The sequence below is a fragment of the Meleagris gallopavo genome, chromosome 3, assembly GCF_000146605.3.
Source record: "Meleagris gallopavo isolate NT-WF06-2002-E0010 breed Aviagen turkey brand Nicholas breeding stock chromosome 3, Turkey_5.1, whole genome shotgun sequence".
NCBI lineage: Eukaryota > Metazoa > Chordata > Aves > Galliformes > Phasianidae > Meleagris > Meleagris gallopavo.
Window position 1 is genome coordinate 79796629 of NC_015013.2, and position 72089 is coordinate 79868717.

Below are 72089 nucleotides of genomic sequence, written 5' to 3' on the forward strand. Positions count from 1 at the left end.
ACTAACAACTGAAACCTGGGAGGCTTTTTATCTAATTATAAATAAGCAAGTTATTAATGATTACAGTTACTCAGGCATGACTTTGCATTCCTCCTTTCTGCCCTAGCCCTCTTTGGATAATGTCATCATCAAAAAGAAAAATCTTGATCTTGAAATGTTCTTGTACTCACAGACTTCAGCAGAAAGCTAACAGAAATTCTAATGCATGGTGACTCTCTCTTACAAAGAAGTTCAGTTGTTTTTAGAGCAACTTGGTACCTGATAAACAAACCTCACCTGAAATAAGAGCAGAGCCTTGCTTTATTATTCTCAAACATGCTGTCACAGACAAAGGGAAAATGAAATTCGAATCCTCAAAGGCGAATAGGCACACCAAGGTCAAGGGGTTTTTCTTGAAATTCTCATCTGAAGAAATATAACTGCTGTTCCCTGCATTGCTCGAGACACCTTCGTACAGTGACCAGATCAACCCTAAGTGCTGGATCATACGCAGTGTGATGTGACCTGAGTGATGCTTTCCTAACCTCTAAGCATGGTACACTGACCAGAAGGATGCACCATCAAGGGCCTGGTGTTCTGCTCATCTCTTCAGACATTTCATGCTTTTTCAAAGGTCAGAAAGCCTGAACAGCTTCACAGTCATTTTACCAGTCATTTAAGCACATGGTCTTATTTCATGGTGAATTAAGTTTTAGCTTTTTCTAGCAAAAGGGAGGCAGTAATCATATGTGATCTTCCAGCAGCTATTCCAGCATGTAATAGCTGAAATGTGCTAGAAAGAAGGTCTCAGTCAATGCGAGGAGTTTTCAGAGACCTTACCTAAGTTACAAGGTTAGCCTGTGGGCTACTCAAGAGAAAAAGCATCCTGAGAGCAATTCAGAGCAGGAACCTAAATTGGACCAAATTTAAGGTATCCGTTCCTCTTACACTCCCACTGGCAGCCTTGTTCCTGAGTTGAAATCACTTAAAATTGATAGCTTAGCTCTAACTTGAATATCTCCCCATCAACACTTACTTCTTGAAGCAGTCCCTGCAGTTTTTTCTCATCATTGTCCATAATTCTGGAAAGATGAGAGGATTTGTGCTGCAAGTAATTACTGATATCTTTGATATAGTATGAAGTTGCTGTGTAAAGCAACCCAGGGACACAGAAATCGCTACCAACCAGCTCCCAGGCACTGGTACTTTCTCCTCATTGTTCAAGACAGAGGGTGGAATTGAGCAGCGCAGTTTCTCATTGCTTACTTCTTCTTGTTGTTCTGCAAAAATTTCACAAAATCTACCCTCATCATGGAGGAAATGGTGGTCCTGGTGTTTCGTTTGTATGACAGAAGTAAAAATCAACAGTAAGCTCAAAGCTTTTATGATGGATTTTATCAGTGGCAGAACCAAACCAAACAGAACTGTGGGGAAGCACTTGCCTTTTTGGCTGTACATATTCTGATGTGACACATAAGAAAATCTGCTAAGTAGCTTCTGCAAAAGGTTGTTTCAAATAAGATATTTTAATGAAATGCCATAGAAAGTGGTAGAAGTAATTCTTAATGCATGGATCTCTTTTGTTCTATTATGCATTGATGAGGGAATTTGCATGATCATTAGGGGATGACTGAAGTTTGGAATCTTTTTAATGAATATTACATTCACAACTATTAATGGGAGGAATGACAGTAAATTTTTCTTGTAGCAAATTTCTGCCATATGTGTAACTTTTCCCTAGAGTATTACTAGGAACTTAGTCAAAGAAGGCACCTAAATAGTGCAAGGGATGAAATTTCAGCAGAGTACAAAATGAAATCTAACCAGGTTTCCATGCATTTGACGTAATTGATATCATCTCTCTTTTCCACTTTCCTTTTTCCTATCTTTATTCTTTTCCTTTCTCTCTCTCTCTTTTTCCTTTCTCTCTCTCTCTTTTTTCTTTTTCTTTTTTTCTTTTTCTTTTTCTTTTTCTTTTTCTTTTCCTTTTCCTTTTTCTTTTCCTTTTTCTTTTTCTTTTTCCTTTTTCTTTTCCTTTTTCCTTTTTCTTTTTTCTTTTTTCTTTTTCTTTTTGAAAATTGCCCTACACTCTGTAAAGTTCAACAGTTCAACTGATCTATGCTAGATGAGGAGCTACAAGATATGGTGTAGTAGCTTGTGGTAGCAATGGTAATGGATGGACGGTTGGACTAGATGATCTTGTAGGACTTCTCCAACCTTGTGATTCTGTGATTCTATGATTCTATGATTATTGTTCCTGCCTTTGTGAAATGTCATCAAACATATAATCTTCTTCAGTTACATTCACTGAAGTATACTTGACAGAAAAGTTAGCATGGATAAGTATATAAACTAAACCCAGTCAATTCTATGATAGCTTTCTACTTCTTAGGCTCTACAACTTTCCAGTCTTTTTTACAGTTTAATTAAGGGAAGGCCAGATGGACCATTCACCTCATTTTCAAGAGCGTGATTATATTTCAACAAGAATTTCACATATATGAGAGAAATACCAGTCTGTTTCTTAATTGAAATCCATATTTTAAAAAGATAACTGGTCTTGATTGAGAAAGGATTGAGCACCAAGTACTTAATCAAAGCAAGTACCAAATAGAACTGTTTAAAAAGTGTTTCCCTCCCCTTTAATTACTTTGAATTCTGAAATCAGTGTAATCTCTTCTCAGAATGCTTCTGAAAGTGACTCCCAACACAGGAGTTGTGATTTGCTTGAATTCACTGTAATTAAATCTCTTTAATTTAAGTCTCTCTTGTTATACTACTCTCTCTCTTATTGAAAATCTGTATATATTATGAGACCTTCTGTAAAAAGAAGCATAATGAAAGACGTAATCTTCAGGGTAACAAGGCAACTCAGTGGTAAGCAGAATCATAAAGGTATTGGACAGTATATTTGAGCTGAAAATTATTAGTCTTCCGCTGAAAACTGAGGAACTTTTGGATCACTAGTATGAGACGATTTTTGTTAGAAAACATTACAGTTTCCAGAGAAAACCCTTTTGCCCCTAAATTCATTTATTCAGAAAACAAATGGAATTACTCTATTTTCAATTATTTTAACTGTCAGTTTAATTAATTCTCCAATTTATTTTCAAACTTCACTCTCCAGCCATTTAATATCACAGAGCTGCCTGCAATTTCTTTAGAAAGTTTATTATCTGGTATATTTCTTTTGTAAACGTTTTCAACCATTCTGCAATATTCTTTGGCTTTCAAACATTGAATAGGATCATATCATTTGGTTTCCTCTCTCTAGGTCACAAACCCTTCCTACAATTTCCTTCCGAAGTCTTTTTAACTTCTGAATTTCTTTATGGACTATTTTCTGTGAGGATTTTTTCAGATTTACTGTCCCTGTCAAGCACACTTCAACTCCACTCTTTCTTCAAGTGCAGGAATACTTCTGACTACTTGCCTACAGTGGCTTACTACTCCCTTATACACTGGAAGCAACTCTTCTCCTCAGGTTTGTTGACAAAACTTTGTCAATCCTGTCTGCCTATTTAAATGGCTGACATTCCAAATTCTCAAAGGATTGGAGCTAAGCAGGTGTATGGTGCCTGAACTACTCAATGGAGAGCTTGGTTGACTGCATGTGTTTAGCTCTGCTGGAGAAAAGAGTGACCTGAATGACCTCTACAACCACAGCCGGGCTAAGATTGGGAGCTCTACTGTTTTCAGAGATTTACCAAGGTTTACAAAACAGCTAAAAAATATAAATTGATCTTAAGATGAGAATCAAATAGTGTTAAGAATGGTATAACAATTCAATAACAATTCATTGTATTTCTTTGTCAGTCTGAGCCATGACCCATTAGAGGTTAAGTACTGAGTTGTACTGCCAGAATGTTTGCTAATCAGAGGAATTATCTATCTTGCCACTTCCAGGAATCCCAGACATGGCTGCTTCTTGTTTCCATAGTAGCACATTTAATGGAAACGACTGAAGATAACAAAATATTTGATCTATGCTGAAGTGAAGTACCTGAATCCATATGTAGCCCATCAAAATCATGAATTAATTTTCAGACATGCTAATCATCTCTCAGTTCCTATGGGAAATGGGAGACTGTGGTTTGGAATGAGAATAGAATTTTCCAATTTTACTTGTCTTGCTCCAGTAAGCCTTTATTTATTAAGAATACTTGGCTTGTTATCTGTTAATTATTTTGCTAGTGCTAGTCTGGTAAAGGTGGTCTGGAAAACTGTATTCCTACTTACTGACTCATACATTTCATTTTTCCCCCACTTTATAAAGACTATTTAATATAGCTATGACACTGATATTTTGTCTCATCTTAAGTTTAACAGAAATGGTCAATATGCTCTTTTTGCATGAGCAGATGATATTGTATATTGTCATTCTCTTTTCCTAGTTCTGTAACTGGTTTTCTTTAGGCACTTAAGCTTAACAGCAGTGCTTTCTGTGTGGAAAGATTAACTATCCATGAAGATTATCCCCATAATCTGGTGCTGCAGAGGGAGTCCCTGCCTCCCTCTGAGGAGCATATGATGCTTGCAGGCTTTAATCAATGATTAAAGTCAATGCAGATTCAAAAATCCTTTGTATTCAGTACAGCTATTCAGATCAAGATTGAGACACCTAAATTAAGGTGTCATGTAAGAACTTGACCCACGTGCCTAAACAGAGGTGCCTAGTGCTTTCTGAGATGCCTTTCCACAAATGTACTGTATTTGCCAGATATCATAGGTCACTTTTAAATGACACTGGACACCTGTGTTTGTGAATTGAATGGAACTTTAATTGTTATTAGGGAGAAGAAAATCTAGTTCTTGCAGTCAGGAGAGATTCAGCCCTCACCATGTTGTTAGCTGGATCACCCTAAGTTCCACTGAGAATACTGTAACAGCACTCCAGACACCAACTTGACAAATTACTTGCAGATACCTAATTTTAGGCAGCTTTTTCTTGAAATGAGACTGACACATGAAGTCTTTGCTGTAACAGAGGATGAATTCAGAAACGGAAGGCATTACATGTGAAAACGGGAAGAAACCTCTTGAAGTCTTTGTCAGGAGCTCAACAAATGATGCAAATACTTGACCCTCCACAAATATTTAAATGGTTGCCATGTCTACAGCACAGGTGATCATGAAAGGGCAATTTTCTCTTTTTAGCTTCGTGCCTCTTCTTTGGAAGTTCCCACACTTGTATCAGTGAACAGCTGTAGTACAGAAATGATCACATTTTTTCCAGAGCTATCCTGTTCTTTTATTAATGCAATTGGCTTAAGCACTCATCACTGTATTAAAAATAATATGAACTTGATTGTGTCCTTCAGCTTCAGTCAGGAATATCTTCCATATGCTTGACAGAAAAGGACAATATTTAGTGGTAGAATATTTGATATGTTTCCAAAATTCACCTTCGAGCTTCTTACGCTATTAAAAACAACTCTCTCCTGCTGCTCAATACAATTTGCATGAAGTACTTAGAAGAAAATAACCTTGAGTTGTCTTATGACACTGACTTCCATTCTGATATATCTCAAGGTGAGAGCAAATAGGGATATAAGCCTCTCTTATAGCCATGTTGCTGAATGGCATTTCACTCAGAGATGCTGTTTATATTCTCTACTGTACAAAACACACAGAATTTTATTGGCAGCATCTCTTTGACAGATGTCACAACTGTCCTTGTTTAAACCAGCATTAAGACCTTAAACACAACATGAGAAAAAACAGCTGTTACTTCATTTTGTATTTAATGAAATACTAAAGTGAAGAAAATATCACCCAGAAACTAAAAATGAAGCTTGAATTGACTAAAATACAAATTCTGCATTACAGATGTGTAGTGTGGGATAGCGAGTTCCAGAGAATAATCCAAGTAGGTGTAAAACTGAATAGTTTACAAAATCAGCTAAGGATCTTCTAACTGTTTGGGCCAAGACCCTACTTTTTCTACTAACAACTCATTGAGCTTAACTTGTTTAATGACTGCTTTTTACACTGCTGTTTAGAAGAGCAGATAACTGTTTAGAAGCAGCTTTCCAAGGCAGCACCATGCTGATAACATGAAATGTCACTAAATAACTCCTTCCTAAGAATGATAGTCCCCGAAATTGAAGAGACTCTTATTTCTAAGAGCAGAAAATGGTGCCCTCTCTGACCTGTTGTCTTTATGTTCATTAAGATAATTATCTCAAATTGTTCTGCAGTCTAGAAAAAGAATCTCGAATGTTCACAGGTACCTGTGGCCATCCAAGCATTATTCTTTGCCCCTCAGATTCTTCCTTTCTGCATTAATTCCTTCCATGATATCCTAAGTGAGAATTTCTATAGCAGCGTGTTGGGTCCTTCAGAAGACTGATCATACCTTTCTGAGACATCATCCTGCAATCAAGACCTCCCACACAGCTAATTGCACCAGCAGCAAGACTGTGAGCAAGTAGAGAGAAGTTTTCAACATTTCTTTAGAGCTGATGCTGTGAAATTTGCTTCTAAGAAAGATAACAGCCTTCTACAAATCAACAGGTCCATGACCTGAATGGAAATGGCTTCAGATATAACAGACCCAGATCTTGCCTTATCTGATCTGATGGAGAATGTTCTGTCTGGAGTTGTGCAATCTGACAGGAACCATGTGTGGTCATGAAGCTGGGTCCCATTATTCATTTGTTTCATTTATAATGCTGTTAATAACATTGAATTCCAACAGTGAACATCATAAGCATAGACATATGCTTATGTAGCATACATTATAAGCATATAACCCATGCTTAGTTGTTATTAACGTGAACACATCAAGTGAATAGGCCTGTCTAGTCATTCAAGAAAAATGCTTCAGAGAATTTCTGTTGTTGCTTCACAGAATGTGAAAAATGTCTGAAGTCAGCTTTGCAGGATGAGGAAAATGTTGCCTGAACAAATCCAATTACTATCACTAAAAAATCTGCCATTTTAAAATTGCTCCTTTTTTATTTTTAGCTCCTGGATAGTAATAACTATTTTTTTTTTTTTCCTGCGTGTGATCTGTACATGTAATCATTAGAATTAAAAGCCTGTGGTAAGCATGATCTTGCCTGTGGTTTGCCACTTTTTGTTTTCATTTGTTATTTATTTTACAAAGCGTTCTCACTGATTTCAGCTGAGCGTAGATGACTGTGAATTTTTTACTGTCTTTGGTAAGCTATACACATTTTCAGGCTCTTCTGTACTTTTACAAGCTTACCTTAGTGACTCTAAGCATTCTGACCTCTACCATCCCAGCAGGATGAAAGGGAGCGGCCTCAAGTTGCAGAAGGGGAGGTTCAAGTTTGATATTAGGAAAAGGTTCCTCTCCAAAAGGGTGGTCGGGCACTGGAATGGACTGCCCAGGGAGGTAGTGCAGTCACTGTCCCTGGAGGTGCCCACGAGACATGGAGATGTTGTACTAAGGGACACGGTTCAATGGGCGACATAAGTGGTATGTCAGACCTGATGATCTTAGAGATCTTCTCCAACCTTAATGATTGTGTTATTCTATGATTCTGTGAGGTATTCCCAGGTCTGTACTAACAAATAATTGAGAAAACAAAGTTAGTCTAGCTCTCTTACCAAGAAATATTTCTCCTGATACTGCATTAAACACTCATACATAAACAACTTCCAAGACAATAAGAGTCAGATGGCCACTGCTTCCATCAGTAAGCCGTTAGCAGCGATTAGAACAAAATAAAAAGGGACATCTTGCTGTTTTGGATTGTGATAGCCGACAAGAATAAGTGTAAAAATTGGAGGAATGTGAAAGGTATTGAAAACCCATATTCAGTGAACTAATGCAAATAGTATGAGCACAAGCTCTAAAAGTCACTAAACTTTGACAAGCTTTGTGGAGCAACACAGTTCTGAAGTAGAAAAATGTGTATGAAGTGTGAAATAGCCCATAAGTTAATAGCTGATATACTGCCTAATCTTTTCCAAGTTCCTTTACTAGGTCTAAACAGTCAGCAGCAGTGAGTGTAAATACAGCAGTTTCCTACTGCACCTGTGTTACTACCCTGATGTCAAGCGAGTGGAATTTTAGTAGGAATAGTAAAATGTGGTCTATAACGAGAAAGCGAGGCACGGAGAAAATGACATTTAACAAAATATGGCAGAGAAATAACACAGAGTGATTTTACCACAGCTCACAAATTCAGGCATGAGGGAATTGCAAGGGAGTGGGGCAGGCTCTTCTCCAGCAGAAGATAATTCAGACAATCTCTACATTGAATTTAGATCCCTTCTTACTTGAAATCATTTGCAATGATTCAGGCTAAATTAGACACTCCACCGTAAGTAAGTGGATCCCTTTGTATGTAACTTTCATTCATGAAGTGGCCAAAATCCTCTTTTGGAAATGTAATTGCTGTCCATTGGAGGAGTTAGCTCCCCTCTGAAAATCTGATAGCTGGGGAAAACAGTTAAACATTTTCTGCTGTGAAAATATCAACACTGGTATTTTGCACGTCTTCATACGACAATCTAGAATTTTTCTCTGTGCAGAAAAACTGGACTTCTAAACATGGAGTCTATAATACTCTGAAAGTCAGCAAAAGTAACAGCTGATGAATATAGCTCAAAAAGTCTGACACTGCAGATTCTCTGTTCCTCTGCTGAGGCCACCCACCATGTGCTGAATGGCAGATGCCTGTCCGGCTGGAGAAACATTATTACCTTCAAGCGCTTTCATGCAGCTTAGCAAGTTATTCTGCCCACCCTTATTGGAATCATAATCATGTATCAGTTGTGCACTGTGGCTATAGCATCAGACAAGTCCTATATACAGATTTTTTTTATTCATAGTGCTATGTAAAGCCAGTGTAGATTCATTGCTTGCCAAAATAGCAGTACAGCAAAAGAGAGATCTGCTTCAGTTCAGTCTTTGTTCTTCTGGTCTGATTGAGAGGCCACAGAAGTAGCTGGAGTGGGTACAGTCGTTTCCAGAGGGCCCTGGAGCTCTCTTCTGGCTGTATCTGTGAAGCCCTGAGTGGGCAGCAAGTAGTGCTTGTGGGGCTCTTTGTGTTTATGGTTACAAACATAATCCTTCTTTCAGATGCTGTGATGCTGAAAGCAGTATGAATCCCCTCGGCTCCTATAAAGAGTGAGGCTGTTCTGTAAAAAGGGTTTGTGGTTTTTTTCCTTCCTGAAATATTGCAAAAATTATTTTGTTTTAAAGCAGTTTTTCAGCAGTTAATTGATATTTATATTGACACATTATCTGTTGAGTATTGCAACTTCGTGATTCCCAATTGTTTTTTCTCCTACAACGATATTGAGTTCCTTTTATTTCAAAATGCTTTCCAGAGAAGGCCAGTGTCATTATTCTGCTTTAACAGCTAGAGAACCTGAAATCCTCAGAACTTTGTCTCCATGGGCTATCCCTGGCTCGTCTGTATTTCAGTTTGAATAGGTCTTAGCTTACAGACTTGTCTCACAGCACTTCCCAGTGGATGTATATTAAATAAATTCCTTTAGGTGCTTTATCTCTTCAGATGTCTTAGATGATGTGATATTCCACCTCAAACTCTTAATGTGTTCACTGATATAGAGGGGAGTAGTATCTTTGTTGGTAAGTGAAAAATGAATTCCAGGAAAGTCATAATTATATTCAACTTACTACCTAAATAGGAGAAAATATTGCACAAGTTGGTTAGAAGCTTAGTTATTTCATGTCCAAAGAGCTTTACTAGATCAAAGATCAATATCCTCAATGTGAATTTTCCTCAGTGTGAATCTCTTTCATCTCTTCAGAGCTTCCACTCTGTGTCTAGTGAAGAACTGGAAGACAAGGTGATCACAGACCCAAAGATCTATCAGTTCCTCCAGAGTGGGAGTCCTTGGAATAGACACTTTTATATTTGCTCATACAGTGGGTACATTTCTTCTCTCCTCCACCTGGAATATCTGCCATCTTATTTTTTCCCCCATCAAAACATCCAAAACAGCTTGGGACCATTTATTTCAAAACTCCCAGTCACAATATGCAACCATTTCATGCATATGTGAATAAATGCATTTCACTTAATGCTGAGAGAAGTATCAAAGTCTTGTGAGGGCTGTTGAAGTTCCAAAGCAGGAGCTTCAATGTTTGAACCGAATTTTGTACTATATTGTGTTCTATACACTAAATATGTAGGAAAATTCATGAGGAAAAAGCCTTCAGGAATGCAGAAAAATGTACAGTTCCCCATTCAGGGAAATGCATGTGAGGATTAAATATGTTCAGTTCTGTGTAGGTATTGGAGACAGCCATTACTGATGGGTCAGGAAGTTTAGTTTACATCTCAGAGATGAAGAGTCTTATCTACCAACCCTGAAACAGTCATTTAAACTACATCTCTATTAGTGCCTGATGCAATCAGGCCATAATTAATTTGCTACCTCAACAGGTTTATGTGCTTCTGAATTAGTTCAGCAAGTGAAGCTTTCAAAAGAGAGCTTCAGTTCTACAATGAAAAGCAGTGAATATCTAGAAGATGGAATCTTTTGAGAAGGAGTAAAATTACTACCATGGAAACTAATAGTGCAATAACTAGTACAGAGACTGTTCAGCTAATGGAGACTCCACTCTGGAGCATAGCAAAAGCTGTATATTTTCAATTATGAGATCAGTGATTGAAGCTCAAGTAGTTCTCCAGCGGTAGCAGTGGTGTAGCTGGCAATGGGAGCTGTGCCTGGGTGCATACCCACCACACTTAGTCCTCAGTTCCCAAGGGTGCCAGAGCAGTGGTCTGTAGATTCTCATCAGGTCCTGATGAAGATGCTGCAAGGATCCTCACAACAGAGACACGCACGCCATGCGGGCAGTAACCAAGCATGTTGTTTGAAGGATTTGAGTACTACCTCATGAAAATACTCTCAATTTTGTTTTTATTACATGCTCTGTCTGTGAGTGTCTGTTATTGGAGCAATGCTCCTGGGGCACTGAGAGTATGTGCGCAGCAGCCACCAAAGAAACAACTTCACCTCCACTGGAGCAGCCCTCCTTCACTGTAGAGAGAAAAGAGATCCTCTCACTTTTGAAACTCCTAAAATGGACTTCAGCTCTTATGCTGATGCACTTTTTATTATATTACTGAAAGTTAGGTGTTTTTAACAGATATCTTCTGCCACTTTCTAGAAATAATCTGGTGATTGACAGTGTCCTGACAGGAAGAATTGAATAAATTCTCTTTATGAATAGTTAAATTTGGATCCTTTACATCTTAGGCGTCTATTGTAAGAACTCTACGCTGAGCAAGACCTCCCACAACTTCCTCTGCCATCTTGCTTCAGACTCTCTTTTCCTACTTCTGGAGTTAGTAACTCAAGGCTCCCTCTTCAGAGAGCATTTTGAAGGACAAACACATACCTATTTTAAACAGTTTCAAAGACTTTTGGTGACTAAGGTTACGTGTTCCTATCAAATTGATTAACTGTTCTTCAAACTAGACAGTTTTCTTTCCCAGCTTTCTCCTCTTTCACACATTGCCCTTATTCAATTCTGGTCCTTGTCTTCAACCCCTGTACCCTAACAAGCCTAACCTGTAACCCTAACCAGAACCCTAACCCTAATCTCTGTGATACCCCCTTCCTTTTGCCTTCCTGTCAGTTTGCTTAGCTGAGTCAAACCCACTTGATTTTGTCATCCCCTACAGAAAATGTCACTTTTCTTAATACCAAGGAAAGCATCTTCTTCTCTATGAATATGAAACATCTAAATGAGGTCTCTTTGTCAAACTTCAGAAGTATTAATGAGAGGAGAACTACTGAGCATTTTCCAAAATAAAAGCCACCTTTCTGGCAACAGTATGACATCAGTTACATCATATTGATTATGATTCCCTATGATATTCCTTTACCCTTCTCCTGTACAGCCCTTTGTCATTTTAAAATATATTCCTCTTTTCAAGTGTAGCACTTTTTTTGCTCACCTGTGATGTGTTTTGTTTTCTTGATTTCAAATATTTTTTCCAATTTATTGTTTTAAATTCTAATACTCCCCAATGCTTTCAGTCCCTCTTTGCTCATTATTTTCACATTTGAGGATCTTCATCCGGTTTCATTATTCAGGTCATTATCAGGGATATTGAACAGCACATGTAATTCTGTAGGACACAGCCTGTTATTGATAACAGAGTGCAATCTGAAAACAATTTGTACATTCATCTTTTAATCCATTCACTTAATGCTTATTTCATAAACTTCATTAAAACACAGTGGCCAGGCGGTTAAAATCAAGTTGCGGTTGTGAGGATCTGGGCTGCCAAAGTACCCATTTAGGCAGATTTCCAGCAATAAAACTCCAGGCTGTGTAAGTAATCAAGCTTTTTCTAGAAATGTCCTAAAATCTTTGGCAGAACCTCAAGTTGCAGTGATGGAAAATCTATGGCAAAATAGGATTGACCTCCTTAGACTTTACTTACTGGTCTTTGTGCCCAAACATCCATTACTCAGAATCATTGCTAAGGTTTTAGTTTGAGCTCTCCAGAATGTCTTTTACTCTTTGTTTATTTTCCTAAGATCTGCTACAAATGAGCATCTTTCTGGACATCAGTGTAATAGAATAGGATGTTAGGCACATACTTGTGGGAATAGTTCAGAAGTTGGGTTCAGTGAAATCTGGGGCTCTGGCTACTGTTAAAGCTACTGCTGGCTCGAGTTACTAAATTTTTTAACTCCTTGATAAGTCATTTGAAACATAAGCTTCTCAGACTGTTTCAGTTTATTACTCTTTTTAAGTGAACTGATCTAAATTAGAATCTCCTGAGATCAATAGCTCATTTTTATCACAGAACATTTGAACTGTATCATATAGCCCAGATAAATCATCTTTCAGTGCACTAGAAAGTTATAAAACTGCAAATCTGCAATATAAAACTACTGTAGATTTGGTGCTAGGAAAATGGTAAGTTATGACTATTTCTATCAACTTACAGATATTTCTGATAAGTGTCATGTTCAAGTACAGCAATTATTTTAATTGTAGATGTTTCCTCATGCTGCATTATGCATTTCTCTCTCTTAAAGGAGACAGTTTACTGCTATATTACAACCAACATCTCCTCATTGAGTAACATAGGTGCTGCTCAGCTTATTTACACTGTTCAAAACAGTTAATAATGTATGTGAATCATAGAACCATAGAATGTCTTGGATTGGAAAGAACCCCAAGGATCATCAAGTTCCAACCCCCCTGTCACAGGCAGGGCCATCAACCTCCAGATGTGGTACTAGACCAGGCTTCTCAGGGCCTCAGCCAGCCTGTTCTTGAACATCTCCAGGGACGGGGCATCCACACTCTTTGGGCAGCCTATTCTCTCTGTAAAGAACTTTCCCCTAACATCTAATCTAAACCTTCCCTCCTTGAGCTAAAAACCATTCCCCCTTGTCATATTACTGTCTACCCTTGTAAAAAGCTGATTCCTCTCCTTCTTATAGTCCCCTTTTAAATACTGGAAAGCTTCAATGAGGTCTCCTCACAGCCTTCTTTCCTCTAGACTGAATAAGCCCAGCTCGCCTGTCTTTGTAGGGAAGCTGCTCCAGCTGATCATCTTTGTGGCCCTTCTCTGGACCCTCTCCAACAGCTCCACATTTTTGCTGTAGTGGGGGCCCCAGACCTGAATTCAGTACTCCAGGTGGGGCCTCACAAGGGCAGAGTAGAGAGGGACCTCTGCGTTCCTGCTGGCCACCCTCTTTCTGATGGAGGCCGGGATACCATTAGCCTTCTGAGCTGCATGAGCACAGTGCTGGCTCATGTTTAGTTTTTCATCCAATAGGACCCCCAGGTCCTTCTCCACAGGGCTACTCTCAAGGAGTTCTTCTCGCAGAACACAGGAGATCCAGAGCTAAAGGATTGAGTACCTCCAAAATGGAAGTTGACATAATTGATCCCAGGATCATTGGAAAATTCATGGTGGTCAGAATCTGCAGAGGTCTCTATTCCACCCTCCTACTCAAAGCAGGATCTGCACTGAGATCAGACCAGATTGCTCAGGATTGTGTCTAAATGGGGCTTTAAACCCTTCCAGGATGGAGATGATACAACCCTGGCAACCAATGTCTGACTGTCTTCATGAGGGAAAAGTCTTCTTATACAGAGCCTCAGTTTCTCTTTTTTCTTGTTAAGCCCCAGGAACAGCTGTGAAGATCCTGGCTCCATCTGCCTGACAATCTCCTCCTGGCTATGGGGCTGCTGGCAGGTCCCCTAAAGCAGTCCCTTCTCCAGTTGAACCAGCCCAGCTCCCCCAGCCTCTTCTCACAGGGCTGGCCTGAGCATCTCTGTGGCCCTCAGCTGAACTCACTCCAGATAACTGATGCTTTTCCGGTGACATTTTGCCTCCCGAAGATGATTGCTCTTTGATTTTCATCCTGCTTTAGTTCATGTATTAAGCCATTATATCCTGCCGGCTGATCAAGAACTGCCACAGTTAAGGTCATTACAGGAATTTCAGAAGCAGATGACATTGAATAAAACCACTCCGATTTTTTTTCTGAAACATCTTTTTTTTTTTTCCCTAAGAAAAATAACCTTGCAAACAAGGTTTTTTGGAGCAATGTTTCTTTTTTTCTTTTACTTTTTTCAACAAAGAATATTCTTAAGCATTTAGGGGAGATTTTTCCCCCTCATCTTGCCTAATTCACAATAAGTAAAAATAAACAATGGATTTTTAACGTCTGTTTAAGGTATAATCCTTTCATAGCAAGTAAGCCTTACTGCAAGCCTTGCAGAAGGGGTGAAGTATGCTGAGTTTCAGGGCAGAACACCTGATGTAGTGGGGCATCTGCAGAGCCACACGAGCAGGAACACATGTAGGGGAACTGTAGCCACCAAAACCCACAGTAAAACCTCTCCATAAGTCTTCTTCACATGGTGGATGTGAAGGGCAAGCTTTCAGAAGGTCATCAGATTCAGATTAGAAGTTTCCCTATGTTCTTGGGTACCGGAGTTAAAGAAAACACTGAGCACGATTTCCAGGATATTATCTATCATTCCTAGTCAAAGTGTGGTCCAAGAAAGCAGTTACACTCCTGATGGAAAAAAAGTTGTCATGACAACTTCCAAAGATTTTCACTGTGTTAGCATTGTTTCTGCCAGACTTGCTGTCTGTGTTTTAGGTGCTTCCTTACGAGGCTGCATATTATCATCTCACTGCATTGCCATAGCTGTAGGTGGGTAACCACGTCTGTGAGTTCAGTGTTAATTGTTTAATATCCATTGCAACTTGCATACTTTAAATCACTTTAATTCATTAGGTCAGTGTTCCACTGTGGTCTGTTCTGCACCAGTATTATTCAGTATTTGCATTATCACTATAAACTGTGGCATACAGTATATGTTTATTAACTTTTTAGATGACCTCCATCTGGAAAATGTTACCTGGATGACTGCAAAATGAGATTGGAATTCAGAATGCTTTTGACAAATTGGATAAAATATTTAAACAGAAAAAGAATATGCAATTCAATCAAGCCAACTGAAAGGTTTTTATACACAGGCAGAGATAATAATCTACTCAAATATGCGACCACCAACATCAGGTAAGCACCAGTCTAATAGGAGAAGATTTGACTTGGAAAGGGAACACTTAGTAAATTACAAGGTGAACCAAAGTCAATAAGATTGTACTATTTCCAGACAGGTATCTACTGCCGTGAGTTGTATGAGCAGCATTTTGTCTGTGGTTCACACAGTGAGAGCCTTTCTCCTTTCAGTGCTGGCATGGTCTCAGCTGGAGCATGCACCCAGCCTGGCATGGTGCAGCTACTGGTGTGTGTCCAGGGGACACAGTGGGCCAAAACCACAGCCTGGAGGAACCCAAGCTGCCTGCTGAAAGGGAGAGAACATGGAGACGTAATCAGTGCCTCCAGCACATAGAAAGTAGCTGTAGAGGGTGAAGGAATTAATTCTCCGCTATGAAATCATGGCTTAAATTACAGTGAGCTTTAAGTTAGTCACTAGGAAAAGTTTTCTAATAGCAGGAGTAATTAAGCATGGAAATAGACTGCATAAGGAATATCCAGCACTTGAGGCTTTTAAGAAGAGGCTAGAAAAGTACGTGTGAGCTGTATAGGAATGGAAAACCCAGGCATAGGATTGAGCAGCTCTGGTTTCAGTGCTAGTGAACAGAGAGGACTGGGTTTTTCTACATGTGAACACCATGGATGTGATAAACTGTGATCTGTATAGCATTAGCACAGATGGCCTGGAGCAAGCACTCCATTTATTGATGTTTGCTAACCCCAATAAGAGGGCCTGTTTTGACAGTTAACACATAAAAATGCTAGGAACACAGAGGACAGGGCATTACAACAAACCTGAGTCTCCCCTTGGTATGAGTTTAGCCCAGAGGCAATGCAGGATTCTCTGCCCAGCTGAAGCCTCAGTGTGCTGGTTTGAACATACAGGAGAAAACTCTGACCTAGTGAGCAAATGCAACCAAAATTTGTAATAGCCAGGTTTTGCTTAGACAAAAATTATCATTCATATTTGAAAACTCTGGGCAATGAAGAAGGGAGGAGGGAGTTAAAGAAGGAATATTTTTATAGTAGGAACACTCTAGGCAGTGGGGAAAGGAGGAGGGAGGCTGGAGAAGGAATATTTTTATAGTAGGAACACTGATATATATTTTAACCAAATCAGCTCGCACGTCGTTATCCTAAAGATATCTTCAGAACCCAGATCCTGTGAAAAAAGGAAAGTAGGTCCAAATTTATCAACCAATTTTAGTATTAGAAAAAGCAAGCACCAGAGTATTTACATGTCATATTAAATGCAAACTTATGAGTATTTACCATCCCTGGTAACATCAGGAAGCTCAGGGACTTGATTACAGTCATCATGACAATGCTATAATAAAAGATTATGAATAGTTTCTTGCTGACTTGGGAGCAATCTGGAAATCTCATGTAATAAAATTAGCATTCAGTCTCTTTAACTTTATTATACTAAAAAAGTTATAAAAACTCTCTTTGTAATTTTTACTGTGCTCCATGCACAAGAGAGCCATTATTTAACTCTTCATTTAATTTCCAGATGCTGTATATGCACCATATAAAAGGTATCCAGAGAACCTTAGCAGGAAACAGGCTTATGGTAGGCAGCTCAGAGGTAAGTGTGTGTGGAAAATACCATTAAAATTATAGCTTATCTAGTGTGTTTTGCTTCCCCAAACTAGGACTATTTCGACAATTTCCATGGGTTGAGGGCTTCGGGCTCTAGGGCTGACATCCCTGCATCCTGCCAAGTTGGCTGAGAGTCCAGGAGGACACTGCCACAGCACATATGTGCTGCAATGTGAGGTGCTAAATCCAGGACCCCGTGGTGTTGTCTGCCATGAAAGTCAGCCGGTGTGGCCCGCTGGGAGCCCCTGCAAGGGTGCATCTCTGCATGCCAGATTACAAAGCAAAAGTGGCAGTCTTTGGTGTCACAGCTGGACTCATGCTGCTCTTGGCCTTTCATCCTCCACCAGAGACAAATGGAGCACCATATTTAGATCCTCCATTTACTCTCCAAAGTGTCAGAATCAAGTTCAAAGCTTGTGTGACTGCTTTGAACACTGTCCTTTTGTCTGTGGACACAGCTGCCTAATGCTGCTTGAGGCAAGCGTGGCAACTTCTGGAGTACTGCCAGCCTGGCTATCACTTCATGCCAGACAACATGCCAGCTCTGTAGCTAAATCCCTGTAAAACCCATTGGTTGCAGTGGTAATAGCCCTCAATTCATACTGGATGTGGACAAGAGCAATCACTGGATCTCATGTTACATATTTTTTGCAAAGAAAAGTTTAGAAATTCTCAGGGAAAGAAAAGTGCTGGAGCGATGGCCTGCATGGCACAGAAAGGCAGGATGTGGGCAGTGTTTGAATAGTGGCACACTCAAGAATTCCTGGTTATTTGGTAAGCCTTTATGTAAAATGTTCCTACAAATGCTTTTACCAGGTTGCTCTGTACTTTCCCTAATTCAAACTGCAATTATAGGGATGGTAAAATGGAAAATAAAAATGTGCAGGCAATAGATGAGAAAAAAAAAAACAACAACAATTAGTTTTGCACTGATGAGAAATAATGCAGACCTCATTGTGTCTTTAACAAACTGGTTTTCAATATATATTGTAATGTACACTCATGACCCAAATATACTTAGGAAGAGCATGACAACAAAATCTATGTTTGCAAGTGTAATAAGGGAACTAGCACAGTAAAGTTCCTATATTTTATTAGCAGGAGAAAACAATTAAAATGATATCCAGGTAGTAACTTAGGAGCCAAATGTCATAGCTCTCTCTTTTGCTGCCAGAATACGTGTACTCTCCTCCTAACAGTCTCTTTCCCCAAGGAAAAATAAATGTATCTAAGAAATACTTGTTAGCAATGCAATTACAGGCTTAATTCCCCAACCAACTTAAGGCATCATAAAAACAAAAACAAGCAGAAGCCCTTTGCAGTAGCAATGGAAAAGAGAGAGGAAAAAACACTTAGTGTTCAGAGAAAGATAACAATATATTCTTATAACAAAAGCTGACACACACTTTGACAATACCATTTGAGGAGTTATTAGCATTTGTTTTTCCACTGTACTGTCCTTTTCTTTTAAGCTACAGCCTAGAATGAAAATCCTCTTCTAGAGGCAGATTATTTGCTAATGCAGAACAGGAGTTTTGGGACACTCCAGCACCAAAGTAGCTTGACAGAGTCTCAGGAAAGCAAAGCAGTTGTAACAAAATAACATTTCTTGGCATTGCTTATTTCTCAAGGTCTGGTCTGCCTGAGGAACTTAATCAGAGCTGGGTTATTTGGGCAATATGGATTCAACCATGACAGATGATACACCGGGAAGCTTATCCAGAGCATTTTTGAAATGCTGGCCCTAGGAAGATATGATGAAATAAATAGCTTAAATAATTAAAATAAAAAGAGACAGAAAGTGCTAAACGTGACTTTTTTTTTTGTGACTGTGCGGATTAAACAGGTATTCATATCATACCTGGGAGAAAAAATGTCCTTCAAGAGGTCTGACACTGGCCATAGGACATTTGCATAGCATAGACTTTTACTATTGGAGGTAATGGTATATGCCACAAAATGGTACCATGCTATGCTCTTCTAGAGCTTCATTCCCAATGCAAAGTCTCTCTTTGACAGGGACTTGAAAAGAAAGAAGTCTTTTTTTCCTCCAAAACCTGTTTAATTGGAAATAACCTAAGACATTGTAGAGGACATCTCCCCTCAGTAGTGACATAGTCAGTGCCCATCATAAGTTTCCATTCTTTTGAAATATTGCAATCAAACCCAAGATAAAAACACTGATGTTTAAAAATTCAGTATTTTAAAATATTGAATGTTAACATCCTTTTAATGATTTTTAAATTGGCTCTAAATCAGGGCAGATATTTTCCTTTTGACAGTCATTTATAAAAGGTTACTACATTCCTAGTTTCACAAGAAGAGAAGTGCTTTTTCTCACAATTTGTCGTAAGAGAAAGCCTTCAGCCTTGGATCCCAAAATCATAGAATCATAGAAGGTTAGAAGGGACCTCTGAGAACCATCTATTCCAGATCCCCTGCAATGTACAGGGACATCCACAGCTAGATCAGGATGACCAGGGCCAAGTCCAGCCTTGCCTTAAAAGTCTCCAGGGACGGGACATCAACCACACCACTAGGCAATCTGTTCCAGTGCCTCACTACCCTCACTGTAAAAGATGTTTTCCTTATATTTAACCTAAATCTACCTTTCCTGAGCATGAATACATTTCCCCTTCTGTCATCATGGACCCTGCTTAAGAGTCTGTCCCCTTCTTTCTTGTAGCTCCCCTTTAGATACTGAAAGGCTACTCTCAGGTCACTTTGGAGCCTTCCCTTCTCCAGGCTGAAGAGCCCGAGCTCTCTCAGCCTGTCCTCATAAGAGAGGTGTTTCATCTCTTGGATTCATCTCTGGCCTTCCTCTGGATGCACTTCAACTGGTCTGTTTTCTCCTGCACTGAGGACTTCACATCTGGATGCAATACTCCAGGTGAGACCTCACCAGGGCAGAGCAGAGGGGCAGAATCACCTCCCTCACCCTGCTGGCCATGCTTCTTTTGATGTAGCTGAAGATATGTTTGGCTTTCTGGGCTGTGGGGGCACATTGCTGGCTCATGTCCAGCTTCCCATCTACCAGTACCCCCAGGTCCTTTTCAGCAGGACTGTTCTCAATCCTTTCATCCTCCAGTTTGTGGGTTGCCTCGACCCAGGAGCAAGACCTTGCATTTAGATTTGTTGAATCTCATGACGTTCACCTGGGCCCACTGCTCAAACCTATCTAGGTCCCTATAGATGGCATCCCAACCCTCTGGTGTGTTGACTGCACCCCACAGCTTTGTGTCATCAGCAAACTTGCTTAGAAAACACTCAACCCCACTGTTGATATCTTATGCCTGGAAAGGTTCCAGCCAAAGGCATTGGAGCTCCACATGGGTGAACAAGCATATTCTTGCTATAAATGCAAATATTCTAATAATCAAGCCCTGAAATCCCAAGTACCCGGTGTCCCAACTCACAGGCAATGAAGCACAGAACTACTTAAGTTGACGCCAGAGAAAGGTGAAGAAGAACTTTGCTGATGATCTGTAAGATATCTTGTGCCTGGTAAAATTGACTAACTTCACTGGCATTTTCAATTAATAGATGTTCAGAATTTCCCTCTGTACATTTAAGATTTCAGTATCTACTGTCATAATGATAGGATGAGAGCTTTTATTTTTCCATTTTTAAAGTGTGACTGATTAGAGTTGAAATGGGAGCAAGGATATTCTTTTTTCACAGATGGAGATTTTGGATAATAATGGTAAGAGACTTTCATTTGCAAAAGTCAGTGTGATGTCTCACATGTCTGTATTGGATGCAAACGTGGAGAAATGTCCTTGACTGCTGTTGTTAGAACTGGCATGATTGGATATGTGACATTTTAATGTAGATTCAGAAACAAACTGTATTATTACTGAAAGCAGAAGATGAATTTATTGAGATGGTCTGAATAATTCTACAGATAGCTGCTGTCTCTCTCTTAATGAGTTATAGTGTCTGCAAAAGGAGGAAACCCATGGCTTTGTGGAAAGCTCTGAAGAGATTTCTTTTTATCCTGTCTCACAGCCTGTCTCCTGAAAAGTACAACCTTCAGCACTGACAACAATAAACACAAAACAAAGGTTTTGGAAGTTTCTATAGCTCTGTTTCACTGTTATTGAAAGGCTCAGGACTCCTTTGCAAAATGATGGAAGCTCATCTATCTCACTAATAAAAGTTATGTGCTTTCAGTTTTCAAAACAGAAATAGTCTTTACCTACAGTCTTCTGAGGTGAATTATAAGTTTTGCTTAAACTGAGGCTGTTTAAGTTTGATACTTTGGCATAGCCTATTAGAAAGACTGGGATTTAGTGTAAACAAAGTCCCAGTCCAGGTTTATTTTTCGGAAGTTTTTAATCAGTGACAGAATGTTGGTGCTTGATAATTTCTAAAGGAAGGTGAGTTGGGAAGCACAGAGAGAAACTGCTGGAATGGTGGCATTTATGGGATGTGGTGCCAGCAGAAGCCCTTACTGGGTATGAATTATGAGCCTGTCTCGTGTTCCAGGATGCACAGCTGGAGAAGCTGCATTCCTTGTCCTTCCTTCTCTGTTAGCTATAGAATGAAAATCGCTATTTAATGGCATTTCTGTAGTGGAATGAAAATTGGTACTTCTGTTTTGAAATATTTTTGTAGATGCCTTGAGTCCATAGTTTGGTTATTGGGAAAAAATTCTTCTCAGAAGGAGTGATGAGGTATTGGAACAGGCTGCCCAAGGAGGTAGTGGAGTCATCATTTCTGGAAGTATTGTAAGAAAAGGGTGGATGTGGCATTGATGGACATGATCTAGAGTGGTCACAGGCATGAGTTGATGGTTGGACTAGTTGATCTTATTGATCTTTCCAACTTTAATGATTCAGTGATTCTATGATAGCATTCATCCTGTGAGCTGAGGCTCTTCTCAAAGCTAGTCTTGCCAGCCATCTACTTTGTCAGGCCCCAGTAAGTGGCTGCAACTTTAAAAAAACATTAAAGATCAACTTTGTAATTTCCAGAAGAAGCTATGAAGTCACAAAAATGAGCTAGAAAATCAATCTCTTCCACCAAATTGGCTTTAAAGGTGTGTATAAAAATCTGGGAAAATGCTCTTGAGCAAAGGACAGTAGAGAGGCAGTGATGATAGACACTGTGAAAAAAATAATTGCATATTTCTACCATTTTCTGGTGACTATTGAGAAACACATTTGAGATACATGAGCTCACAGGCTCAGGGGAAGCATTGGCACAGCTAACACATGGAAGGCAACATGTGGATGCCATAAAAATAAGATTTTCATGGATGTGATGTACAGAGCCTTCTCCACAAATGAACCTCAGATAGGGTATGTATCCACATGCCCTGAAAACTGGACAAAAGGAGGGGAGATCCCAGCTCGTTGCATACCAACTAGGCTGCTCATGGACAAAAAAAAAAAAGCTGCAGTGTTGAAATACAGCACCCAGCATTTGCTCACTTCATATTTCTAGTCTGTGCTCCATTACTTTCTAGAAGGCAAGATGTTGGCAGCACCAGTACAAAATTTACCATCAGCTCCACAGCATGTGCCTGAGGCCAGGCTGCAGTGAGGCCTTCTCCTCCTGGGACCATACTCACGGGGAGCTGCAGAAGGAAGATTGTGCCAATCAAGATAAGGGAGGTGTGCTTTCCTTCCAAGCCGAGGAAGCAGATAGACAAACAGTGTTTTGACTGTTGCTAGGCAAATCAGGCTTTTATTCCCCTTCTCTCTCCCTTTCAGTGCGTGTAAGTCAGTGTGCACAGAGCTGGGTCTGAGCCTGAGTCAGCAGTGCGAGAGCACTCATTCAGCATGTGACAGAAATCATGTCACAGCATCATCCCATGGAAGAGAAAAAAAAAAAAAAAAAAAGAAAAAAAAGAAAAAAAAAAAAAAGGAAAGAGGCTCAAGCCCTCCAATCTTTCATCCTCAGCGAATTACTGTTTGGCATGTTGGTGACGCCACTAGCAATAGGAAAGCTGCTTTCTCTTGCTGTGGGTTTATTGAGAAGATTATTAAAACTTTTTCATTGAAAAATACTTGGCAGAGACTTCTGAATAAGTTCCAAGGATATTTTTGCCCGCATCCACCTCCAACGGAACAAGTAGCACTTGGGGGAGAAAAAAAGGAAGCAAAACCCCACCGACAGTCCTCATGGCTGCCAAAAAGGGTCCTGAGCGAGCATGCCTTGTGAGTGAGAGGGACACCAAGAAGTACTCCTTAGCCCTAGACAGGTAAAGCAGCTCTGTGCTTCCTTCTCTGCCATTGCTTTCTCTTTGTCAGAAACATGAGGTCACTCATGTGCAGATGGGCTGCCAAAGCTGAAGTATGGGGAATTTCATTGCATGCACAGGGAACAGCTTTTACTATTCTCCAAATGTTTTGTTCAATATTTTTTCATTTCCAAACTTTCTTAGTAAATGTTTGATGTATTTACCATACAGCAGCCTGATGTATCTGTGTCTGTGATGGACTGAACCTATCCACTGCTGAAGCAAGTGTCTCCTGCTATGTATTTTATAAGCTGAGTAGATTTATTGAAAGATGCAAAACCTCATGGATTATGTTACAGTTTTAGGCTGAATTATTATAGTGCTATTGACATCATGTTTGATTCAAAGCTTCTTCATGCTTGAATGTCTAAATACTCTATTTGCTGTGAAAGAAATGTGATGCTACTATGGACTTGATCCTGCAAAGCCTTATTCATGTGGATACTCTATTAGGCTTGAAGCTGATGTGTCTCTCATGTGCCAGAGGTCCTATGAGTAAATGCTTGCCTGAGTGAAGAAAGACTCTCTGAAAACATAAAATGTGTTATAATTTGGGTTCAAAATGAGTATAAATGTCAGTCACAAAATAGCTTTACAGTTAAACTTATTTTCATTCTTCTTCTTGACTCAGAGCAGCATTTTTTTTTTTTATATCTATGTAGTTACAGCTTAGCACCTCTTGACATTTCCATTATCTCATTGGTTTTCAGGTTATTTGTTGCTTGGCTCTCTTAAAATGCGTGAGACAGAAAGGCATAAATGCTGCTGGTTCCAATGCAAATCCATCTCTCCATGTTCTTATACTGCAGTCACTTCCATCATATTTTAGTCATTTGCATGTCTGTGTTATTATTTAAATATTATGACGCAGTTCCATAAATATAAATGGCACTGTCCAAAATGATTTTTATGGTAATGTTTCTAGTTTTTAAAAAATCCCACATGATTCTACAACTCATTTTTGTTACTGAAGTGTCTCAGAGCCTTTTCAATAGCTTGCAATTGTGTGGGCACAGCTTCAATGCCTGAAGTCCTTTGGCCCCTCTGGAAACAGAGGGCATCTCTGGACAAAACTTTTACAAGGTACAGGGAAGAGTGCCCTGAGCCAGAGATGATTGTTAGGAAAGGGAGGTCACCAAGGTGTGACATTTTTGCTTGTATCTCTTATGGCCTTTTTTACCTGGTGAAGTTTTATTAACTGCAAGAGCTGATTACTCATCCACATAGATGATCATCAATAGATTTCAAGAACCACTTGGATTTGTTATGTCCTGCTGTGTTGTCCCTCCAACAGATTGCAGGATGATTGAAGTCTTCCATGAAAACCAGGGCTTGTGAACCTAAGGCTGTACCTATCTTGCTATAGAGGCCCTATCTGCTTGATCTTCCTGGTAAGGTAGCCTATAACAGATTGTCAGTATCAATTAGCCCTATCTTCTCTTTAATCCAAACTCATAAACTCTCAGCTGCCTCATCCATCAACGGGGACGTGGCCTGCTGGGCTCAAGCTTGCACAGACCAGCAGTGGGCACAGCCTCAGGTGTCTTAAGCCGATCAGTAGCAATAAACTCATTTTAGCCATTGGTATAAATTACCATATTTTTCCATTCCCTGTGTGTAGGCTTAATGAACAGCTCCAGTGCTTTCAACAGAATCTATTTTGCACACAGATTGCCTCTTTCTTTGCCAGTCCCCAGTCTCTTTCTTTTTAATAAATGCTATTATTACAATACACAGGGAACAAAACTGTTTTTATCTCAATCAAGTGAGTAGAAAATCTGAATACAGGCCCCGTTCCCTGTGCACAGCCTGTGAGGGAGAGTGTTTTAGACATGCCAAGACTGTCAGTAGTCACTAGCAGGTTTGGATGCATCGAGATTTCCCCTGCCAAACTTTAAATGCTTAAAAGGGGCCTGTCTTTAACTGAGCTCTCTGAAAATCAGGTCAGCTGTAGGCTCATAAGATAATTCAGGCTGGAAGAGGCCTCAGGAGGTCTCTGGTCTGACCTCATGCTTGAAGTAGGGTCAGCTCATATATCAAACAGGGTTGCTCAGGGCTTTATCTGCTCTAGTCCCGAAAATATCTCACAGGATGTAGACTGCACAACCTCTCTGGACAATCTGCTCCAATACTGAATTATTGTCATAGTCATTTTTCCCCTTATATTCAGTCTCCATCCCTTTTGTTTCAATTTATGACCGTAACCTCATCCTTCCTTCGCACAAATTAATTAAGCACTGCCTTCTCACTTACCTCTTAATAAACATTAGCAGGCTGCTACTAGGTTCCCTTGAAGCCACTTCTTCTCTAGGCTGGAACTTTAGTTCCCTCAGGGCAAGTGCTCCAGTCCCCAACTATCCTGGTGACCATCAATAGATCCCTTACCATTTTACTGTTTTTTCTTATACTGGTGGTTTTAAAACTGTACACAATATTCTAGATGTAGTCTCAAAAGTCTGTTCCAAACGTAGGATTTTGCACTGATCCTTGCTGAATTTCATAGGTTATCTGTCAGCTCAGTTGTACCTCTGGGTTGGAATCATCTGTCAATTTGATCAAGGTGTACTCTATGTCCTTCCCCAGGTGACGCATAAAGATATTAAACAGAACTTGTCCCAGGATAGATGACACAATCCACTTAAAATCATAGAATCATTAAGGTTGGAAAGACCAATAAGATCATCTTGTCCAGTCATCAATCTATGCCTGTAATCATTCTGGACTATGTGCAGCATCCACTCTTCTCTTAAAAGCCTCCAGGTTGGTGACTCCGCCACCTCCCTGAGCAGCCTGTTCCAGTACCTCACCACTCTTTCTGAGAAGCAATTTTTCCTAACATCGAACTCAATATCCAACTTCTCACCATTCTCCAAGAAGAATATTAACCACAATTGTAACAGAATCTGAAGCTGAGCACTGAGAACTTCCTGCCTCGTCCAAAAGATGTCTGTAACTCAAATCAGAGGAGATTCACTTATTGTTAGGTTAGGCCTAGGATAGTTTTCTACTTTTTTTTAGCAGTTGAGACAATGTTGTGGGAAGATAAATTCTTCAGATTGTTATTTGATACACTGGTTACCTATCAAGTGATTTGGATAATAACTCTTAAAAGCCTAAGAAATGTCTTCACCAAATTCCTGAAATTTCTAGACTGTTTTATTTCTTGCTGGCAATAGATCAGTGTAATGTTGACCAGAAATATTCAATATCACACTTCATTAACCAATGAATTTGTATCAGATTGTACTAACTACACTGTGAGTTAGATTTTGGCTTGATGTGCATTTCTGATTATGTTATTTATGTGTCATTACAGTGGGATTTGATTACAATGAAAGAAGAGAAACTCAAAGCTTCTTGTCTCGAGGTTTTTGTTTTTATTTTACTATAACTGAAATGCAAAAACTGGCATATACAGAGCTAGAAAGACTCAAAGCTTTAATTGACCTTGGTCTAAACGTGTGGAGTTACAGTGACATACCTACCCCTTTTTACTTCTGCTGTTGAACCTACATGATGGAAATAAAGTCTTACTGCTCTCTGCTAAATTACCCTGACATCTATGCCACATAACTGCTGAGGGTCTATGATGTACAGAAGATCTGAGTCTTATCATGTTCAACTCGGATGCATGGTAGTGCTCTGAGAAAAGAGGCACAAAAAGGGCGATGCTGGAAGCAGGAAAGATATGTAGAAACTTTAGAGCTTGTTTTCATGTAGAAACTTGTAACAGGATTTAAACTTGATCAGCACTTATTGTTATCTATCAGTGAAGGCTTAGACTTGCACCTCGTTCCTGTCATTCAGGCTCATACCATTGAATGAAAAGTTTGAAGAGAGTATGTAAGAGAGTGTAATCAAGTGGAGATTGATTTTCTATGATGTTTGTATAGGGAATATTTTCTTCTTTTTCTGCCTTCCTGCAAGTGATATGAAAACTCTTACTGGGTTGAATAAAAGCTTTCCACCATTCTTAGTGCCTTGTGAAGGTCAGTGATTAAGAAAACTTTAGATGTTTCTTGTAGCTTCTGAAAGAAGTTGGTTGTGGGCCCTGTGGTTATCTCCTTCCTACTGGCTTGTCATCTGGACAAAGCAGTGTCATGGTGATCTCAGCAAAACCCATGAGATTGCTTTTTGCCTCATGTAAGCTGGCATGAGGACATTGTAGGAAGAAATGTGTCTGCCATACACCATCTCCATAGTACAGTTATTCCCATTTCATCTCAGAAAAAAAAATAAAAAAATTAGAACCAAGATGATAAGTGCTATGAAACAAATTAAATAATTCAGTCTCAGGAAATTGATGGTGAAGGCTTTATACCAATGATACATAAAAGCATGATTGATGTGATAAAGGTAAACAGGGAATGATCACTCAAAATTTATAACAGTTGAACTAATTAAAATATCAGGCAAACAGCTTAAGACTAACAAAGATTGCATTATTTTTATATAAATCATAATTAAACCGTGGAACTAACCACTTTTAAATCAGCCAGATTCATAGAATTATAGAGTTAAAGAATGGCTGAGGTTGGCAGGGACCTCTGGGTCCATCTGGCCAACCCTTGCTCAAGCAGGGACACACAGAGCAGGGGACCCAGGGCCATGTTGAGGTGACATTTGAAGATCTCCAAGGTGGAGACCCCACAGCCTCTGGGCAACTTGTGCCAGTGCTCTGTCACCTACAAGCACAGAAGTGCTTCCTGATATTCAGGGGGAACCCTCTGTGTTCCATTTGGTGTCCATTGCCTCTTGTCCTGGCACTGGGAACCACTGAAAAAAGCCTGGCTCCATCCTCTGTACCTTCCCTTCAGGTACTGATAGACATTGATAGATTCCCCTGAGCCTCCTCTTCTCCAGGCTGAGCACTCTTAGCTCTCTCAGCCTCTCCTCACAGGAGAGGTGCTCCAGTCTCTTCATCATTTGGTGGCCTCTGATGAACTCTCCAGTGTATACATGTCTCTTTTGCTTATTGGGGGCCCCAGAAAACAGAACGCACTCCAGGTGCAGCCTTACTGATGCTAAGTAGAGGGGACAGGTCACCTCTTTTAACCCACTAGCCACATTTTGTGAAGGCTACCATTAGCCTTCATAGCAGCAAGGTCACATTACTGGCTCATGTTCAATTTGTTGTCCACCAGTATTTCCAGGTCCTTCTCTGCAGAGCTGCTTTCCAATTGAGTGACCCCCAGCATGTATTGGTGCCTTGAGTTGTTGTGGTTCCTGGAGGAAAGGTCTGTGAAGGGCTGTTAGGAACAAGCTGTGGTTCAACTAGCTCCCAGCCTCCAGATTTGTGCAGGAGAAGCATCAGGGAAGCACCACTCTGGACATCTTCCTTCCTTTTTTTTGTCTGTGTATGTCTTTTTGCTCTCACAACAGAGTTTGGATACGTTTTAACGTTAAACACTTTTGCTCTAACTCTGTATAGCTGTTGCCATACTTTTATGCAGAAGGAAATTTGTTCACAATAGATTTATGCATAGATGCTCAGACTCTCAAAATGAGACTAGATAAAATCATCATAGGTACAATTGCAATCTAATAGGCATCTAAATGTATGCAAATACATAAATATTGCCTTTGTTTTGTGCTCAAAATACTGTGGGAGGAAAAGAAGAATCTGGATGGACAAGCTATAAACAAGGTATTACGTGACTTAGAAATGTTCAAGATGAATTAAATGTTCAGTTGAAATCAGAGTTGTGTCAGCATAAGGGATGTGATTATGGCTTAAATAATTATTATCTCTGAAGGCATTTTCATACCCTTTCAGACACCAAAAATTACTGTTGTCCCTTGTGACAGAGGTGCTCTCCTGAAGGAAGTGCAGTAATTTCACATTTTGCTCTTTTCACTGGGGTTCTCATAGCAGTCTAGGATGGCAATTATTCTTCTCACATCAAAGCACCCAACAGATCAAGTGAAAACAAACAAAGGGAAGTTGCAATCAAAAGCTCTTGCTAATGATTTGTGTGGAATTTACAATATGTATTAATATTTTCTTCCCTCCGTATATGCATGACTCAGTAGGTGCCTTTCTCTGATGTTTTCCCCAACTGTCTTTTTTAAAGGAAAGAGAATTTGAAATGGAGAAAAAAAATCTTTTAATCTGGAACTCTTGTTGCAGTGTGCTGAAGCGGAGATCTGATGCTCAAAGGCTACATCTTGCTCTAAAGCACTCAGGAGGGGTTTACAGTTTGACACAGCTGATCTCTGCACCTTAAGCTTTTGATTCACTCTTTTACAAAACTGTCTCTTAGATTCTTTTAATTAGTGGCAGGCTGGTCTCGGAAGCAAAAAATAAAATAAAATGAACGGTTATGCACTGGAGCTGGCAGGAATCTTCCTAACTTGTGGGGCCGGATGCTGCTCTGTGAGTTCAAAGGGAGCAGCAACACTCACCACCTCTGACAATGAGACCACTTTTATTTAGGCACTTTTAGATAGAAAAGTGTCACATTTGTGGGTTTATGCTGCCTCCATCTGCTTTTGCATCTGCTCAGTGAGGTTTGTGGACAGCGTTTTCCTAGTCCTCAGCAGAACTCAGAGGTTTTGGAGAAGCTTGAAGATTAAAAAAGGGAAGGAGGCCAGAAAGTGACCCATTTTCTTAGCAGCAAGGAGAGGATTTGGTGGCTCCGAAGTTGACAGGGATAATTTTGGCATCCCTGCTCTGACAGGCTGTGGAGAGGATCATGACTCATATCGTTAAGATGATTTTTACAATCAGTGCCAGCTGATGAAAATCGAATTAAAGGGAAATTAATTTTACATGCAAACTGCAGAAGAGCATTGGAACTCCAGAGAGGGATCACGAGAAAGAAAACCTTGCATGCCCCAATCTCCTGGGGAGAGTGAGAAAACTACAGTATTTTATTCAGCCATCTGGAAGGAATCAGTTTGTGGTACCTTCTGAGTCTAATTCATCAGCAAAACATTGTGTGCAAATGACACAGTGCACCCAAGGAGTCTGATGAACTCAAAACTCAGGCACTGGAGGACGACTGGCTGCAGGCACCCTGGCTGCCATATGGGCAACCCATTCCCCAGATGGCTCAGCTCCCGTTTATTTGCTGTTGTGGGGAAAAAAACATGAAAAGAAAAACATGGAGAAAAAAAGGACTGAGAAAACTAAGTGTCTCCCAGGCTTCAGGCATAGCTCTTTCATGCAGGCTCCTGGAGGCAAGCACGAGGAATCAGTGGCCTCTGCTGAGCAAACAGAGGCCACATGCTAACCTGGCTGGGAAACAAGCTGACTCAGGGGAACATGCTGAACCCTTGGAACTTCTCAAAAATATTTACAGACCCAAATCCACACTTATTATGTACAGTTGCAGGGCTCAGCTGCCACGAAAGCAGAGAAAGTGCTATTGATTAAATAGGCCAAGAGCCTCTGAGGAACTGAGGAATCCAATGGGCTGATTCTTACTCATCAGTGGATGAGGGCTGTGCAGTGCCCTGGTGAGACCAGCAGAGCAGTTGCAGGCCGCTCCAACTGCCCAGAAGGCAGCTGGAAAGCTTTGTGACTATAGTGCCTTTTTTTCTTGACACTGATCACTGCTAATTGGCAGCCACTGGTGCGATTTATTTCCAGTGAGATTTCAGGCAATTTTCCACTTCCATCACCAGTACAGAAAGACCACAGAAAGTCACTAAGATGCTTGCACTTCCCCTTCATGAAGCTGATGAAACAGCTTTTCTTGAAGAAAAGTTTCTACTCTTTTGAATGGGATAAAGAGGCTGTCATTACAAGAGGCAGTGAAATAAATAGCTGTAATGTGATTATACGAACATTATACAAATATCCATCTGGGCAGAATTCCCCTTTGGATACCATAGCGCACTCTCATGAGCAGTGGCAGCCATAAATGCTGTAGCTGGAGTGACATAATGTTTTTTTAAGGTTTTTCTTTTATTCCATTTGGGCTCTTCTCAGCTGGGAGATACAGAGGAGGGACCATTCTTACTTAACAAACCACCTTGAGGTTCCAAGATAAGCTCTGGGTTGCCCTAGTGCAAGTACCACATGTGATGGTTGTTCAGGAACTCCCGCAGCCGCAATGCGTCATAGCTCCGCATGTCCCTTCTCCCATCCCTTATTTCCCAGGAAAGCCCTAAGAAGGACAGCACTGAGGTTTTGTGACAGATCAGATGTGGATGGGAAATTACCTTGGGATAAGACGATTCTATGAGAGCTGCGTCTGCTGAACTTTTCTCTTTTTCATGGCACAAAGGGTTCAGCGTGCTTTGAAGAACTGATTTCTTTGATTTTTTAAATGCCTTTGAAACCTTTGAGCTAATATCTTCCATGCTCAGGCCCTGCTGGAAGATGGAGAGTTTTTGTGCGTGAGTGAAAATTTGAGATAAAACAGTTCTGCATGCAGAGAGAGGAGAGAAATATCTTTAGTCAATTATATTAACAAAATAAAAGATTAAAAAATCTATTTTTGCATTGTCTTCATAATAAAGCTGTTGGAAATAGAAAACCAAAAATTCCCTCAGAATTACCTCCATGCTACGCTGAACTTGGTTGGTGTCTGCCTGAGGTATGATTTTTTGAAATTCTTGTGCTGAGCAGTTGGACTCCTTTCCTTTCTGTCACCTTTTTCATTATGTGCACAATGTACACAAGCCAGAGAAAGTCACCCTCTGCTTCATAAACTGGTAAATGATGTAGGAGAGCCTGGAGAGCTTGGAAACCCTGCCAGAGCTTCATTTCATGTGCAGCTCCCTCCCACAGAGTCCTGCTTGCATGAGCAAGCCTCCTCGATGAACCGCTGTTCCCAGTGCTGCTTTTATCCTACAGAAGCATTAATTACATACTTTCTGGGGCTGCAGGGTTAGAAGCCAAAATAACTGGGGTTTTTCTTTTTTAACCTTCTGTTCCTTTCAATCCCAAAGGATGAGCTGGCATCAGAAGAATTTCAATGAGGAGAGGCAGCAGCAGGAAGAAGAAAATGCCGAAGCTAATCAAGCATATCACTGTCATGGCTACTTACAGGCCTATGAGGATAGGAAAGGGGAGCAGAACCGAGCACGGAGGAAGCTCTACACAGCATCAGTAATTTGCATCATCTTCATGGTTGCCGAGATTACAGGGGAGTATCTTTGCTCGGTTGTGTGCCCAGCACATCTGTACTCCTTCCCTTTTGCACTCACTCTGCCTACGGTGACCCTCACTGCATAGAGGTGACCCCACCTGGGATCAAGTAACACTCCTTCCTCTCCAGTCTTTAAAAGAATTTTTTTTTCTCTAGTTAAATTAACAAAATAAGCATCTGGGTAGGAATAGGAGGATCGGTTAATGGCCTCAACTGTTCTCTCAGGTGTTTCAGCTCAGATAAAAGTGGCTGCCATGTCTCAGCATCATGTCACAAAAGGATTTTTAATAATTTAAGTTAGCTTTCTTGGAAAAGATAAACGGATTTTACATGCTTATTCAGGCCAATGAGCCTTCAGCACTGTTGAGAGCTGATCCTGCCTGCAGCAGGATCTGATATTAAATGCAACAGTCTTTACAAAATCTGGGGAAATCCATGGCCAGATTCACCATCTGCTTTTCCTCAGTTAAGTCAATGTATTTATACCAGAGCACTTGTAAACTTGTTAAGTTTATCTCTTAAATTGGCCTGCTGGTGTGCCTCTGGATCAATGGAAGATTATTCCCCTGTCTAATTAGCTTTCACTTCTGGACCTATGATACAACATCCAAGATAAGGTTTTGGCTCTCTCCTAAAGCATTTGCTTTCATTTTGTCCCCCTGATCTGCCCTCTGCATTGCTTCTGTGATACTGATACACACCTGATAGTTGCTGGCTCTTTAGTTTCCCCTTCTCTGTGGTGAGATAAGGTAAGAAATGAGGAATCCCACAGGTCTTTGCCACATGTATTCCAGGGGTATGAAAAAATCAGCCAGAAAGGTCTCTGAAACCCGTGTTTTCCCAGAGCCTGCCTGTGGAGCCCCATGAAAATGAAATAGAAAGGCTTTGCCTTCCTCTCAGGTGAGAACTGGGAGCACTGATGGAGTCACTGCACATTTGCCTTCACTCTTAGCTGCCAAACCCAGCAGAGATTTCTTCATCTCTTTCTTCCCACAAGTTTCTTCTGCATGAAGCCTGCTTGTTTGTAGGTCATGTGCATTTTGCCCATGACAATTGGTGCACACCACCAATCTCCATGCAGTAATTTCCAATGCCAGAAGAAATGCATTATTAGCAAAACCATGTAATCAGCAGGCCTGAGTTTGGTGAATGCAGCAATGCTAGAGGATAATTGGAAGGACAGATGATACGTTAACTAAATGTTTCATTTTGCTTAATGAATCATACAGCTTTTTTGTAGTGACAGCTTAAGTAACAGGCTTGAAGACCATTTTGCTTCAGACCATTACACTTTGACAAACCAGTTATTAACAGCAGTTACAGACAGCAGTCTACGGAGATTTTTGTAATTATGAACCACACATTTAATTTTTTTAATCATCAGGCTAGACAGCATGTGCCTGGTGATTGACCAGAGAGTGACTGACATTTTCTACTGCTTTGTGGTATGCAAAGCTATAAACAGCCATCATGAGTAATAGTAACTCATAAAGGCCACTTGTTGGGAGTATTGATACAGAGGAGTAAAAGCCTGTAAGTGTTACACAGTTTTTCCTCTTGAGAGTAAGCAAGATTTTCCCCTTCCTTTTAGTCTTAGAGACAAACAACTTCTCAGGTGTTATTATGTTAAACAAGAAACAAAAGCTACATCACTCTCAAAGATGTTGACAAATTGTGGTTCACTGAACCCCTAGATATTTCCTGTGATTTTTTTTTCTTTTCACTCAAACCATCTGTGCTGTCCTACATTGCCCCTTCTCAAAAGGGGCACTGCTGGCCAAGCCTGCTGCACAAACCATCTCGGAAAGACTATTGCCTTCTCTTCTTCCAATGTAATTCCACTGCAAACTCCAGAGATCTGGAGATATTAGTCAAGCCAATGACACCCTGTATACAGCCCTGATATAAAAGTGTTTTCTAAGGATTTTTAGTGGCTAAGGACCAAATATGAATTTCAAAGTACATTTTTCCACTTGGATAGAGAAACAAACCTAGCATGTGTTATCATGTCAAAAAGGAACATAAAGACTTGACCAGGTTTCTAAGATAAATGGACTGAGATCTCAGAAACTCACCCAAGGCATCAGCTATGGCAGCAATACATAAAATAATAATTTGCCAACATTTTTCAGAGACAGCAGTCTAGAAGCAAGCTTTTGTAAGGTTGTCTCAAAGAACATGGAAATACATTATCTAAAATGCAATAGGGCTTTGCAGGCAGCTTGTGCTCTACGTGTTTGTTTGCTGAAAGGTAGCTGATGCCCTGGCTGTTAACATCTGTGCACTGTCAGACAAGCCTGCTTCCCTCTGCTATGTAGAATTGTTTTCCATCTGTGAAAGAGCTGTCCTGCAAACAGTGAAAATCTAGAGTCTGTAATGACGAAAAAATTAATGTACCTTTACGTCTGCTTATGTTTTGAGAAATCCTCATGCTGTTGAATTTACATTTTACTATTGGGAACGGGATGCAGCAAAATTCTACAGTCCTTCCTTTTCCCTTTTGGAAAGTGACTCACAGGCAGCTGTAAGTGGGATTTATAGGGAGGCAACAGAAGAAACAACAACAAAAAAATGTTCCTTATATGTGTGATATACATTTTGCTAGGGTGGCAAACCTCACAGTATAATGCATTCCACTGTAAAATCTGAATATGAAGAAATCAAACAGGTAGTGCGTCTTGCTGGTATGAAGACTTTACATCTATAAGGAAACAAGAGACTTGTATACAAGTCCATTTGGCAGTGGTATTTTGCTGAGGGTTTTACAGTGTTTTTCAGGATTCATTTATTTTCATGTGGGCACTGGTCAAGAAAAGTAAGTAAGCTGAAGTTAATTAAACAACTGAAGAATGATAGAAATACATTGTCAAATGCAGAAACTAGATGTTTTGTTTTGATCATTTCACATTCCCATTTTTTTACATTAATTCTGTGATGAAAACATTCCCCTGCTACATCGAGTTGGCAGGACAGCTTTCTGCCTGTGGTCCGTGTCTTTTCTTTCAGCCATCGGCAGCTGGGGTTCGTTTACAACAATCTTCAGTTTCTTTGGATTTGCCTTTAGCCCTGAGACACGGTTACAAGGACTTGGCAAAATAGCACTTGGCTTGCTGAATAAAAGAAATGCGATTTCAGACAGCCTATTTTTTTTTTTTTTTTTTCTAGAATTCACATGAAAATCACCCTCCTCACCCCGAAAGTAAAATGACATTCAGCCACATTTTTTCAGCTCCAACAGCAAAATGAAACCATGCATTACAGCTGTGAAATGGTAGATTACTCCTGCAAACAGAACATTTTTCTCCATGCCCTTACTAAGATGGCCGGTTATTTATCACAGCTCTTATGCTGGAAACTTCCCTTTTATTCCTATTTTAATGTTGCCTGTGACAAACAAAAGGTCTGGCATCCAGTCATCAGGAATAACATTCATCCTTCCCTGTTATAAATTGGGAATCAATTCCATAAACAAATTTTTGACTTTTTGTGCATACATACAATTTCAGCAATCTATAATGCTACAGTGGAAGGATACTGGAAATGTGTGCCTGAGCCTGTCTTTCACCAAGAAAGATATTAAAGTAGTTGTAGTAAAATAGTCCATATAGTAATATAAACACAGCAGTTATGAATCACAGCTCTTATTGTCCTTAGGACACTCAGTTATCTATGTAGGACAAATACCTTGTTATTAATTTGTACCTTTCTTTGCATGAATGAGGTACAAAATGAAGCAATCTATGAAGAGTTTTGAGTCATGGGTATGATCTCTCAAAACAAAATATTTCCTAGATCCCACGTTTGATCCAGTTGACTCCAACATCTGACCAGTGCCATGACATGGCCATGTGCTTCCCACAGGTGGGCAGATAGCTGGCAGCCTGGCGGTGGTCAGTGATGCAGCACACATCCTGGTGGACCTGACGAGCTTCCTGATCAGTCTCTTCTCACTGTGGCTGGCCTCCAAGCCTCCCACCAAGCAGTTAACTTTCGGGTGGCACCGAGCAGGTAGCAAATGAGAGAACTGCATCCAATATCCAATATCAGTGGCTATTTAATTTCATTCTGTGATAGTTATCATGTTTCTTGCTCAAGTTCCCAAGTGTATTTCCAGTTTAATATGCAGGTGGGTGCCTTAACAGAGTAGCTGAGAGCAGTCAGGTGGGTCACAGTCACTGCATGCTGACTGCCAGTCTTGCAGCTCTCTGTGGCACTGGAAGCATTTTACCTCTTTTCTCAGACTGATAGATCGGCTTTGTCATGCAAAACTGTATGACAGGGCTCAGATTTAGCAGGAGCCACCTGAATGCCTCCAGTGTCCTAAGCCAAGCAGCAGAATAAGTTAGGACAGCAGTCCTACACAATCCTTTGAGTATGCAGCTACTTTCAACAGCATGGTTAGAAGCACAATATTGAATGAGACTGATGTATGAGTCAGACTTACTTCCACGTAAGAAAGTTCTCTTCGGCTGCAATTTCTTTTTCTTACAATCAAAAGTTTCCCAAGAAATCCCAAGGTATCACATGCTGTACTTTGGTGGTGCTAGCAGTCCTGAAGAAATTTAGCTGAGAATATTTAAAGTAAAATACTTAGTACTACTGAACTGGTCTGGAAGATTTGCTGGGATTTTGCTAAGCTTCTACATTGAAAAATAATGTAAAGATGACCTCTAGCACTTACAGTGGTGGAGTACATACACATGTACAGACGTTCTTGCACGTGTTCACAAAGGCTGTTGGCTCTTTCATAGCTATCAGCACCTTCCTCTGGGCCAAGTTTGCAAGGTTTCATTTTGTAATTTGGAAAATAGAAACACCACAAATGTTAAGTACCACTTTTAGCTTTTCTCTATGTCCTTTTAAGTAAAACTAAACTTTCTGGAGGTTGCAGTTTCATTCATTAATCATTGATTTTAGACAAAATAGTTATTTTGATAAGCCTCTGAGGCCCAGACTGATGCAAAGTTTGTGACTGTCATGAAAATACATTCAAAACTGTACACTGAGATTTAGCTGCTTTCACTGATTATCAGTGGAGGTCTGTGCAAGTGGTTTGTTCTTTATGGCTCTCTACTTCTTCACTGTGAATTTTCATTTTTCTTGGAATTGTTCAGTTGTGCTCATAAAGTGCTGCATTTACCCATTCAAGTCACATGGCAATTACTAGTTCCACATGCTGTTAAAAACATTCTGCACGTTCATACAAACATCCCCAGACCTTGCCTATGGCAGTTTAATAAAAGTTGGCCTTGGGGACATCGGATTTACTTGAGCACAACTCAGAGCCAATAGAGACAAAATTGAATTTTCCTGCCCCAGGGACAAAATAACTTCTTTTGTCTTTATCACCACTAGTGGCATTGGTTGGAACAAATCTCAGGAGAGAGGTAGGAAGGGTTTTGCTGGCCTTGTTGGGGGCATTCATTGGTTTTCTGAACCGTGAAATGAAGGGAGGTGGGCAGAAATAAGGAAGCTGTTGGAGGGGGTTATGCCTTCCAGCAGGTCTGAGTGAGCCATGTCTCTCTCCTTCCCTTCCACCTCTATTATTCTGACTGAGCTAATCTCACCGTGGGAGAAGAGCTGGTTCCTGGGCCCTCACAACACGTTGGCTGGGCCAGGCAAGTACACAAGATGTAAAAGAATTGCTCTTTTATTCCGTCTTCCCATTCCTGTTCATTTTACTCCTCCCAAAGCTCCTGTAACAGACCTTTTCTTCTCTCCAATTTCTCCAAATGCTCCAAGAGCTCCATGGGAAGCTCTGGGAAGCAGACAAAAGAAGGTAGAAGACAGTTAGGCCACCATGTTCATAGGGTTGCCCAGGACAGCCACTTGATTTGCCTGTGACCAAAATATGTCTTGGCCCGTTCCTTAGGTGCACCTATCTGCTTACACACAAATAACTCTCTTGGCTATAAGATTCACAAACTTAGAACAACTAGCATCATACCCTTAATAATTCTTGTGCTTCTGTTATGATTACTGTTAAAATTAGATTTTTAAAATTCATAGAAATTCTGGGAGCTCTGATGTCTATGATAATCATTTGGATGGTGACTGGTGTGCTGACATATTTGGCTAGCATGAGGCTGCTACACCCCAATTATGATATTGATGCTGCAGTGATGCTCATCACCTCTGCTTGTGCTGTGTTCGCCAATATCCTGTAAGTTACCTTGTTTTACATACCAAATAACTTTTAAACAGTGAATCTGCTGGTGTATTCCAGTAAGAGATGATGGAGAGATATTGACCTCAAAAATATCAAGTGTGTAATGAGTTTTATGAGGATATGGATTGGGTAGAGAGGAGAGATCCCGCTGCTCTCCTACTTCCTTTTAGCTGCCAAACTGGGGAGGGAAATTACAAAAACGGAAGCTCTATGAAAAAAAATAATTATTTCTATCTCATATTTTATTAGATAAGAAGATTCAAGAACTCTGTAGAAAATGAGTTCTCATTAATTCCCCTGCTCACAGACTTTCCTGTTTGTATGCAAAACACTGAAATACTTAGCAATTATCTGCTTAGCCACTCTGTGTTATTACCTAGTGTGTCTGATTGTACTGTTCAGCATTCAGAAATGAGAGAGGTAATGACGTGTGTGATGTCACTGCTCTCAAAGACACAATAACCTCAGAGTTTTATGTCTTTTGCAGACTAAGCCTGATTCTGCACCAGACTGGACACAGGCATAGCCACGGGGCACAAGCCAGGGAAACTTCACAGGCCCCTCTAGAAAAACCAGCTCTGAGAAATGCCAGCCTGCGGGCAGCCTTTGTGCATGCCATTGGGGATTTATTCCAGAGTATTAGTGTGCTAATTAGTGCACTTATCATCTTCTTTAAGGTTAGTTTCATTAGTTCACTTGCTCTCCTTGCAATTAAGGATAACGATTTTTTCACAGCACTGTAGAACTAGGTTCTGTGTAAATATTTTCTATGTTTAAATGATACGCATTGTAATTTAGTCAAGGACAATTATACTCGTTCTTGGGAATTGAAAAGGCTATTGGGAGTGTCACAATTTCTTCTTGGTGTTTGAACTGAAAGAAGGATATTTTCATGTCTCTCTCTTTATTCACTCATAGCATCTTCACCCCCTGTCCTAACTGGCAAATGAGGTCAACATTGATTCTGTACTAGAAGAATGGAATGTATTATTCTTACAGATTAACTAATTAAAAATGGCAATAACCAACAATAATGAAATTAACAAAGTATTGTGTTCATATTTTTTTAGCCAGAATACAAAATAGCTGATCCAATCTGCACATTTGTGTTTTCCATCTTTGTTTTGGCAACCACCGTCACCATTTTAAGGGATATTTTGATTGTGTTAATGGAAGGTAGGACCTGATTCCAGAATCAATGGCTATATTTTGTTCCTTCTCTCTTGCTGACAAAACTATAATAGGATGCCTCTCTATCAATTTCCAACACTCGTAACTGTGATCATGCTAAAATTCTAATTAAAATTTTAATCCAAATTCTTTTCTACCATTACACCAGAAAACTTCTACACATTCCAATTTTGTAAAAACTGGTCTATTGGTGATTTATTAGCAAACCCCCAGTGTATTACTAAAGCTTTAGTTTGTCATAACATTATATTATCCCTTCAGCAGAATAGATGTCTACTTGCTTTGTTCATTGTGTAATTCCTTTGCTTGTGTAATCCCCATGTGAAATACAAGTCTCTGCCAGAAAAACCAAAGAAAAGAGAAAGGCTGTGCTTTGAACCGTGTCTGTAAAACAGACAGGGTGCAAAAGGCAGAAGTTTCAAAGATTTTCAGTTATGCCCATCCAGAAAAGCAAGCTGATGGAGCTTTCTAGTCACGTTCGGGCACATGGAAATAGACAATTCCCAGCACATCAACATGAAGGCAACAAGAACTATACTCAGTAATATTTAATCCTGCCAGCTATGGGTCTGAACATTTGATGTGCAAGGCCAAACGTCTGGAGCAAGTCACAGATGCATGTTTTTGCCTTCCTTATACACTGAATAATGCAATACAACATCTTTCTTAGCAATGAAGATTGAGGCTGAAAAGGAAAAGTAGCTGTAACAAAGCAGGTTTTGAAAGTATACAAGTTACTTGGTGTGACAATCTGCATGGCTATTTAATTCTCTTTCATTCTTCCCCTACTGCTGGTTCAAGAAAGGAAATTTTCAAAGTTGTTTTACAGTAAAGCTTCATCCTAGTATTGATCTTCTTTCAGTGACTGAGAGATAGTTTACATCTGTGTAGAGGTGTACCTGGATAGAAGGCAGCAGCTGGCTGTATCTCGGCTGCTGACAAAACAGATGATCTCTTGATTACTGAAAAACCAAACTACCAAGGAGGCCTGGCAGCCCCGAGGGATCTCTTTCTCAGAGCAGAGATTGCCAACTGCTGTAAGCAGTACTCACATGCTCTGCTCCTCTGTGCCACAAGCCTCTTCAAGCTCAAACTCCAGGGAATTTGGTGAAGCCAGCCTTCTGCCTCCTAAGTAGCATATTTCTGCCTAGAATTTTCTGAAGAGAAATAGGATATTGGAGGTAGTGGCTTATTAGCATCGGTTATGGTATGAGAGACCAATTAATCAATACAATACTTATCATTATCATACTTAATAATCAGTGTCATTAAAAATACTTTGTCAATTTACTGATCCAAGCAAAGCATGATAAACACAGTTGTTCAAGTAGGCATAAAAGTGCACTTCTAAACTCCCATGTCTCATAACAGAGAAGACCCATAATTCAATTCTTTGGGCAAATTTGGACTGAACACTGAATTTCATATTGCAAGTAGCCCCGTCACAAGGGTCTTCATTCTGAATAAGGGTTGTCATCATCATTATCATATTTTGTACAAAGGCCCATTTAAGAAGACGATCACTTATCTACTAATTAACTAACTTGTAATCTTGTTTTATCTCATTTAATATTCCCAGGGCAAACCATTTTAATCTTTGTTTGTCTTTGCCTCTCCATTAAACTGATGTTTCTCAATCATGTATGGAGGACAAAATTCCTCCAGATGCTCAGGTGAGGCCATAAAATTAGCACGCACAAAAGATATCAGTGCTGAATCAAGACATGATCTGATTAAACAGTTGACCTCCCTATGCACACGGGACCAGCAGAATGTCTCCTAACACGTACATAAGTTTCATTCCATAGAGAAGTATAAAACAAAGGATAGAAATGAAGTTTACAGTGAACTCCGAAGTAAAGGGGCTTCCCAAGGCAGAATATTTTAATAAAAATTGTACATCTAACTGAAGAAAGGTTCATGATGTGTTTTCCTCTAATGATCATATTTCTTCTCTCTTAAAATTTATTTTTTTTTCCCACAATTTCTCTTTTTAAGGAACAGAGAAAGGACTTTCTTACGATGCAGTGAAAGCAAGAATTTTAGCAGTTGAGAAAGTGGAATCTGTTCACAACCTTCATCTTTGGTCTCTGACGATGAATCAAACGATTCTATCTGCTCATGTGGCCACAGGTCAGTAAATTTCTGTAAACAGGGAAGAAGTATTCAGCAGCTGCCTGGGAAAGGTCAGGTAGTTCTGATTGGTGTACAACTGGCTGTATATCTGTTCTTGTTAAAATAAATGTCATCATTTTAGTGGAAAAATAAGAAAAGTAAAATGAAAAGCTTCAAATTGTCCTCTCAGAAATCCTGCCAAAATAACAGGGATTTGTAGTTAGCATAAAACTTGGAACTGCAGAGGCTGTGGAACAAGGAGGTAAACTACAGCGTACTTTAAATAAATTAAAAGAATTAGATCCAGACCAGACTATTCTCAGAATATCAAATTGATTTTGGAATTGTTTTGTCAAATGTGAAAAGTGTTGATTGCTATAACAAAAACCCACAGGGCAAATCTGCATTCCTGATGCCTCTCCAGCTGTAAAACAATCTTTAAAACACAGTTTGGAGCATAGAGAGAACTCCAGGGCAAACATTTCATCTTTAAAAATATCTTTTTAATAATGTCCTTATTCCTGTTGACAAATTGCCCATTATCCACATCAATTTTCTTGTCTATCTGTTTGCTTTTTGCAACCTGTACATGCTATAGTTCATGTGAGAAAACTCTACTTACGTAGTGCTTCACAGGCAAAGTCCCCATGAAGTCCTACCTTCCCAGGAAGGGTAGGCCAATTCCCAATCACTTAGCACTGTTATTGCTCCCTGACTGGATGAACACATCTTTATTAAGTATTATTGCTTTCGTCCAGAATTTATCTTCTGCCAAACTGAATTTCTTTGATGGTTAAAGTTGGGTCTTGCCAAAGTTGCATATTCTAACCACATTCAAATGAACAAACCTTTGCTTCCATGTAGAAGGATAGAAAGGACGAGGGACACTGCTCAAAATCAGCTGCTTCATAGAAGTGCTAGGCTGTTTTTGAATGGTTTCTGTCACTCTTTAAACTATTACACTATATTCAATTTGATTGTATTCTGCTTGCTGTCTATTGCAGACACAGTGGACAGTCAGAAGATTTTGAAAGACATCACCCAAGCCTTGTTTGAGCACTACAGCTTCCACTCCATCACCATTCAGATTGAATCAGGAGAGGAACATAAACAAAACTGTGTCTTCTGTCAGGAGCCAAGAGATTAAAGGAAGCATTATGTTATGCAAAACAATGACCACTCTTACAGGTCAATGGAGACTATATGTGCTGGTTATTTGTAATTGATTAATAATAAATGGTAATTAACTACACTAAAAAGCCCTGCCACTAAGAGCTGTGCATGGACCATTATTTGTTGGTATTAGGTCCATCCATCAGCTAGATTACCTGTTCATCAGTGGCTACCTTCAATTAGAAAAGATTCTAAATTATTCCTCACTGGAGTGACAGACTGGCACTAAAGCAACATTAAAGAGTCCCTGTTTGTAATCACAGGTAACAAAAACTAATCAACCTTCAAATTACCCACAGACTAATTATCAAAAAAGGTAATGAAATGTAAATTTGGTATTAGCAAAGCTCAACACTGTTACTCAGGATAAAGGAGAAAATTTAAGCTTGCATGAGGGATGAAGAGATCTGGAAAACAAAGGCATGCTAATATGTGCTTTCTTTGCCTTCCTCCTCAGGTGCGCACTATATTCTGCAGCATGTATCACAAGAGGATTAATTTCATTCAAAGTTGGCAAATAGTTCTTAATTTCATGGCTACTTCTATTCAGTTTTTCAACTAGCCCTCAGCCAAACTCTTCTACCAGACACAGTCAATATTCTACACCATTGAGACAACCCATAACTCATATTACCCAACACAATGACAAACTGTGATGGAACATGTGTAGCAGATTTTTGGAAGTCCTTGTCACAGGGTGCTGCTGGGTTGTGACAACAAAAAAGACCAAGTGCTCCTAGAAAATGAAAATGTAATTAGGACAAAAAAAGACTTAGGGGACTTTGTGAACATTAACACAACTTGTATTAATAACACAACTTGTGAACTAACATCCTTCATAGTAATGCCTGTGGAGCGCAACCCGCTAATGCTACATCCCTGAAGTCATACCAGATAATTAAAAATCCTTTGGCATGTCAGACAGTCATTTGCTGATCTGGGAAGGGACATACCTCCCTTTTGGACAGCAAATTCCCAGATCTCCTGACCAAGGTATATGTTAAATCTTCCTCTTCAACATGCTCCATGGTCACTTTAGAAATGGAAACCAGAGTTAGTCTTGCTGCAGTCCCTCTATTTTTGTCCAACTAACTGACAAACTCTCACTTATCAGTAAAAATAATGCTTACTCATGAAAATGCATTCTCAAGTGTTTCTTCACAAAACAATTTCAGTTCTGCTCTTGACCTTAATAGTGCAGCTTCAGTTTCCATAAAGAACTGGACTTAATGTTTTCCCACTTCACACTTCTTGCTTCCACAGCTGTAGGGCTCACTTTATTAACAAGTTACTTAAACATAAAGTGTGTGAAACCAGGTGGTACTGAGATCCTAAGCTGGCAGTTGGAAAGAAAGAGCACTGAGTTATTAAGCATTAAGGTATAAACACATCTTCCTTTTATGGAATTCAAGTTTTATTTGCAATATGTTCACATTAATTTTCTGCTTTATCATCCTAAAAAGATTAGAACTTATTATTAGGGGCTTTGGCTATGGATAATTCATAACTATGTGATGAGAGACCAATACATTAAGTTGGCAATTGTTACCTGTTAAGGAGAAAAGCAAATTACTCTGCTTCGTGGAAGCTTCCTGGAAGATCTTGTTAGATAAACCTCTCAGTGAAAGATAAGATATTAAAATACAGAATTTCATGACTATCTCATTATTTAGTGGCTTGTAAGAACAAAGAGAACAGCTGTGGTATTCGGTACAATGCTAAAGACAATTCTTGCCCTTAACAGTTGAAACTCCCAAAGAAAAGACATAGATAAATCAGATCACAGTAAAAAACTTGGAATGAAGAAATGAATTTTAATTTTGGCCAGTTTTTCTGCCGCTATAAGTTAGCATGTTTGCCTCCTACCAAAACCAGCACAGCTATGCTTGATAGGTAACATGGACATCCTTTTTATTAGAAGGCGAGGACAAGTGATATTACGGCCTTCATAGAAGAATATTTTGAGTGAGATGAGGATACAGACCTGGACATAATGGGGAATTTGAGGGCATAGTTGTATTATCAAGGACAGCATAAAAGTAAATGAGTTGGTGAAAGAAGCATCCCCATGAGATACAGATTCAGTTCTGAGATTTAAGTTGAGATAGAGGTGAAAATAAGAAGTTTAAAAGCAAGTGTTTTACCTTAGGAAAAGTTTTAACCATGAAAGTGACAAAGTCCACCAAGGAGGTAAATTTGAGTAGCAGATCTGTGGAAAAGCTGGATGGAAGCAGCCAGAACAAGGACTGATGAGGATATTGTCCAAATGAATTGAAAGGACAGGGAAGTCTTACATTAAAACTTGGGGAAAAAAGTGATGAAACATAACGACACGAGGAAAGAAAATGCTAACCCAAAATATTGATCCTTAATGAAAAGGTGTAGAGGAAAGCTGCAAAGGAAGGTGTAAGAAAGAAATGAGAAGGCAGCTGTCATCCAGGTATAAGGTTGTTTTCAGAATAATATTTGACTATCTGAAATTTCTGCAAAAATGCTGCTGTGGCAGAAAGGCCAGGGCCACGGAATTCAGAGACAATTTCTAGGTTTTTCTGCTTTTATTAACTTTACATTTTTTTGATCATTTGCAGAATAATTGTAAGAAAATTGATTAAAAATTGCTTTTTCTAAATCCATTCTTGGAGCTATTGTGAAAAAGAGAAGTATTTATCAAGAAAGTAGTCTGTTTCCATATCTATGTGTATTTTGGTGGAATTCACTTCGCATGGACAAGTACATGGCTTACTGGCAACACTGAAATTTTAAGTACATATGCTCTCTAAATGTTAATGTAGCCGTTTTGCAGCTTGTAAATTATATAGTTCTCTAATCGCCAAGCAACCCTCTCCATCTTTTCTACAACCAAAATCTCATGTAGAGCTCAGAGGATATCGAGTTTGCAGGACTTTTTTGAGTAGAAACCATGTATCTGACTAACACAAAGCTGGACTATCCTTGTTCAGCACTGACAAATGGCCTAGCTGCCAACATTGCACTGAGATGCTCACCAAAAGATGAGAGAAATACTTATAGTGACTCAAAATGGAAACAGGTAATGTTTCCTGTCCTTAGCATCACAGGAATAGTCCCTTTCTTAAGTATCATCATAGCCAAGAGTGTTTTCTTTCCTGCTTGTAAAGCTGGCATGCTGTATCAGGCCTTCTTCAGTGCCTCACTCAGCAATAATGCACATATACATACTTTCCTTCTTCTCTCCTTTTTCGTCCCCTTGGAGTGTTGTTCCCTGCATCTCTATTTTTTTCCCATTTGTCTTTTTTTTTTCTTTTTTTTCTGCAAGGCCTTGACTGTGTGCCTATTCAAATTCCAGTGCAAACATCATGTTTTTTTACTTATTTTTTCTGCTTACAGCCTCTCCCATTCTTCTTCTTCATCCTGTGTGGTTAGATTAAGAGCTCCTTAGAAAGAGGCTGCCTTTTGCTCCATGTCTGCTGATAACATGATATGAATAATCTTTTCATCTGACTTTATTTTAAGCACAATTAAAATGGGGTTCTAATAAAAATCTTCCAGGTATTGCACATTAGTCCATGTCAAGCACAACAATATAGTTAGTTTGTATTGAAGTAACTTATAAGTCTCATATCCAAAAAGTCATCTGTACTAGCTCCAGCTTAAGGTACTCTTTCATAATCTCAACCCTGCTGATAACGTTAAGCTAAGAAAATAAAATCCTTTCCCACCTGAGTAAACAAAATTTAATCAAGAAAGTAATTAGAAACATTGAGTTGCTTAACTGCTTCCTGAATCATCATCTTCCCGAGGTCATTCAGCAGGACTCCTCACTGCCAGGACTTTCTGTCAGACTGTATCTAGCAAGAATGCACTGCGTTGAAGAATGCTTTGGAGAGCAGCCCAGTGAGAGAAATGGCTGCAATGGAAGTACAGGTTGGATATTAGGAAACTGGGGATCTTCAAGAAAAGGATAGATGTGTCACTGAGTGACATGTTCTAGAGTGGTCACAGGTGTGGGTTGATGGTTGGAATAGGTGATCTTCAGGGTCTTTCCAACCTCAATGATTCTATAATTCTCTATGATTCTATACAACAGAGGAGTTTTAAGATGGTTACATTCAGATGCACATTCAAAATTTTCCATCCCAGTTGTTACACTGCTGAGAAAGGTGGCTGCTTTTCAATGAAATCTTGGCTTTTCACGTTTGATTTAAAAGAAATTTAAAAAAAGAAATGAAAAGAAGGAAGGAACAGAAGTTAAAAGGGTTGTTTTGTAAAACACTCCTGGTGGCATTGGAGGCACTTTACCTCATGATTTGCATCCTTCTGTAGCAGCAGGGCTCGCTAGATTTGTGTCCCAAAGCGCACTGCAGTCTGCTCTGACATGATGTGCTGTCTCTCCTTGTCAAACTCTACAGAATAAAAGAGAATCCATTTATTCTAGGGATCAGGGACACAAAACATCCAAGGTACGAGTGCCATGACAAGCTGTGAAAGGTGTCCTGCTGTGACAGATGCCATAGGATTCCTTGCACACTATACCTATGAGCTTTTCAGCTATTGGGAACAATCATTTAAGCCTTGTGAAGCACTGTTTTTGTTTTTGTTTTTTTTAATTATTATTATTTCCTGCTGTGTAGTTATATTCTGTACAACTTTTCTTCTTGGAGACTGACTGGATCTGTTCATGTAGCTTCTGTCTAAAGGAAAAAGAGCAAGAATTCATTAATCATATCACAACTTGCTCAGCCACAAAGAGAAATGAGAACTCTGGGCTAGCTGCTGGACCAGGCAGTAATTCTGATGTCAGAACTTGTGGGACTGGTACGCTTCCCAGCAGCAGCATGCAACCCAGATCTTTAACTTCTGGCTCCTGCCCTACTTTTTCATTTGCTGACAGGGAACTGTAAGAAATACTTTGAAGGATGCACTGTGCTTTGAAGGATGTGGCGTGCTTTGAAGAAGCAGCAGAAACTACTGATGAGCTTATGGGGATGTCGCATCCAGCCTTCCTCTGCCATAGAGGTTTTTTGCAAAAGCAGTTCCTTTGTAGGAAGCAAGAGAAAATGATAAGGGCATAAATGGGAATTCCTGTGGACTTGAGTGCTATCACAGTGCCAGTCATCTGGGAAATGCTTGGGAACAAGCTGCAGAGCTGCAGTCAGCCTACAAAGAGGTGCAGCTCCCCTCAAAATGCATGAGCAGCAGGAACAACTCCACGGGGTGCTGGCGGGAGGAGAGCGTGAATGTGAAGGGAAATTTAACAACTCCCTCTGCCCTTTCAACTACACTTACAGAATTAAATGCAGAATCTAAGATCATAAAAAAAAAAGAATGTTGTCTTTGAAAGAATAGAGTTTCGACTTTCTCTGAGTACTTTCTTCACTCTACGTGTTTCTTAGAATTGATCAGGCACATTCATTTCTACTGTGTATTAGCAGAAAATAGCTGGTCATCCATTAGTCTCCTGCTGAGTTTCAATTGCAAAGATATAACTGAAATCTGGTATTAGCTGTGACAGAGAGGTTTAAGAGCCACACAGGATTCAATACTGTATAAAAGACATGAGTCAATAAGGCCTTTCAACAGTGGTTTAATGCCATTAATTTGTATTCTTGAAGCATGTGGGGTTTGTACCAGGCACAGCTCATGTTCATATGAGAACCAGAGCACCCAAAAAGTTCTACCCAACATGGACACTGGAACACCTCCTCTATGAGGACAGGCTGAGAAAGCTGGGGCTGTTCAGCCTGGAGAGGAGAAGGCTCTAGGGAGACCTGATAGTGCCCTGTCAGTGTCTAAAGAGAGGCAATAAGGAAGAAGGGAACAGGCTCTTTAGCAGGGTCTATCGTGACAGGACAAGGGAAAATGGTTTCAAACTAAAAGAGAGGAGATCTGAATTGGACAAAAGGAAAAGGTTTTTTACAATAAGGGCGATGAGGCACTGGAACAAGTTTCCCAGAGAAGTAGTACCCCATCACTGGAGAACTTCAAGGCGAGGCTGGACAGGGCTCTGAGGAACTTGATGAAGCTGTGGGGGTCACTGTTTATTGCAGGGGATTTAGATAGATGGCCTTTAATGATCTCATCCAACTCAAATGATTCTGATTCTATAAGTTTCCTTGGCAGTATTGTGGGTGAAGAGATTTGCTTTTCTGAGCCCTGCAGTACATCTCTCCTGTAGTGTCCAAGCAAAGGAGACATCCTGGATGATGGCAACATGGTTAGTCAAGAAGACAGAAAGGAGTGAATTTGCCTTTAACCAAACAAAATATAAAACTTATTTTTATCTTGTCCCTTCCCTTTCCTAAAAAAAAATAATAAAAAAATGCTGCAGAGCTACTCAACCATGCAAACATTCTGAGCCTCGTCTGCAAGTATGAGTCACTTTTTTGACTAGAAACAAGAACAATGAATTTTTCATTTTATGATTCACTAAATGGATGGAGGAGATACCTTGCCATGGAACAATAAATTTAAGCTTAAATCCCCAGGGTGGGGGAAAAAAAAGTTTTTATCTTTCTTTGTGGAATTTTTCAAGAAACTTTTAAATTTCCCCAGTGTATTTTAAGTCTCAGCTAACACTGTGTTATTCCATGCTGCCTTTGCCTGAAGAATACTGTATATATATATAATTCTGTTTCTTTTCACTTACATAATTTCAATTCTTCTGTAACATAGAAATTTGTTTTAATTAGACCTTGGTTACTGTAATTGAGGTGACCCCCAGCTGTTCTTCTTGGTGTAAAAACCCATATTTCCTGCAAGGGAGAGCTGCAGGAGGGCATATTGCTACCACTTTAGGATAAGGACATCGTTCCTTGCTTTCCAGACACTGTCAGTGCAAACCTTATCCATGGCACATTTCTCACTTCCCCAGAGTCACCGCATCCTACAGGAGCTCATCTGTAGCTGGCCATTAGTGGAGGTGATTTGGGCAGTCACCTTCTGTTTATGGACTATAAGGTCTTACGTTTGGACCCAAAATCCTATGGAATGTTGCTTTTCCCCATTAGAGGTTTATTTAATTGGGAAGTCCCAGAACTGAAGCACCTATATCTTTCATTGTCTCTTGTTACCCTCTTCCTTTCATGGTGAGCCTACTTGGAATCCACTTGGGATTCAGCTAGAGAATGAGATTTCAGCTCCTTGGAAAACAACCTCTAAGACTTGATAAGGATTCCCCATCATGCAGCTGTCATTTATAAAGAACCCTGGGGATAAAATAATCTGCACAGCCCCTGCACAGCATCTCATTTACAGCTTCCACCAAAATACTGATTTAAGTAAATACTTAAACACTGAAGGAAACATTTAAAAAACAGTGGAAATATTAGCTATTAAAAAGCAGCAAAACACTAGGAATTTTCTTTGGTATTTTTTTCAATTTATATAACAAAACATTATTGAGAGGAAAAAATACGGTCAATATGAGTAGCATTATAGCTAGCTGTGCAGCAATTTGATGCTAGAAATGGATTAAGGTGACAGGAAAAGTCAATGCAGTCTTAAATTAAAGGTGAGAAAGTCAGTGAAAAGTCAAAGCTGGTTAGGAGTCTGTGAAGTAACAAAGGCTACAGCTCTGTAAGCACAAAGTGCCTTTGTAACCCCACCTTATGACTAACTGTATTTTACATGTTCCTTCAAAGAGGTAACTGAGTACATGTTTGTTTGCAGTTTGAACCATTAAATCACTTGAATGTGTTGGTTTATTTCAAAGAGGATTTGCAAAAGGGGAGATGTCTGTTTTTGTATATTTTTCCTTAAAGAATAAACAGGTAGATTTTCCCCTCTAGGTTTTATTTTTACATTAGAAATTTAGGTCCTGATTCTTTCTTTTCTTTCTTTTTTTCCTGAAAGAACCTACAAAATTAATAAAGTCATTCAGAACAAACAGGCTTATGACATTATTAGTACCAGAAGATCTTTTACTTAAGGGGGACTTCTTTTTTACTCACAGTTTTATCTTGAATTGTAGAGTTGATTTTTTATATTAAAGCAAACCATAAGGAGAAAAATCCTTTGCATTCCAGCAATGCCTAATCTCTGGGGGTTTAGAAACCCTCCAATAAATCAAGAAAATACAACTGAATATTTATCTTATTTCATTTTAAAAAGTAACTTTTGTCTCTGAATTTTTTTCTAATACTAAAAACTGAGAGCGTCAATAGCCCCAGTGTTTTGTCCACAGTCTCTATCCTTGATATCTAGTATGATTTCTGCCTGAAAAATCAGACAGAGCTTTCTCTTGCTTTTAGCATCTCCCAGGTGTGCAACAGGACTTAAAGGAACTTGCATCTCTTACACTGACTGATGCTGGGTGACAGGATGTTTTTTTGCATGCAGCTCAGGTTGGGTTTTGTTCCTTTGATGCTTTTGCCACACTAGGTAGAACAGCTATAATAGTCATAGACTGTGTGTAATCTGCTGAAGTGTATGCTAAACAAAACTCCTTTTCCTAAGCACAATCGATAACATAAAAACATGTGATGAAAGTAAATGACACCAAATTGGAAGGAAGTGTCGATCTGCCTGGGGCTAGAAAGGCCCTACAGAGGGATCTGTAAAGGCTGGATAGCTGGGCTGAGGCCAATGGGATGAAATTCAACAAGACCAAATGCCAGGTCCTGCACTTTGGTTATGACAACCTCAGGCAATGCTACAGGCTTGGGGCAGAGTGGCTGGGAGACTGTGTAGAGGAAATGGACCTGGCATTGTTGGTCAGTGCTTGGCTGAACGAAGATGATCAGGGAGCACCTCCCCTACAAAGACAGGCTGAGGGAGCTGCGCTTGTTCAGCCTGGAGAAGAGAAGACTGTGGGGTGACCTCACTGCAGCCTTTCAGACCTAAAGGGAGCCTACAAACAGGAGAGGAGTCAACTCCTTGAAAGGTAGATAACAGCAGGACAAGGGGAAATGGTTTTAAGTTGAGGGAGGGAAGACTTAGGTTGGGTGTCAGTGGGAAATTCTTTACAGAGAGTGGTGAGGTGCTGGAACAGGCTGCCCAGAGAAGTTGTGGATGCCCCGTCCCTGGAGGTGTTCAAGGCCAGAGTGGATGGGGCCCTGGGCCACCTGGTCTAGTATTAAATGGGGAGGTTGGTGGCCCTGCATGTGGTGAGGGGGTTGGAGATTCATGATCCTTGAGGTCCATTCCAACCCTTGCCATTCTGTAGTTCTGTGATTCTGTGATTCATTCTGTAAATGTGAGCCAGCAGTGTGCTCAGGTGGCCAAGAAAGTCAATGGCATCCTGGCTTGTATCAGAAATAGTGCAGCCAACAGGAGCAGGGAAGCGATTGTCCCTTTGTATGCAGCCCTGTGAGGCCATACCTGGAGTACTTCAGTTTTGGGCCCCTCATTACAAGAAAGACACCAAAGCCCTGGAATGTGTTCAGAGAAGGGCAGAGAAGCTAAAAGAGTCTTGTGGGGAGCAGCTGAGGGAACTCGGATTGTTCAGTCTGCAGAAGAGAAGGTTCAGGGGAGACCTTATCACTCTTTACAACTGCCTGAAAGAAGGTTGTGGCATGGTGGGAGTCAGCATCTTCTCCCAGGTAATAGTGATAGGATAAGATGTAATGGCCTCAAGTAGTGCCAGGGGAGGTTCAGGTTGGATATCAGGAAAAATTTCTTCTCCAAAGGAGTGATCAGGCACTGGCACAGGCTGCCAAGGGAGGTGGTGGAGTCCCCATCCCTGGAGGTGTTCAAGAAATCTCTAGATGTTGTACTGAGGGATGTGGTTTAGTAGGAAAATATTGGTAGCAGGTGGATGACTGGACTGGATGATCTTGCAGCTTGCAATTGAAAAACCTTGTTGATTCTAGGATTCTACAATGCTGCCCTCAGCCACCATAGCCAGACAAACACAGGATTAAAATAAACTAAATCCCCACTGAAGTATACCTTATGTCTTCTCTTTCTGCAGAACATCAAACTTTCTGACAAATATAGATGATAGAAATCTTTGCCATCACAGGATATAGAAAATGCGGCAAAACGGTTAGCATGTTCGGCAGAAATTTTGGGGCTGCCAATATTCACTTCCAGCTTACAAACATATCCTTTTACCACAAGAGCAGAAGAAAAAAAGAGTTATAATAGTTCTGATATTTCACTGTAGTCTTGCTATCCTCACTGGCTTCTCTGACTGAGGTGGTTAGAAGATCAGCTGTGAATGGTATTGACTTCTACTCCAACAGCCAAAGAACTCAGTGCAGTTTGTAGTATATATTCACACAGAAAGCTAGGACAGAGAGTTTGAATGCGCATGTTATTAAGACTCAGTTTTCTTGTTGATTTTTTTTCATTGTTCTGTTGATCATGAATAAGAATACAAACAGTAAAGACAATGAGACATAAGCACCTGTTTATTTATCTACTTTTCTTGTGGAGGAATATGTGAAAGATGCTGAAATAACTTGAAGTTCTAGTGTTGCTCTCTAACAGAGAGATGCATACTGCTATTTAGAGGTGAACAATGAGCAGAAAGTAACTGAAGTGGTAACAACCACTTTAAAATCCATACCTCACTCTTTTTATGGTGAAATAAATCCAGACTTTCTGCTCATTGTAGTTGGTTCTTCAGCAGATTCATGGTAATGATCGACTTAGTTGATTTGCTTCTGAGTATGAAAACACCATGAAATACAGTATGGCAGCCTCAATCATTACGTGGATCTTGTTATAAAATCTATATCAGAAGTATATCCAGTCTTACATCCTTCATTCACAGCTAACCCTAGTGGCCTCTAAATGCTCAAAATGCCTTTAGTCCTCGGATATCATTGGGTGATAAATCTTGTGGTTCAATAGTGACACTAAGCCTATTTTCTTGTCTGGTGTTTTGTGACTGTTACAAAAGGCAGAGGAAAGAGACTGGGGCTCAAGGGTATTTTTTGTGTTTCAGACTCAGAAGATATGGTGTTTTTACACTGCCTTCATTGTGATTTCACTATGAGCACAGTAGAGGATTGCATCTCATTGCCTAAGGGTGTGAGTTCACCATAAATGCTGATGTGTCTGTCAGCAAACCCAACAGACACTGACAGGAGAGTGTTTTGCAAACTGGGGAGCTATTCTAGGATCTCTTCTATTCTGATAGCTTTTAACACCCAGAGATATAGACTGTTCAAGAAGTTTTTTATAAGTTTGTAGAGACTTACCTAATCCATAGTTTCCATGGAGGCTAATAGTACTCCTCAGAAAACTATCAGAATCAATCTAACTCTCCTACACAGATTTGCCCTACTTAACTAAGTGCCCATTTATTTTTGAAGTTTCTTTGCCATGCTTACTACTAACCTGCCACACTGCTACTGTTATAGTCTCTTGCATGAGCCTGTGTTTTTGCTGGGTCCAAACAGCAGGGTATCAGAATCATAGAATAATTAAGGTTGGAAAAGATAACTAAGATCATCTAGTCCATCCATCAACCCATCCCCACCATGCACACTAGCCATGTCCCACAGTGTCACATCTATAATTTCTTAAACACCTCCACAGACGGTGACTCCATCACCTCCCTGGGCAGCCTGTTCCAATACTTCACCAAAATACAGAACATCTTTCTGCTGAGAATATTTCACTGTGCCTCTGTGGCAACAGAATTATCCAGACCAAGTTGTGGCATCAAAAGGAGTTCTGTCTTACATCCTCCAGGCTTTAAAAAGTCCACATGAGCCTGAGAGCACTGTTCTTAGATAGGCATCCAGATGATTTGGCTTTGAGAAAAATAAGTGGTGTTAGAAAAGCTGATTACTGAAATGTTTAGCAATTTTGGCAGCTTAAGGGAAGAAAAAGAAACCGGAGAGAAAGAACATTGCATTTTTAATGGGATGTTGCTGCACCAAATACAGTTTTTGCAGAGGTTTTAAAGTTCATGAGTTTTTGAAGACTCAGGTCTGTACTTCTGCTAATATAGTTCACATTCAACCTTGCCTACATAATCAAAGCAAAAATGAATGAGTTTTCAGCCCACAAATCCACCACATACACATGCTGTTCTAATCTTCCTTGAACACCAAGGGAATTTGTTTCTCTACCTAAATCCCTAACACAACATTACACTGATAACTTGACAGCTTACATAACGAACACCGTTTGGGTTGGTGAATGTGTATGGGGAGTGTGAGGAAAATAATAAAATAAGAAGTAGCTCATATATTAGGGAAAGATGTATTGTGAATTATTCTGCTGTACAAATATTTCCTTCAGCTGCAAGCATGCCAGTGTGGAATGAGATGAAGCACTGAGATTAACCTGAAAAACAGAGTTGTGCTGAGTTCTTAAAGGAAAATCTAGACAAAATGCTCTCAGGCTTCATCTGCTCCCATTTACTTCACTGATATATTTTCCTCAGACTTCAGAAGAAGTAGGCTTGGTCACAGGATAGTTTTTATAACTTTTTATTTTATTATGGTTCAACCAAATGGCCGTAATAAGGTTCCCTGCTCCTCCTGAGGTCCTGAGTAGCTGCAGCTGAAACACACAGTGTGTCACAAAACTTTTCCAAGGCCTTATTCTTTCACTCATACACTTTAAGGAATATGACATATAAAGTGCTTTTATGCTTCAGATGCTGGATTTAGCCATCATCAATGATGAACTTTCAGTCCCTTTCTTCTGCCTAAGTGCGATCTCCCAAGTAATGCTCAGGATTGAGAACTCCCAAACAGATCATGGAATCATAGAACCACTAGGGTTGGAAAAGAGCTCTAAGATCATCTAATCCAACCATCAACCTATCCCCATCATGCCCACTAAACCACATCCTTCAGTGCCACGTCTCCACCTTTATTGAGCACCTCCAGGAATGAGTCGATCACTTCCCTGGGCAGTCTGTGCCAGTACCAAGTCATAGTGGTACCCAGTGGAGTAGAAGCTGGAAAAAAGAAGCTTCTTCCTTCAGTTTTCCTCTCAGTTGACATTTCAGAAAAACAATATCTCAGTGTGAAAACCAAAAGCCATTGAATTAACCAATCAAAACATCAGCATAAATTCATAGACTCACAGAATAATTTATGTTGGAAGTCACCTGTGGAGATCACTACTCCAATCTCCTGCTCAGTAGAGGCCGAATTGGAGCAATTAAAACTTGTGGTGTTTTAGTTATCTTCAGAGAGGAATGTTCCACAACATATTCAAGTAATAACTTCCCATATTTGACCACTGCCACAGTAAAATAAATTCTCTTTTTATCAAACAGAAATTTCCTGATTCCATATTGTATCTGTTGGCTCTCATCCTGTTCCTGTATATCTCTGGGAAGAGCCTGGCTCTGCCTTCTCTCTTCCTTTGTATTAGGTAATTTTAGGCAACAGTAAGTCCTCTTTGAGTTAACTGCTCACTAGACTGAACAAAGCCAGTACTCAGCTTTTGCCTACATCGTATTCTCCAGCCTCTGTCCTGCTCATTGCCATGCTTCAGCCTGTCAAACCTTTTTTGCATTGCAAAACCTGAAATGATAATCACAAACAAGTCTATGGGCAAAGGAATCATCCATTAAGGAGTAATTAATCTTCTAAGTAGCAACTTTGGTGTCTTTTTACAATTTTCTTTGGTCTTATATTAGGAGATATCCATCTTATCACTATAATTGTAACAAGCTAAGATGGATGTTGTGCACTTTGCAGTACAGACTTCCAAGAAACACCAACTTTAGTGATGAATTCTCAATGGGAGCTGAAAGTTGGGCTTTAATATAAAGTTTAATACAACAATGAATGCAACCTACATCAATTCACTGAAGTTGTTACTCTAATCCTCTTATGTGATTCAGCACTTCTTCCTCAGGGGAGGCAACACACGTGCAGAGCTTCATTATTGCCGTTCTTCCAAGCTTAAATAGACATCCTATCCTCAGATGAGGGAAGAGCCAAATTCGCTGAAGGGACTGGAAGGCACTTGATGTAGCATGCATGCTGTGTTTGCTTTTATCAGCAGAAGCTGATTTTGGAGAGTACCTGTTCTAAGGATTTTGCCTTTTCTCACTAATACTACTAGCACTTTCATCAGTACATCCTGCATGTAGCAAGGTCACCGTTATGTTACAGCCCGAGAAACACAAAAGGATGTAGGTAAGGATTATCTCTCTGAGAACCCTTCCACAAGTTAGAGCTAACCAAACACATAGGTCATCTTTGGTAAACTGTGTCTGTTGGTTAATATTTGGTTTTCATAACCTTTTCTTTTACACTGCATTCTGTAAATATGAATGGTTTGAACAAGCCCTTTTTCTTCTACATAAAAATCCTCTCTGTGGAAATGATTTCCTTTTTAATTTTAAGGACATATTTAAAGAGTTCCCCTGAGGTACTCTAGTCTACAGCTGAGCACCAGGACAGATCTATGCACTCTGTTTTCTTTCATGAATCCAAAAAAATTGGATTTTGATTCTAATGTAAAAATTCAAGCTATCAGTAACAAATAAATATCTAACATGTTTCTCATTTCTAGATGAATTGACAAAATTCAAAAAATGCTGCCCATTAGTTGCCCAATATATCTTTCTTATTTTTTTAATATTTGTTTCTTTGTTTTAAGATAGATCATTTCTCCAATAGAAAAGAAAATTTCATCCATGATAACAGAGAAAATTGGCTCCTATTTTCCTTTTTTTTTTTGTTACTTCATTAGCTATATTCAGTATTTCCAGTGGTGCTCAGAGCACTGACCCCTACCACTTGGGAATTTTCTGTGTGCTTTTATTCAAAGACTAGCTCAAGGATTCACCATGGCTCTTGCTTTTCTGTTTTCTTTCCTTTTTATTTTCTCTCCTGGCTCTAAGAGGAAGGCAACTTCACTTCAGAGGGTGCTGATGTGAATTGCTAGAATCTCAAATAGGATGACAGCTGACCCAATGAGTAACTTGTGGATGGGTATTTGTGGTGGAGAGGAGATGGTAATTACTTTGTCCACAGGATGAGAGCAGCTTGTTTCCTGCTGCTGGGATTCTATATGGCTAACAAGTAACAAAACATGATTTGCTTTATCACTGCAGCTAACCATCACTGATAGGCAATGGCACATGATAAAAGCAGGGATTTGCTGTGGCTCATACCATGGAGCTATCATGTGAAGGACAATTGGGACCATAGCACCATGTACTAGTTTTGCTGATTCTACCCAAAGGATTCCTGGAATGTGTTTGTTGAGGAAGGAAAAAATACTTACGTGCCATTTGTCAGCTATAGGAAAAGGGAGAGAAGGGCATATCACCTTTCTAGTGTCCCTTCTGTACCCTGTGACATACTGACATTAAACAAGTTCTGTGTCAGACACACAAGGTCATGAAATTCACTCTGTGTGAATGGGAAGAGATGAGCACACAACAGGTGTAAATTGTAAAGAACCACAAAACAGCACTGAATGCACCTAGTGATTACATGTAACACACCGTACACACCATACAAAATCTCCTTGATAATCTTTTCAGTGGCAATCTTTTGGGCTCCTAGAGTATTCTGGAAAACTATGAAATCTTCACTGTGATCAAAATGTAACCAGGTTATGTGTTTGGTGGCTATTTTAACTAACTGCTGTGCGGCAAAGCGGATACTCCTGTCCCCTAGCATGCTAAATTATGCAGATTTATATTGAAGAAAAAACAACAAATTCATTATACATGGTTTTCTTACCCTTCCAGCTATGCCTTGATACTCTCATGAAATGAAGTCCTACTACTGGCTATATGGCAATGCCAAAAAGCTTTCATCTTCTGAAATGAGCTGAATCAAGGTAGAATCCAACCTAGTATTTTGGAGGGGAGAAGGGACTTTGCACCAGAGTGAACAAAGGTCTTCAGATCTATAGAACTATCTTTTTGGAAACAGTCTCAGTCTAAACACCAAGTAGGATCAGGCCTAAACATTAATAGAGCAAGAAATTCACTGTGTATGAACTACTGATGGAATACTACATCAGAGCCATAAAATCATAGAATCAGACTGGCTTGAGTTGGAAGAGTCCTAAAAGACCACCCACTTCCGGCCCCCTCCAGGACAGGGACGATTCTCACTGGATCTGGCTGCCCAGGACTCCATCCAATCAGGGCTTGAATACCTCCAAGGATGGGACATCCACAGATTCTCTGGACAATCTGTTCCAGCACCCCACTACCCTCTGAGTGAAAAATTTCCCGTCTTCATCTTATCTAAATCTCCCTTCTTCTACTTTAAAGCCATTCCTTCTTGCCCTGTCACTATCAGACAGTGTAAAAAGTCAGTCTCCCTCCTGGTTATAACCTCCTTTTAAGTACTGGAAGGCAATAATGAACTACCCCCAGACTCTTCTCCAGGAGAAGCAAGCCCAACTCCCTTGGCCTTTCTTCATCAGAGAGGTACTCTAGCCCTCTGATCATATTTATGGCCTGCCTCTGGACATACTTCAACAGTTCTATGTCTTTATCGTGCTGGGGGGCCCTGACCTAGATACGGTATTCGAGATAGGACTTCATGATGGCAGAGTGGAGCTGAACAATTACCTCTGTTTCTTTTCTGGCCACTCTTTTGATGCAGCTCAGGATACAGCTGGTCTACTGGGCCACAAGTGCACACCGTTCGCTTCTCATTCACCAGAATAATCAAGTCCTTCTCACAGGGCTACTCTCAATGAGTTCTTCTTTCAGTTTGTACACATATCTGGAATTGCAGAGACACAGGTGCAATAGCTTGCACTTGACTTTGTTGAATCTCATGAGATTTTCATGGATCCATCTTTCAAGCTTGTCTAGGTCTCTTTGAATGGCATCCCTTCCTTCTGCTGAATCAGCTGAATCACTCAGCTTGGTGTCATCAGCAAATTCAATCTCACTACCTATGTCATTGATAAATGTTAAGACACTCGTCCCAAAACAGAATGCTGGGGGACACCACTCATGACTGGCCTCCTCCTGGACATGGAATCCTTGACTGCAACACTCTGGCTGTGACCATCCAATCATTTCTTTTTCCATTGAATAATCCAACCTTCAAATCCATATTTCTCCAATTTAGAGATCAGGATATGATGTGAGACCATGTCAATGGCCTTGAAGAAGCCCAATTAGATGACATCATTTGCCCTTCCTTGTCATCACTCCATCACAGAAGGCCACGGATTGGCCAACACCACCTTCCCTTTTTTGAAATCATGATGGCTTTCTTGGATCACCTCCACGTCTCACATATGCCTTAACATATCTTTCATTAGCATCTGTTCTATGATCTTCCCAGACACAGAAGAGAGGCTCACCGAGTTCCCCGAGTCATCCTTTCTCCCTTTCTCAAAAATGAGAATGATGCTTCTCTTTCTCCAGTCACCAGGGATTTTGCCTGATAGCCATGACTTTTCAAATATGATGGAGAGTGACTTGGCAACCAGATCAGCCAGTACCTTCAAGACATTGGGATGCATATCATCTGTCAGCATAGACTTGTACATGTTCAGTCTCATGAGGAGGTTTCAGACTTGCTCTTCTCATATAGTGGGAAGGAATTTGCTCCCTCTACTCCTGCCTAGAGATTCAAGGATGCAAGACATATGGGAAGCCTGACAACCAGTGAAAACTGAGGCAAAAAACTCAGTGAGTCTTCTCCATGCTAATTCTCCCTTTATATTTATCTTGTTTTATTTTTATTTATCATGTTATTTTTCATATCCCTCACCAAGCTGAGTTCCATGTGAGCCTTGACTTTCCTAATTTCACTTCTGCTCATCCAGACAGCGTCCCTGTATTCTTCTAATTAGCTCCATCTTAGAACAAGAAAGATAAAGGAACCTCTGTGTAAGTGCATTACGAATGCTAACATGCTCATTCTCATAGCTAAGAAGTTATTCTACCTACTGCAGTTTGTAGAGAAGTGAGAGGCAGAGAGAGTATGTGATTATTATAGAATCATAGAATGGCCTGGGTTGAAAAGGACATCAAAGATAATCTAGTTTCAACCCCCCTGCTATGTGCAGGGTCGCCAACTACCAGACCAGGCTGCCCAGAGCCACATCCAGCCTGGCCTTGAATGCCTCCAGGGATGGGGCATCCACAAACTCTCTGGGTGCACCTCCACCCTCTGAATGAAAAACTTCATCCTAATATCTAACCTAAGCCCCCTCTGTCTTAGTTTAAGACCATTCCCCCTAGTCTCATCACTATCAACCCATGTAAATAGTAATTCATTCTCCTGTTTATGTGCTCCCGTCAAGTACTGGAAGGCCACAATGAGATCTCCCTGGAACCTTCTCCTCTCCAAGCTAAACAAGCCCAGTTTCTTCTACCTTTCTTAATAGGAGAGGTGCTCCAGCCCTCTGATCATTATCCAAGGTCACAGACAAAATCTATGACACAAATAGGAACTAAATCCTGATAGTTAAAAAATGTATTCGAAGTGCAAGATGACCCTGTCTTAATTACATAAGCAGGTAGTTAGAGGACTTTCTGAGATGAAAATGATTTAATAAAGCTGGCAAACGTGCTACAATTCCATGTTTATTATATAGAAATACCTCTCAAATTTAACTGCACATCCCAGTCTGTCCTCGGTTCCTTTTGCTGGCTTAGCAAAATGTCACATAAAATTTGTCTGTGAAGTTAACACATTAAGCATTTATTAATCTCAGTATGTTACAGTCAAATAAGACCATGTTTTAATGAAGAGAAACAAAAGGTCATTTAAAATACTCATACAGTAACTGCAATGAAATACAAAATATTAGCTATTGTAAAAGCAGAGTAAAGAGAAAAAGTATTAGAGTCTGAGATCCAGATCCAAAATCATATTTTTTTCTGATCTGCTTTATCCCAAATAACAAATATGTTATCTTATATCACTATAAAAATCCTTGCATAAATTCACCTACTTCTAGCAAAAGTTACTTCACTTCTAAACTAGTAATATTGAACAGACAGAGTCATTGCTTTGTCCTTTTCCTGGACAGGGTGTCAAAAGGAGATTAAAATCAGCTTTTAAAAGGAAACTATCTTTTTTAATGGAAAGTCTCTCTTCTCTTTCGTTGCCTGGGAAGCCAAGCCATGCACTCTCTCTGCACATTATCACAGAGCAAAAATCTGCAGGTGAAATCTTTACTTTTCTCAGGGTAATGGCAAAATACTGGTTGATTTAAGGCCATAGTTTGAATCTTAGGGCAAGAGAGAAAAACAAGAGAAAAGCAGCCTATAACTAAGAACTCTGCCTTAAAATGATGTCTGCACCTGCATCTGAAGCTACATGTTTTTACCAGCTGCTTTGGATGACTGGGAGGGAGAAGCCTCTCTTGCTTTATAAGGAACCTCCCACTAGACCTTAGATATCCTTCCCTTGACCTATCAAAACTTTGGAGCTAGGAGTAGTGTGGTACTTACAGACTTGCAGACTCTTGAAGAAAAAAAGCCTGAGGGTAAAGCAGGATAATTGCTCTTCAGACCCTAAGCCTTCACAGAAAGGCAGATTAATTTCTCTTTTACAAATGCTCAGTTTAATTCAGAAGAGACATGGCCTAGAGGGTGTCCTGGTGACACTCTGTTTTATATTTCTACCTCAAAATGCGTTTGAGAACCTCAGGAAGCCTCTTGGTGAGGAAGTGGTAAATGAGAGTGAGGAAACAACCAATTTGGGAAAGATCAAAGAGGACATGAAATACTGATGCTGTTTTATACTGTCACTGTTTCACAAGAGCTAGTGCTGAAAATTTGGGCAATAATCCTCAGAGACTCAGGGTGCTGTGAGAATTAGGGACCTGATTGCTTTTTGAAGTGCTCCCTCTCTCTCAGCAGATCCAAAATGGATTCTGCACTTAGAATCATAGAATCATAAAATCATTAGAATTGGAAGGAACCTTTAAAGGTCATCTAGTCCAACTGCCCTGCAATGAATAGGGACATCCACAGCTTGCCCAGGACCTGACCCAGACTAACCTTAAAAGTGTCCAGGCATGGGGCATCAACCATATCTCTGGGCAACCTGCTCCTGTGCCTCACCACCCTCAATGTAAAAACTCTTTCTTTATATCTAACCTAATTCTACCCTCTTTAAACTTGAAAACATTTCCCCTTGTTCTGTCACCACGGACCCTGCTAAAGAGCCCATCCCCTTCTTTCCTGTAGCTCCTCTTTAGATAGTGAAAGGCTGCCCTAAGGTCACCTCGGAGCCCTCTCTTCTCCAGGCTGAACAGCCCCAGCTCAATCAGCCTGTCCTTATAGGAGAGGTGTTTCATCTCTTGGATTCTTTTTGTGGCCTTCCTCTGGATGCACTTCAACTGGTCTGTTTTCTCCTGCACTGAGGACTTCACATCTGGATGCAATACTCCAGGTGAGACCTCACCGGGGCAGAGCAGAGGGGCAGGAACACCTCCCTCACCCTGCTGGCCATGCTTCTTTTGATGCAGCCAAAGATATGTTTGGCTTTCTGGGCTGTGGGGGCACATTGCTGGCTCAGGTCTAGCTTCCATCCACCAGTACCTCAGGTCCTTTTCAGCAGGGCTGTGCTAAATGCTTCAATCCCTCAGTTTCTATTGGTAGTGGATGTTGCCTCAATCCAGGTGCAAGATCTTGCTTTTGGATTTATTGAACTTCACGAGGTTCACTTGGTCCCACTGCTCAAGCCTATCTAGGTCCCTCTGGATTGCATCCCGACCCTCTGATCAAGATATTAAAGAATATTGGTCCCAGCACTCATCCCTGGAGGACTCCACTCATCACTGATTTCCATCTAGGTATTGACCACTGACCACCACTCTCTGGACTCAATTCTGCAGCCAGTTGTTCACCCATTGAACAGACCACCCATCAAATTCATAACTTTCCAATTTGGAGAGAAGGATGTTTGTGGATGTGATACTGTGTCAAAGGCATTACTGAGGTCCAGATAAATGGCATCAGCGACTCTTTGTCCATTGAAGCAGTTATACCATCATAAAAGGCCACTATATATTTAAGAGGTCAAGCAGGATTTGTCCCTGGTGAAGCCATGCTTGTTCTACTGTATCACCTCCCTGCCTTCCATACATCTTAGCATAGCTTCCGGGATGATCCGCTCCATGATCTTCCCTGGCACAGAGGTGAGGCTGACAGGTCAGTAGTTCCTGGGGTCACTCTTTTTTCTCTTGTTAAAAATGGATGTTTCCTTTTTTCCAGTCACCAGGGACTACGCCTGATCGCCATGACTTTTCAAATGTTATTGAGAGTGGCTTGGTGACTACATCAGCTAATTCCCTTAGGACTCTGGGATGTATCTCATTGGGACTCATAGACTTGTGGATGTGCAGGTTCCTCAAGTGGTCACAAACCAGATCTTTGCTTACAGCGGGAGGGATGTTGCTTCCCCACTCCCTCCTTCCATACCAAGCATTTGAGGGCTGTGTGATGAGCAGTTATCAGAGAAGACCAAGGCAGTTGTAAAGTACCCCAGCCTACTCCTTGTCTGTTGTTACCAGCTTGTCTGTGTCACTCAGGGGTACACCCTCTTGGACTTTCCTTTTCTGGTTAAGGTACCTGTAGAAGCCTTTCTTCTTCTTCACATCACTTGCCAAGTTTAGTTCAAACTTTGCCTTGGCTTTCTTGACCCTATCCCTGCTTGGAGTTCCTCACCACATTCTGCAAAGTTTCTCTAACAAGGGCTCCTTGGGGACATCAGTAATGAACAGAGATGCAAGGTGTTGTGGTGTCCTTCAAGATCCCTCTGCCAACCCTTGCCCTGCCAGTTCTTTAACAACTGCTGTAACACCATCAAATCCCATGGCTCATCTTGACAAAATTCCCCGGCACAGTCCTTGACGATTGCCATCTCCCTCAGTCCTAGAGAAAGCAAGTGAGTGATGAGTACTTTGTCATTCCTTCTGACAGTGAAGATGTCAGCACAAATAAAAGATTTCCTCATAACAGCTGGGTTGTTTAAACTTTAATAAACCTTTTATCTTAGCCCTGTCCTCTGCCTGACCCTGTATGTGGTGGCCAGGCAAAGGGGACTCAGCCCTGCTGCCGGCAAGCAGATGGACCTCAGTGTTTTGCTGGGCTCTGAAATGCTGCTCTTCCAGTAAAATTTCCACTGCCGTGCATCGGCATGGCTCCATGAACAACACAGTCACCCTGAAAAGCACAGCAAAAATAAGTTCTTAAAAAAAAAAAGTTACAGAATTGTAAAAATAACTATTTATCAAGGGAGTTGAATTGTCTTGAATTGTCTTCTTTTATCCCAGTGCATCACTGCCTTTCACTTCTGCAAAAATAATTTGAGGTTAAACCACTACTGAAAATAGGGACTGGCCCATTTCTGACAAACAGAATCATAGAATCACAGAATCATTTAGGTTGGAAAGACCATTAAGATCATCTAATCCAATCATCTACCCATTCCCACCATCCCACTAAACCACATCCCTCAGTGCCACATCTACAAATTTCCTAAACATCTCCAGGGACAGCAACTCCACCACCTCCCCGGGCAGCCTGTGCCAGTGCTTGACCACTCTTCCAGAAAATAAATTATTCCTAATATCCAACTTGAACCTCCCAAAGCCATTACCTCTTGTCTTATCTCTGTTACTTGAGAGAAGATGTCAATCCCCACCTCACCACAATCTCCCTTCAGGCAGTTGTAGAGAGCAATGAAGTCTCCCTGAGCTTCCTCTTCTCCAGACTGAACAATCCCAGTTTCCTCAGCTGCTCCCCATAATATTTGTGCTCCGGATCCTTCACAGCTTCACTTCTGGATATGCTCCAGGGCCTCAATGTGTTTACTGCAGTGAGGGGCCCAAAGCTGAACACAGTATTTTGTAGACACAGATAAACTTGTAGACTGTTAAAATTCTTCAGCAAAAGGCACACAGGAAAGAAAACTTGCTGATAAAGGAGAATATTTTTCTTCAATCTACCCTAAACTTTCTGTGACCAGTAAAAAGTTTCAGACAGATATTTGTAAAGGTAACTATATGGGCAGTGGGCAAAGTTCATATAGAAATAAGAATATGAATCTGACAGAAGCTTTTTATGCCCCCGGTCCTGCTTGCTGTGAAAGTGCACTTTGTATTATTTATTTCTGCAAAGCTAAAGTCAGATTCCTCACACTTTTCAGTATATGTGGTGCTGACAACTGTCAGTATTTCATTCATTCTTGCAATAGCTTATGGTTTACCTCTGGAAATTTACCTCTGAAAATAAGCGATGCAGTGCCAATCTCAGCTTCTGAAGCTCCTTTTACTTGTAAACAATAGAAGGTAGCTACAAGATCCAACCCTAACAGTCCTTGGGAAATTTTGAAATGTAACACAAATGCCTCCTTCCTACTAGGCTTAAGAATCAGGTAGTAAATATAATAAATCTTACCTTTCATTCAATCTTGTGAGTTTCACACCAGCCTTATATTATTTGAAGCTGGAGCATGACCTTCGAATGCTTGGGGACAGGCAATAATAAGTCTTCTTGTCTTCTTTGATAGAAGGTTGTGCCCTTCTGTCCTTCTGGTTCTCCTGAGGGCGATTTCTCATCCAAGTTGGCAGCCTATCCTTGGTCCATGAGCCATTTAATTACTATTCATTGTTTTATTATTATTAATTAATTATACTAAAAAGAATCAGAAAATTCCTGGCAATTGCAAAAAGAAAGGCCCTTCTACTGATTTAATTTTGTATGCCTCTAAAAATATATCTAAGCTACTTTGGGAACTTTCCTCATAAGACAGCAGATGATTTAGATGATTGGTCACACAAGCATATAATTAGGATTGGGAGAGTCTGAAATTTATCTTTGCTGAAAGATGATAGCTATGATTTTTGATATTCATGCTTAAACTTAAATTATTATAATTTTTTTGTTAATTTCATGTGTATGAATGGCCAAACATTCAAAACAGAAATTTTTCTAACCAAGTACTGTCAGAGTTAGTCATAATCTTTGGGAGAGAAACTGATGAATTCCTGACACGTGTGGACACCACGGACACGAGCAGACCACTTACTGGCAGATCAGGAAATGATACCTGGTTCTTTTTCCAGTAATGAAGTGCTGTTTTTCCTTTATTTCCAGGTGCATTTTCAGCCATAGAGACGTTAGATGTGATTTTCCTTTCTGAGAGTTACATCAAATTGTATTCATTAGCACTATGCATAATTCAATGTCTTTCAACACTTAGACTGAAGCTCCTTTCCAAAAGACTTTTTCTCCAATTCTGGAGACATTTCCCTCCTTATGCTGTGATAAATGCCATTTTCAGGATCGTACAGAAAATGCTCATTCACTTTTTCTGTCACTTGGAAGACTTCATCTTTTTATTTGCAGTCATATCTGGAAAGCTATAAAGTGATCAAATATTTGATCTACGGTGGTGATGCTGTCCATTAGTTTCAACAATGAGGAGAGTGGCTGCCTCTGGATTTCCACTGATAAATAATTATTTGTGAACAGAAAGTAGACGGCAAAGCCTTAAGAGAACCACAGAATCACAGAACCGTAGGGGTTGGAAGGGAGCTCAGGAGGGTCATCAAGTCCACCACTTCTGCCAAAACAGGTTCCCTACAGTAGGTTGCAAAGTATCACTTCTATTTTTATAATTTCTGAGCAGATGTTTAAGCTTTGTCACTTTTGTCATGTGTTAGTTGATTCCTCACAAGAAAGAGAACCAGAAAGTCTCCTAGCCAAGCGTGCACCGTGCTGACTGCAGTCAGAAAAAACACCACTACGACAGGGAGTATGCAAATCCTTCATGGCAACATCATTCCCCAAACTTCAAAACCAGACTTTTCGTTGCCTTAGCAATCCTAGGCTACATCATTGGGAAATGCAAAAAACACGTGGCAAGGGAATGACAAAGGAAGATGCTCTTGAAACAAATATTTTTCAGGATCCTGTGTTCTGGGATGATTTATTCCCATGCTGTGGGACCAATTAGGCAGTTTAATAGTACAAGGCTCTGAGTACAAGGGAAAACTGTTCAAAATATCACTCGAGAGAATAAGAATAATATGCACGGGGGAAGAGAAAAAGTACACACTTAATGCCAAAATATATATTTAAATATTTATCCTTTTTCTTTTATTAAATCAAAGAATGTAATAAAAGATGTAAGTGTACTAATTGACTGTGACTGATTAAAATGGAAGCCCTTGGAGCATTCTTGCAAATTGCAGACATAACAGAGACAGTGTTCAAGAGGTTCCTTCACTGAGGGACTCTGAGGACACAGCCACTTCAAACACTGAACTGGGCCAATGGGATGGTTACCTCTGTGTCACCTCATAGTTTGAGTCTGCCCTGCTTCTCTCTCTTTATGTATATATCTGGGTAATTTCATACACATAGGTAAGAGGGGTGTGGAGGGGTTTTTGCACACAAGGGAGAAGATGAAAGCAAACACACTGTTTTCTAGTTTAAAACATACTGTTTGAAACTGCTTTGATGCAAGCTAATGAAAGCTCAGGGGAGTTACAATTTACAGCACCACTTTGCTGATACTTACTGATAAATCAGAACTAATGACGATAGCACAAAGTGTTCCTGTTAACAGGAGTAAATAAAATCCAGTTCGATCCTTTCATTCCTTACAAGGAGATTCTCTCAAAGCAGCAACATGAGCACAGGAGAGAAATCAGAACAAACAGAAGGACAAATCAAAAGAGACAATAATAATTATAAAAAAAATAGTAAAACCAAGAGAAAGAACATTTTTCATCTGCACGCTCCCAACAATAGCATGATCCCACAGCACTGAGCTGCCTGAAATCCCTGCTGCAGTGGGAAGGTGAACCCTGACACATCATTCCACATGCAGGATGTCAAGCTGACAGTGTGGTCCTGCTGCAGTGGCTCTGGCAATCATCAAAGCAATGGTGATGGATGGACTGTTGACTATGGATGACAGCAAGAAAATAACAAGAAGACATGGCAGAAAGCAGCAGTCTGGGTTTACAATGGCAGAAGCTGCAGAAATGGAGATGCCCCATCCCCATGTGTCATGAATAAACAGGAATGAGGCTGGTAATTCCATGGAACGTATTAGCACTGAGTGCTTATGCAGTGTCTTAAACCTACGTATATGAGCTTTGTGTAAATATATGCCAGCATAAATCAGATGAACTTTGAATTTCTGGATTAAAGGTTTTTGAGCGTCGATTTCATTTCCTGACAAAAAAACAGGCTTTGAGGGGAAGCAGATGTTTTCCACAAATGTTTTGTTATACTAGAAAGCTGCTTTTGTTATAAAAGGAGAAACATCAGAAAGAAAATCTTCTCAGGATCCTTGTGAGAAATGGTGGGAGAACAAGATAGTACAGTAGAAGCATATTTTTGTAGCATACAAGGGAAAAGAATGATGAAAACATACAAGTTTGCTTATAGGAAAGATCCAATTGAAGAAAAGTAAGTTCACATCCATGTTTAATTGTTTTACTTTTTTTGACATTCCCTATTACTTCACATATGTATATAACAGAATCATAGAATCATATGAGTTGGATGGAATCTTTAAAAGCTCCCTTATTAATGTTTGTAACCCCAGTGTTTGTAACCTGAATGAAAACACCTCTGGGGATTTATATTGTCGTTATTACTCTGAGTTTCCTTAGAACAATTGGGCAATTTTGTCAAAATTTTGCTTGAAGCTTAGGATGAAGGGAGACAGTTTTTCCTTACCCCAGCATGTTGTATTTTTCCTTCACCGCATTGCAGTATAACAACTGCTTTGGTTGGCAGAATGACATTTCATTACCTAGACATATGGGAATTGATTTTAAAAATAGCTAAAGAATGAGAGTGTCCAATTAATAACAATAATTGAGAATTAATTCTTATTGATTGAAAATTTCTACTAAGTAGTGTAAGTATGAACTGCATATAGATCCATAAAAACTATCTGCCTAAACCAATCATCCGAAGAAATTTCTGACCTACTCTCCTTGATTAATACATCAGGAATGAGATTTGAGTCTCTAACAGTTTTTCTACATCTAAATGGAAAAAGACATTTCTTTTTATAGTGCAGCATCACACCTGTAACCACAGAAGCAGCAGAGGTCACAGACAATCAGTTTGCAGCAGTTTCCCCTTTTCTGCATGAAATCTTGAGCCCCTCATTGTATTGGAGGATACCGTGCTTTAAAACACGTTGGAAGATCACCATTTCAGGTGTCTTTGAAGAGTAGAGAATAAGGATTTATTTCCCTAGCTATAAGCAAATCATTTCACTCTCTTGAAATGTAGCTAGAGAGTTAGGAAAGGAAAAGTAGTATATAAAAAGGAAATCGTTCTTTTGTAGGAGCACTTTCTGGGAAGAAAAGGATTGGACAAAATTAATAGTAGCTGAAAAATCATATTCTGTACATCTGCCTTGAATCTGCATAAAGTTGCCTTAACCAGTGTTCAAACCAAAGGCAGTTCGAGCAAACAGAAAAATCCCTGGCTGAATTCATTACAAATATGAGAGATGAGAAAGGCTAAGCTCGAAGTTTGTGCAGGTTTACACTGAATGCATATTGTAGCTTACGTTATAGTGTGGTGAAAAATATTCAATTCATGCACAGTTTTGTTATCATTATTGCCAAAATGATTTGGTATCATTTTAGTTATTAAAGCAGCAATGAATCTTTAAAAACTTGTTGAGTCCCAATATTGTTATAGATTTACTTGTGGGATACAAAAAAAAAAAGAAGTCTTTTAAATGTTTATTTCTCCCAATGTGTAAACGTTAATAATTTAAGAAAGGTTTCATATGCTTTCATTTTGTATAATATCAAGGCATGTAGTTAAAGCTAGTCACTTCAATGCCATATAAAATTGATGGAAAGAGGTAGAAGTCCAAAGGTAACTGATTAACAAATGATAATATAAAACCAGGGAGAGGCAGATAGTCCACTTATGCATGTGCTGTGACTCCAGAAGCAATGTTTTGTTCCTCCCCTCCAACAGCAGAGCTCTGAGAGATGTGACACAGCTCAGCCTCCCTTGGTTGAGCCTAGGTACCTAACCTATAAGTGATGCCATCAGCCATGACAATGTTAGGCTGTGCCAGGCAGCTTCTCACCAGTTTCCACTTTCACGAGGAGCTGCTTATAGAAAGGCAGGACAGCTCACAACCCAGAGGTACTCCAAGCTCTGGCACAGCACTGCCCACTTGATGCCCACTAGACCCACTGCCAGTCCTGCAGCAGAGCAATCTATATTGGTCATTCCAAAAGTAATGCCTCCTATTTATTTCCATGAAAACTACAACAGAAACAAAGAGCACAATAATACCATATGATAGAGCAAATTATCAGCTACCAAACCCTGTTTTTCAGCCTAGCCAGACTGCCCCTCTGCTGCCATGTGTTGCACAGCAACAAAATGTAACAGAATACTATTGGGATCCCACCAATATTCACCTCTGACATCATGGGCCAGCATAATAAAATAGAAGGCATTATTTTTTGAGCAGCCCTCCTAAGATGTCAGCCCAAAAGGTCACTAATCACTGGCTTTGTATGAAAAAGGAATGCTGGACAATCAATAGCAGGCTGCTGACTTCCACTATATTTATGCAGACAGCAGTGTCTGTTTGTGGGATGTTAGTCTTCCATTCACTGATGACTTTTGTGAACTGACTATACCTATAATCTTATAATTCATTCTGACAGAAAGCTGAAAGTTTTTAGCTAATCATTCTGGATAAATCATAAGCAGACCAGAAGTTTTGTTATTAAAGCACAAACAAAATTGTCCTCCAAATTTTAGTTATTTCAGAGGTATTTACTAATATGACTGTCTTCTGTTTGAATCACGACCTGACCCTGGTAACTTGGCAACTGCATTTTGTAGTTGGCAGCTCACACTGACTGCATGTTAAGAAGCTGAACAGATCTTCTTTTCTGTAACCAATCTCATTTCCTAGGGCAATTCTAATTGCTGAGCACTTGGAGCTGATTTCTCCCACCACTGATGGCAATTGCAAGGACTTCACACTCCTTGTTGCTGATGCTGTGAATTTTGCAGGAAAACTACCATAATGCAGAGATTTGTTCCTTTATGAATGAACTGGTGTCCTTTAAGACGGACACCAATTAGCTGTTCAAGGTACTGGATGAGAAAGTCCAGGCCTGTCCCAGTTTG

At 40.0% G+C, this 72089-nt stretch overlaps 1 protein-coding gene across 1 annotated transcript; it reads left to right on the forward strand.

Moving 5' to 3' along the window:
* Window positions 1-22973: 22973 nt before the first annotated feature.
* SLC30A8 (solute carrier family 30 member 8) lies at window positions 22974-47066 on the forward strand. The gene is made up of 8 exons (XM_031552911.1): window positions 22974-23296; window positions 32237-32445; window positions 36298-36444; window positions 38446-38599; window positions 39093-39282; window positions 39676-39781; window positions 41795-41929; window positions 42916-47066. The coding sequence occupies exons 1-8, from the start codon at window positions 23217-23219 to the stop codon at window positions 43056-43058; spliced, it is 1164 nt and encodes a 387-aa protein (XP_031408771.1). The 5' UTR covers window positions 22974-23216; the 3' UTR covers window positions 43059-47066.
* Window positions 47067-72089: the final 25023 nt, after the last annotated feature.

Excerpts from the sequence above, each read along its gene's own strand:
- SLC30A8 (XM_031552911.1), top strand. The coding sequence starts at position 23,217 with ATGGCTGCCAAAAAGGGTCCTGAGCGAGCATGCCTTGTGAGTGAGAGG. Across the intron at positions 32,446-36,297 it reads GATTACAGGGGAGTATCTTT|GTGGGCAGATAGCTGGCAGC; the intron begins GCTCGGTTGTGT and ends TGCTTCCCACAG. Across the intron at positions 36,445-38,445 it reads TTTCGGGTGGCACCGAGCAG|AAATTCTGGGAGCTCTGATG; the intron begins GTAGCAAATGAG and ends TAAAATTCATAG.